Genomic DNA, 72,089 nt, shown 5'->3' on the forward strand with positions numbered 1-72,089 from the left:
TCTATGAATATAAATCCTCTATTATATTTTTAAAAAATAATTTATATCATAAGGGCAATTTTTCTGGGGTAATAGTTCAACTCCTAATCTCAGTGGTTAAGGATATACCCAGGAATAAGCAAGAACTACAGCTTTAGTTAGAGATCAGGAAAGATCTGACCTGTGCATAAGAATCAAGGTGTATCAGACAGAGGTGTAACTAGCAAAGAAGTGAAGAGGGAAAGAAAGAGCTGTACATGTGTGAGGTGGGTCAAGTTGGGACCTAAAATCCTGAAAGATGGATATGCTTAGCTGATTTGGGGGAGGTTTTGATGAAGGGAAGACTAAGTGTGTACTGTCTTTGTCTACTTTTCCACCTCCCTTTAGGGTGAGGCTGAGTAGAATTGGATTGGAGTTTCTATAGTGATTTATTTAGTAAAAGGCTGCCACACAGTTGAGGGTTTGCCTGTAGCACTATAAACTTCCTTTAGACCACTGACTGCTCAGTTGTTTTATGTAATGTTAGGAATTCAAGATGATATATACAGGGTATCTTAATTTTCTTCCCCATAACAGAGGTGAACAATGGGGGCAGGGTAGGGAGGATGTATAGGATAGACACAGCTGGGCTTAACAGAGCAGGGACCCATGAAAGACAGGTGTATGTATATATAGGTGAGGAGAGCAAAAGATGTAAGCAACATTATGACAACTCTCCATGGCCAAGAAAGGCTGTCCATAGCTCACAGATCACCTAGAAAGGGACTATACCTGTTTTGTTACTTAAATAGTCCCTTTGGGCCATTGATGGATACAGCAGGGAATGATAAAAGATGCGGTGGATACATGGAGAGAGAAGGTGGTTAGAGTGGGTATGGGAGACTGTCAGTCAGGAGCTGCAACCCCATCTACTGTAGCCCACCAGGCTCCTCTGTCCATGGAATTCTCCAGGCAAGAATACTGGAGTGGGTAGTCACTTCCTTCTCCAGGGGATCTTCCTGACCCAGGGATTGAACCCGGGCCTTCTGCATTGCAGGCGGATTCTTTACCATCTGAGCCATCGGTAACTTCAGCCAAAGTAAAATCATACCAACTTAAATAACAAAAGGGTTATAAGTACAGTCAAAAAGACATTTGAATGTTCTAAGAAAACTTTACATAAAATTTTGGTGCCACAAACTTGAAAATCTAGATGAAATGAATGTTACATAGGAAACATGAATTACTGATACTGACCTAAGAAAAAGAAAACTTGAGTAGACTGGTTTGTACCAGGGGTGAGAAGTGGGACTGAGGATAGACATCTTTACATGTTTTTTACCACTTCACTCCTATCTCTCAAGCTAGGATGATTAACCAAAAGGATTCTATCAAATATTCAGAATGAAGGTAATATGTATGATATTCACATTTTTCCAAAATCAGAAAAGAAGGAATTTTCCCAATTCATCTTACAAGGTTAGAATAACCTGGGGACCAATATCTCACCAAGAATCATTCAAAACTGTAGACCAACCTCTTAAAATACATAAATAATAAAATATAACAACTGGTTGTAATGCCATATTTGTAAACTATATTGTGCCCAAATATGCTTTATTTCAGATATGAAAAGTTATTTAAATACTAGAATATGTATTTATTAATAGAATAAAAGATTTAAAAAGCAGAAGGCCAAGAGCCAGTCATTATAGCATAAATCAGAGGCTGAAGAAGAAGCCAGTGTGGGCTCCAGTCAAGATAGGTAAAGAGGATTATTCTAAGCAAAGAAGAGGGACAGTGAGTCAACTGAAAAAAATAGGTTGAGTCTGTAAATTAGAAATTTGGTGATCTTTCCTGTTTTTTTCTTTTTTTTTTTCTGAAGGGTCCTTCAACTACAATAGGAAGGTCCATCGCGTTGTGTGCTCAGTCGCATCCAACTCTTTGAGACTCCGTGGACTGTAGCCCACCAGGCTCCTCTGTCCATGGGATTTTCCAAGCAAGAATACTGGAGTGGGTTGCCAATTCCTACTCCAGGGAGTCTTCCCCACCCAGGAATCGAACTGACTGTCTTGCGTTTCCTGCACTGACAGGCAGATTCTTTACCACTGAACTACCTGGAAAGCAGGAAGATCCTCCCTAAGCACAAATAATTCAAGCTCTTTAGTATTCCCCATGAGGCTCCCACTGGTGTGTTACCAGTAAAGCTGGAATTTAAAAACAAAATTAGTAGTATCTAATAAAATCACAGCTTTATTTGTGAAATTGGCTGGTGATGAGAAGTCATATCAGCCCAGAGATTATACCTGCGAAATGTAAAGATCTCTCAGGAGAACTCAGTTGAGCAACAGACAATTGGGTTAGATAATACATATGGGCTTTGGCTGCAGATGGCCCTGAGAAGGAAATTGGCCCTTGTCACTCATTTGGTGACCTTGGGTCATTTACTTCAACTGTCCAAGAGTCTATATTCTCATCTGTAAAGTGGGGATAATATGACATATCTCTCAGGGCTGTTATGAGCATTAAATGCGATCATGAAAATGAAGAAGTTAGAACAAAGTCTGGCATGTAGTAAGGCATAGTAGCCCTTACCTTATACAGATTATCGTTGCATTTGTTGAAACTGAGGCTGATGGCCAACCTCTCTCGTGTGCTTTCTCCTCTGACCACCAGGGAGCACATTAAAGTTGCCCTTTCCAGGTGAGAAACACCTTAGTTCTCCAGTCTGAGACCTCATAAATGCTCTGGGTAAGTCGCTCAGAAGAGCAAACCAACCTTCTGGAAAGGCATAAACAAATACCTGCTTTCCTCCTGATATGTTAGTTCAGCAAGGAGTGTGCAGGATAGAAGTTAAATAGTGGCTGAATAAAAAATTATATATAAACATCAAGGTACACTAGGTTTCTGGCATTGGGAAGCAAGGTGATTTGAGGTATTAACTTTCTTTTTCCTTTATATTTCAGAATACTTTATTACTTCTTTGAAGTACTATTCTATATGTAGTTTCATTTTCTCCCTCAAAAGAACACTGTGAGGCATACATGGCAAAGAACAAATTTTACCTATTTAACTGGTATGAAAACGGAGGCTCTGAAAAGTTTAGTGACTCACTCAAAGTCAAAGAGGTATTTGGTGTCAGAATCTGAACCACCCAGATCCTAAGATACTGTGTTCAGGGATGCTCTTTTGTTTCTTTCTTTCCCTACCTCTGTCCATCCCTGTTTCCTTCCCTCCCTTCTTTTTTTCCTTCTTTTCTCTTCCTTCCTTCCCTCCAGCTCCTCCCCTTTTCTTCTTCATTATGCAGTATTTCACACATACATATGTCTGATCTAAACAAAATGAATGCCCATTAATCCACCATCCAGCTTAAGGAATATGGTACAACCAATACTTGTGAAGCTCCACACATTCCACCCCTAACTGTAATCACGCTCCTGAATTTTGCCATAATGGTTGCCTTTTCTTTCTAGTTTGATCATCTTATCACTTATGCATCCCTACAATATCTATATTGCTTTATTCTGCCTATTGATGAACTTTCTATAAATGGAATCATACAGTCTGTATTCTTTTTGGCTAATATTATACATCTGAGATTTATTCCTGTTGATATGTACAGCTGTAGCTCATTTTCACTGCTTTAGAATTCTCCATTGTATGAATATACCACAGTTTATTCATCTGTTCTCCTACTGATGGGCGTTTGGGTTGTTTCCCATTATGTGCTAGTCTAAACAAAACTGCATACAACTCTTGTACACGTGCAAGAGTTCCTCCAGTGAAATAACTGACTCATGGAATGTCCCTACCTACGCTTTAGTGGCTAATGAAAAATTGTTTTCCAGACTGCTTGCACTGGTTCCCATAAGCCTATGAATTTCGATTAGCCCTTATTTTCATCAACTTGAAACTGTCAGAAATTTTAGCCAATTTCACACCTTGTGCTCATATGTTGGATTCTAAACTCTGCTCTCTAATAAAATGAACCAGAGTTTCTTGGAGAAATGGTTGATTCCAGGGTCAAGGCAGGTAATATAAAGATGAGCTTAGAATATCTTTTCCCAGATGGTAATAACATGCTCCAAAAGCAAAACAAAATACAGGGGCCAATCCAAAGTAGCTCCTAAGTGCCAGAGCTGGAACAATTTGAGCAGTAAAATAAATAATTATAGAGTTAGATTATAATTCATAAGTATAATAAATGAGCCAATACTGGTAAAATAATCAAATAAATAAATGGCAGAAATAGGACAACTCTTCTTTATGATAGAATTTGAATTAATATAAAAGGAAAGAAAAAAATAAAATCACCATGCAATACCACAAAAATAACTTGAAGACAAGTTGCATCAATAGATGATAAAATTGGTGGGTAAAAGTTTGAGGAGAAGTAAAGTCTGCATGATTACAAAAAATCTCCCCCAACATACTTTTTAATTGCAAAGGGAAAGACATGACTTTATGGTGGAGAAACTTGGCAGAAACCATATTAACCAACTGGGTTAACACCACCAATAAGAAGACATATCAACATCATGAACCCTGTGATATATGATGCACTGAGGATAATAGTATTTCATGGTATTCTCACATTACCAGAGAACCTCAGTCCAATCATGAAAAAACATCAGGCCAACTCAAACTCATAGACATTTGGCAAAATCACCTACACTCTTCAAGAATATCATGGTCATGAAGGACAAGGAAAGACTGAGGCGCTATTACAGACCTCAAGGAACCAAGGACAATTAACAATGAAATGCAATGTGATATCCTAGATAAAATCGTGGAATAGAAAAAGGACATTAGTGGGAGATTCGTGGCAAAATTTTAATAAGCTCTTCAGTTTAGCTAGTAGTGCTGTACCTATGCTAATTTCCTGGTTCTAATGATTATAGTATGCTTATGTCAGATGTTAACACTGGGGGAAGCTGGGTGAAGGATACATGAAACTGTACTAATCTGGCACGTTTTCTATCGGTCTAAATTTAGTTCAACATAAAAAGTTTTTAAGACGGTTCTTCACTAGTCCAAATTTGTAAAATTGGTAACTAATCACGATGGTGTGATCACTGACCTAGAGCCAGACATCCTGGAATGTGAAGTCAAGTGGGTCTTAGAAAGCATCACTACGAACAAACCTAGTGGATGTGACGGAATTCCAGTTGAGCTATTTCAAATCCTGAAAGACGATGCTGTGAAAGTGCTGCACTCAATATGCCAGCAAATTTGGAAAACTCAGCAGTGGCCACAGGACTGGAAAAGGTCAGTTTTCATTCCGATCCCAAAGAAAAGCAATGCCAAAGAATGCTCAAACTACCGCACAATTGCACTCATCTCACACGCTAGTAAAGTAATGCTCAAAATTCTCCAAGCCAGGCTTCAGCAATATGTGAACTGTGAACTTCCTGATGTTCAAGCTGGTTTTAGAAAAGGCAGAGGAACCAGAGATCAAATTGCCAACATCTGCTGGATCATGGAAAAAGCAAGAGAGTTCCAGAAAAACATCTATTTCTGCTTTATTGACTACGCCAAAGCCTTTGACTATGTGGATCACAGTAAACTGTGGAAAATTCTGAAAGAGATGGGAATACCAGCCCACCTGATCTGCCTCTTGAGAAATCTGTATGCAGGTAAGGAAGCAAGTTAGAACTGGACATGGAACAACAGACTGGTTCCAAATAGGAAAAGGAGGATGTCAAGGCTGTATCTTATCACCCTGCTTATTTAACTTACATGCAGAGTACATCATGAGAAACGCTGGACTGGAAGAAACACAAGATGGAATCAAGATTGCCAGGGGAAATATCAATAACCTCAGATGTGCAGATGACACCACCCTTATGGCAGAAAGTGAAGAGGAACTCAAAAGCCTCTTGATGAAAGTGAAAGTGGAGAGTGAAAAAGTTGGCTTAATGCTCAACATTCAGAAAATGAAGATCATGGCATCCGGTCCCATCACTTCATGGGAAATGATGGGGAAACAGTGGAAACAGTGTCACACTTTATTTTTGGGGACTCCAAAATCACTGCAGATGGTGACTGCAGCCATGAAATTAAAAGACGCTTACTCCTTGGAAGGAAAGTTATGACCAACCCAGATAGCATATTCAAAAGCAGAGACATTACTTTGCCAACAAAGGTCCATCTAGTCAAGGCTATGGTTTTTCCTGTGGTCATGAATGGATGTGAGAGTTGGACTGTGAAGAAGGCTGATCACCGGAGAATTGATGCTTTTGAACTGTGGTGTTGGAGAAGACTCTTGAGAGTCCCTTGGACTGCAAGGAGATCCAACCAGTCCATTCTGAAGGAGATCAGCCCTTGGATTTCTTTGGAAGGAATGATGCTAAAGCTGAAACTGCAGTACTTTGGCCACCTCATGCGAAGAGTTGACTCATTGGAAAAGACTCTGATGCTGGGAGGGATTGGGGGCAGGAGGAGAAGGGGATGGCAGAGGATGAGATGGCTGGATGGCATCACTGACTCAATGGACGTGAGTCTGGGTGAACTCCGGGAGTTGGTGATGGACAGGGAGGCCTGGTGTGCTGCGATTCATGGGGTTGCAAAGAGTTGGATATGACCGAGTGGCTGAACTGAACTGAACTGTGAAAAGAAATAGATGTAGGTGTATGAAACAGGTGTATGAAAATAAAGGTAGAAACAGAATATCATCTGTATGCGTGATTAAGAGCCTTGTGATGAGTGTGAGAGAGTGAAAAAGCTGGCTTAAAACTCAACTTTCAAAAAATGAAGATCATGGCATCTGGTCCTATCACTTCATGGCAAATAGAAGGGGGAAAAGTGGATTTTCTTGGACTAAAAATTCACTGTGGATGGTGACTACAGCCATGAAATTAAAAGATACTTGATCCTTGGAAGAAAAGCTACAACCAACCTAGACAGTGTATTAAAAAGCAGAGACATCACTTGTTGACAAAGGTCCATATGTTCAAAGCTATGGTTTTTCCAGTAGTCATGTATGGATGTGAGAGCTAGACCATAAAGAAGGCTGAGTGCTGAAGAATTGATGCTTTTGAACTGTGGTGTTGGAGAAGACTCTTGAGAGTCCCTTGGACTGCAAGGAGATCCAACCAGTCCATTCTGAAGGAGATCAGTTCTGAATATTCACTGGAAGGACTGATGCTGAACCTCCAATACTTTGGTCACTTCATGTGAAGAGCTGACTCATTGGAAAAGGCACTGATGCTGGGAAAGATTGAAGGCAAAAAAAGAAGGGGGTGGCAGAGGATGAGATGGTTATATAGCATCACTGACTCAATGGACACGAGTTTGAGCAAACTCTGGGAGATAGTGAAGGACAGGGAAGCCTGGCATGCTGCAGTCTATGGAGTCACAAAGAGTCGGATATGAATTAATGACTGAATAACAACAATGCTTGAAAAAGTTGTTAGATAATGTGGCTCAAGTATGAATAAGGCAACAGTAAGCTTCTTAATTGGAGAAGGAAATGGCAACCCACTCCAGTGTTCTTGCCTGGAGAATCCCAGGGACGGGGAAGCCTGGTGGGCTGTCGTCTATGGGGTTGCACAGAGTCGGACAGACTGAAGCGACTTAGCAGCAGCAAGCTTCTTAATACCATCCCCAAACCTAGACAGACTGACTATCCACCTAGATAGGCAGCACCAGAACCTAAGATCTATCCAGCAAGGGCAGCACCTTTATAAATAAGGTCACTCATGCACTTTCTGTCTGAAACAAGCCAATTAAAGGAGGTAGAGGTCAGGTGAACTCAAGCTTATTCTCCTATATTTACTAATGAGGCAGTTTTTCCCCTTTCCCCTGAAGGTAAGTAACCTTGAGAGCTAGACAGATGCCAGCTATGTTAGGCCAACACAGTTCCTTCCACATGGTAGCAAATATCAAGCACTAGGAATAAGCATTTCCTGCAATCCTCAGCTACAGAATGTTCCAGGTCAGTGATTTTGGTAGGGGAAGATTTTATACTGTAGATTCCATTCCTTTATTGATTATGGAATGATTCAGGTCTTCTGTTTCTTCTTGAGTCAATTTTAGTAACTTATGTAGTTTTTATATACTTTTTCATTTAATCTGTATTTTCAAAATGTATTGTCATAAAATACCACCACCTCTGCCCCATCTCTGGAAGCAAGTGTCGCCTTCTGGGCCTGGGGAGGCCGGGGTTGGCCAGTGGTGAGCATTTTATCTTTTGCCACCTATGATGATGGCTATTCCTATCCCCACATGGGTGGCAAGCTGTGGCTTGACCTCACAGACAAGAAGAGAGCCTCTAATAAGAGACAGGATTGGGGAAGCAGGAGATCCCAACATCTGTATGCTTGAAATATTACATAATTTAAAAATTCTAAAAAATAAAATAATGATTAAGGGTTAGTTAAGTGAAGGAGGTAATAAACACATCGCAGGTGGAAAGAGCAGCGTGTGCAAAGGCATGGAGAAATATCATTGGAAGTATGGGTAACATGCTTGGTGAAGGTGCTTAGCAAGCAATGGAAGAAGAGAAATGGGAGAATATTGGGGGAGGGGGCGAAACCATGTAACTCAGACTGGGACTTGAACCTACAGTCCTTTAATTGTGATCACACACCTGGTTCCAGGACTTAATGAAGCTCAGGTTCTTGAGGTCTTATTTATAGGAAAAATTCAGGGAGAGACAAAGTTATAGGTAAGAAGTCAAATTGTTTAGAGAGAAACACACTCCACAGAATGCAGGCCATCTCAGAAGGTGAGAGCAGCCCCAGGGTATGGGGTTGTCAGTTTTTGTAGGAGTGAGTAATTTTATAGGCTAATGTGTGGGAGGAATATTTCAGCTATTTGGAAAAGAGGGTGGAGATTTCCAGGAATTGGGCCACCACACCCTTTTTGACCCTTGTGGTCTGCTTTGACACTGTCCTTGCACCTGTGGGTATGTCATTTAGTTTGCTGATATGTAACAATGATTGTATACTGAGGTTCAAGTCTAGTGGAAGACAATTCATCTGCCATCTTGGAGCCATTTGGTTCTAGTCATCAGGCTATAAAATTCTTTTTTTTTTTTTTTTTTAACATTATTTATTTTTGGTTGCACATCCCCACGCCCGAGGCCAGGGGTGGCGGCCGGGAGGACCAACCGCACTTCCAAGGAGCGGTGGCTGCATAGGCGCAAGAGGGCCTAGAGAAGCTATCCCACATTGAAGGTCAGGAAGGGCGGCGGTGAGAAGATACCCCTGGTCCAAGGTAAGGAGCAGTGGCTGCGCTTTGCTGGAGCAGCCGTGAAGAGATACTCCACGCCTAAGGTAAGAGAAAGCCAAGTAAGATGGTAGGTGTTGCAAGAGAGCATCAGAGGACAGACACACTGAAATCATACTCGCAGAAAACTAGTCAATCTAATCACAATAGGATGACAGCCTGTCTAATTCAATGAAACTAAGCCATGCCCATGGGGCAACCCAAGATGGGCGGATCATGGTGGAGAGATCTGACAGAATGTGGTCCACTGGAGAAGGGAATGGTAAACCACTAAAGTATTCTTGCCTTGAGAACCCCATCAGATCAGATCAGTCACTCAGTCATGTCCGACTCCTTGCGACCCCATGAATCGCAGCACGCTAGGCCTCCCTGTCCATCACAAACTCCCGGAGTTCACTCAGACTCACGTCCATCGAGTCAGTGATGCCATCCAGCCATCTCATCCTCTGCCATCCCCTTCTCCTCCTGCCCCCAATCCCTCCCAGCATCAGAGTCTTTTCCAATGAGTCAACTCTTCGCATGAGGTGGCCAAAGTACTGCAGTTTCAGCTTCAGCATCATTCCCTCCAAAGAAATCCAAGGGCTGATCTCCTTCAGAATGGACTGGTTGGATCTCCTTGCAGTCCAAGGGACTCTCAAGAGTCTTCTCCAACACCACAGGTCAAAGGCATCAATTCTCCGGTGACCAGCCTTCTTCACAGTCCAACTCTCACATCCATACATGACCACAGGAAAAACCATAGCCTTGACTAGACGGACCTTTGTTGGCAAAGTAATGTCTCTGCTTTTGAATATGCTATCTGGGTTGGTCATAACTTTCCTTCCAAGGAGTAAGCGTCTTTTAATTTCATGGCTGCAGTCACCATCTGCAGTGATTTTGGAGTGCCCAAAAATAAAGTGTGACACTGTTTCCACTGTTTCCCCATCATTTCCCATGAAGTGATGGGACCGGATGCCATGATCTTCATTTTCTGAATGTTGAGCCTTAAGCCAACTTTTTCACTCTCCACTTTCACTTTCATCAAGAGGCTTTTGAGTTCCTCTTCACTTTCTGCCATAAGGGTGGTGTCATCTGCACATCTGAGGTTATTGATATTTCCCCTGGCAATCTTGATTTCAGCTTGTGTTTCTTCCAGTCCAGCGTTTCTCATGATGTACTCTGCATGTAAGTTAAATAAGCAGGGTGATAAGATACAGCCTTGACATCCTCCTTTTCCTATTTGGAACCAGTCTGTTGTTCCATGTCCAGTTCAGAATTTTCCACAGTTTATTGTGATCCACACAGTCAAAGGCTTTGGCATAGTCAATAAAGCAGAAATAGATGTTTTTCTGGAACTCTCTTGCTTTTTCCATGATCCAGCGGATGTTGGCATTTTGATCTCTGGTTCCTCTGCCTTTTCTAAAACCAGCTTGAACATCAGGAAGTTCATAGTTCATGTATTGCTGAAGCCTGGCTTGGAGAATTTTGAGCATTACTTTACTAGCATGTGAGATGAGTGCAATTGTGCTGTAGTTTGAGAATTCTTTGGCATTGCCTGAGGACCCCATGCCCGAAGGGCGGCCGCCAAGAGGAGTTACCCCACATCCGAGGTCAGGGGCAGCGGCCGAGAGTGCAGAAATGCAGTACTTGGATGCAATCTCAAAAACGACAGAATGATATCTGTTCATTTCCAAGGCAAATCATTCAATATCACAGTAATCCAAGCGTATGCCCCAACCAGTAACGCTGAAGAAGCTGAAGTTGAACGGTTCTATGAAGACCTACAAGACCTTTTAGAACTAACATCCAAAAAAGATGTCTTTTTCATTATAGGGGACTGGAATGCAAAAGTAGGAAGTCAAGAAACACCTGGAGTAACAGGCAAATTTGGCCTTGGAATATGGAATGAAGCAGGGCAAAGACTTCTAGAGTTTTGCCAAGAGAATTCACTGGTCATAGCAAACACCCTCTTCCAACAACACAAGAGAAGACTCTACACATGGACATCACCAGATGGTCAACACCGAAATCAGATTGATTATATTCTTTGCAGCCAAAGATGGAGAAGCTCTATACAGTTGACAAAAACGAGACCAGGAGTTGATTGTGGCTCAGATCATGAACCCCTTATTGCCAAATTCAGACTGAAATTGAAGAAAGTAGGGAAAACCACTAGACCATTCAGGTATGACCTAAATCAAATCCCTTATGATTATACAGTGGAAGTGAGAAATAGATTTAAGGTCCTAGATCTGATAGATAGAGTGCCTGATGAACTATGGAATGAGGTTCGTGACATTGTACAGGAGACAGGGATCAAGACCATCCCCATGGAAAAGAAATGCAAAAAAGCAAAATGGCTGGGGAAACCTTACAAATAGCTGTGAAAAGAAGAGAAGCGAAAGGCAAAGGAGAAAAGGAAAGATATAAGCATCTGAATGCAGAGTTCCAAAGAATAGCAAGGAGAGATAAGAAAGCCTTCCTCAGCGATCAATGCAAAGAAATAGAGGAAAACAACAGAATGGGAAAGACTAGAGATCTCTTTAAGAAAATTAGAGATACCAAGGGAACATTTCAAGCAAAGATGGGCTCGATAAAGGACAGAAATGGTATGGACCTAACAGAAGCAGAAGATATTAAGAAGGGGTGGCAAGAATACACAGAAGAACTGTACAAAAAAGATCTTCACGACCCAGATAATCTCGATGGTGTGATCACTCACCTACAGCCAGACATCCTGGAATGGGAAGTCAAGTGGGCCTTAGGAAGCATCACTACAAACAAAGCTAGTGGAGGTGATGGAATTCCAGTTGAGCTATTTCAAATCCTGAAAGATGATGCTGTGAAAGTGCTGCACTCAATATGCCAGCAAATTTGGAAAAGTCAGCAGTGGCCACAGGACTGGAAAAGGTCAGTTTTCATTCCAATCCCAAAGAAAGGCAATGCCAAAGGATGCTCAAACTACCGCACAATTGCACTCATCTCACATGCTAGTAAAGTAATGCTCAAAATTCTCCAAGCCAGGCTTCAGCAATATGTGAACCGTGAACTTCCTGATGTTCAAGCTGGTTTTAGAAAAGGCAGAGGAACCAGAGATCAAATTGCCAACATCTGCTGGATCATGGAAAAAGCAAGAGAGTTCCAGAAAAACATCTATTTCTGCTTTATTGACTATGCCAAAGCCTTTGACTGTGTGGATCACAATAAACTGTGGAAAATTCTGAAAGAGATGGGAATACCAGCCCACCTGATCTGCCTCTTGAGAAATCTGTATGCAGGTCAGGAAGCAACAGTTAGAACTGGACATGGAACAACAGACTGGTTCCAAATAGGAAAAGGAGGATGTCAAGGCTGTATCTTATCACCCTGCTTATTTAACTTACATGCAGAGTACATCATGAGAAACGCTGGACTGGAAGAAACACAAGCTGAAATCAAGATTGCCGGGAGAAATATCAATAACCTCAGATGTGCAGATGACACCACCCTTATGGCAGAAAGTGAAGAGGAACTCAAAAGCCTCTTGATGAAAGTGAAAGTGGAGAGTGAAAAAGTTGGCTTAAAGCTCAACATTCAGAAAATGAAGATCATGGCATCCGGTCCCATCACTTCATGGGAAATGATGGGAAAACAGTGGAAACAGTGTCACACTTTATTTTTGGGGACTCCAAAATCACTGCAGATGGTGACTGCAGCCATGAAATTAAAAGACGCTCACTCCTTGGAAGGAAAGTTATGACCAATCCAGATAGCATATTCAAAAGCAGAGACATTACTTTGCCAACAAAGGTCCATCTAGTCAAGGCTATGGTTTTTCCAGTGGTCATGTATGGATGTGAGAGTTGGACTGTGAAGAAGGCTGATCACCGGAGAATTGATGCTTTTGACCTGTGGTGTTGGAGAAGACTCTTGAGAGTCCCTTGGACTGCAAGGAGATCCAACCAGTCCATTCTGAAGGAGATCAGCCCTGTGATTTCTTTGGAAGGAATGATGCTGAAGCTGAAACTCCAGTATTTTGGCCACCTCATGCGAAGAGTTGACTCATTGGAAAAGACTCTGATGCTGGGAGGGATTGGGGGCAGGAGGAGAAGGGGATGGCAGAGGATGAGATGGCTGGATGGCATCACTGACTCGATGGACGTGAGTCTGAGTGAACTCCGGGAGTTTGTGATGGACAGGGAGGCTTGGTGTGCTGGGATTCATGGGGTTGCAAAGAGTTGGACACGACTGAGCGACTGAACTGAACTGAACTGGGGCATGTGAAATCTTAGTTCCTTGACTAAGGATTGAATCCATGCCCCCTGCATTGGCAGCACAGAGTCTTAACCACTGGACCACAAGGAAGTCCCTATGGCGTTTTTTTTTTAAAAAGGTTGTGCTCTGTCCCCTTCTCTCCTGTTTCAGGAGGGGGTTTCATATTCAAATTCTCCTGAAAGGAAGTCAAAAGAAGCTATAGCTGCTGCCAAACCATTTTAAAAATAGAGCAAAGAGAGGTGTTTAGTAGACAGCACATACGAACTTTCATTAAGCATCCCAGTGAGAGGGAATATTTCATACTGAGCATAATAATGTAGCAGGAGCTTTACATACTCCATCCCATGTAATCTTTGCAACAACCCTGAGCTAGATCATCATTCCTCCTTCACATTGAGGTTAACTAACTTGACCAAGATCACACAGCTAGTAAATTACAGAGCCAGGAATCTGTCCACAGGTATCTGTTTCTAAAGCCAATGTTCTTAAGAAAAAAAATATATATCATAAAATTCAGCCATTTTTAGCATATAATCCAAATGAGTTTCAGTGAGTTTAATACAATTGTGAAACTATCTCCACAATCCAGTTTTGGATTCTGGCTAGAAGTCTACTCAATTTTTTTTAACACTGCTCACTTTACCTCTTCCCCTGTGTATTTAAATTTCTCACATCCCATCAACTCTTCTCACCCCTAACCCCTCCCCTCACACATTTAAGAACTCCCCCTCCCCCACCCACCAAAACACCTTGAGTCATCAATAATTGCACTTGCATTTGTTGGACTGTAATTCATAGTTCATGAGTTCTGTCTTACTGGGCCATGCTCCTTGAGGACAAGGACTATGTTTCACTTTATTTCTCTTGCTCCTGGTGCAGTTTATGGTCAGTACTAAAAATACTGTTAATTCTCTTTCTTCAAAACTTCAAAATTAGGAAGTTTAAGAACTTCTTGGGTTTCCCTGGTAGCTCAGCTGGTAAAGAATCTGCCTGCAATGCAGGAAACCTGGGTTCAGTCTCTGGGTTGGGAAGATCCCCTGAAGAAGGGATAGGCTACCCACTCCAGTATTCTGGTCTGGAGAATTCCATGGACTGTATGGTCCGTGGGGTCGCAAAGAGTCGGACATGACTGAGTGACTTGCACTTCACTTCAATTCAACAATGTCTTAATACAATCTCTTAAACACTAGGTGACATTCAATGACTAATTGGTTACTTTTTAGTTTGATTTGCTGTTTAAGACCAGATCCTGTGTATTTCTGATGGTTTCACTTGTTTTCTCCTTCCTTTCCTATTTTTGTTCTTCTTTCTCACCCATTTTAGAGAAGGCAGAAAAACAAAGCATAAAGAAATTAAATGTTTTTAGGCAAAGAGGAATATATATACATACACACACACTTATGATTTTTGGATAAAAAAATGAACCATCTACCATAATATTTTGTTAAAAGTTGGCCTGTTATTAATATCCTGCCTAATATGGTTGGATCTGAGAACACAGGTTTTTTTCCCCCTCAGTTTAGTTCAGTCACTCAGTCATGTCCGACTCCTTGCGACCCCATAAATCATAGCATGCCAGGCTTCCCTGTCCATCACCAACTCCTGGAGTTTACCCAAACTCATGTCCATTGAGTCGGTGATGCCATCCAGCCATGTCATCCTCTGTTGTCCCCTTCTCCTCCTGCCCCCAATCCCTCCCAGCATCAGGGTCTTTCCCAATGAGTCAACTCTTCGCATGAGGTGGCCAAAGTATTGGAGTTTCAGATTCAGCATCATTCCTTCCAATGAACACCCAGGACAATCTCCTTTAGGATGGACTGGTTGGATCTCCTTGCAGTCCATGGGACTCTCAAGAGTCTTCTCCAACACCACAGTTCAAATGCATCAGTTCTTCGGTGCTCAGCTTTCTTCACAGTCCAACTCTCACATCCATACATGACCACTGGAAAAATCATAGCCTTGACTAGACAGACCTTTGTTGGCAAAGTAATATCTCTGCTTTTGAGACAGTAACCTTATGCTATCTAGGTTGGTCGTAACTTTCCTTCCAAGGAGTAAGCATCTTTTAATTCCATGGCTGCAATCACTATCTGCAGTGATTTTGGGGCCTCAAAAAATAAAGTCTGACACTATTTCCCCATCTATTTCCCATGAAGCAATGGGACCAGATGCCATGATCTTAGTTTTTTGCATGTTGAGCCTTAAGCCAACTTTTTTACTCTCCTCTTTCACTTTCATCAAGAGGCTTTTTAGTTCCTCTTCACTTTCTGCCATAAGGGTGGTGTCATCTGCATATCTGAGGTTATTGATATTTCTCCCGGCAATCCTGATTCCAGCTTGTGCCTCTTTCAGCCCAGAGTTTCTCATGATGTACTCTGCATAGAAGTTAAATAAGCAGGGTGACAATATACAGCCTTGACATACTCCTTTTCCTATTTGGAACCAGTCTGTTGTTCCATGTCCAGTTCTAACTGTTGCTTCCTGACCTGCATACAGATTTTGCAAGAGGCAGGTCAGGTGGTCTGGTATTCCTATCTCTTTCAGAATTTTCCACAGTTTATTGTGATCCACACAGTCAAAGGCTTTGGCAAAGTCAATAAAGCAAAAATAGATATTTTTCTGGAAGTCTCTTGCTTTTTTTCCCTACTGGTCCTAAAAATAATTTTCAAGGGAAGTTTTAGCAAGCTATAGACGCCTGGCCTTTATACACTTGCTTAACATTTCAAAGGTGAAGAAACCAGGTCATTTGGCATTATAGTTCACCTCAGCTGTCACTGAGTGACCATGGCTCACAACCACCTGAGTTTCAGCACATCATCTCTCCAAGAACCATCAAGTGGTAGAGCCTTTGCCATAACTCATAAGTCTGATAATAGTCTACGGAACACCACATACGAGGATAGCTTTTCTTGCTAATTTTTACATCCTGTGGCCTACAACAGGTGATTTACCTATTCCCTCTTCTTATCTGACCTCACAGAGAGATGGTGGCAGAGACTAGTGAGGAGATTCAATGGGCATAAGGAGGTCAAAAAGTGGCTGGAACTCACTCATGGTTACCAAACTCATAACAAATTCTGTATTCTCATTATTCTTTACTTGAAAACTCACTAGTAAGTGAAGCCAGTCAAACTATTTTCTAAATTTAATTAATAAAGACTCTGTGAGTCATTAAATGGGGGATACAAAGAGCTTTGTCTCACTCAAGTTGAAGTCTCAGATCCACAGTAAGTAGAGAGAAATAGGAGAGTAATAAACAGGAGAGTAGCTTCTCTCCTATAGATACAAAATAGTACCTAGAAGTAGCTAGAAATGATGGATCTTAAAGCTGCCAGAGAACATTCTGGTAAGAAGTTCTGGGACCTCAGATAGCCTCCAAAATGTTTATCACGTAAGTAGAAGATATTTTACATCATGGGGCTTAGTTGAGAAGCTGAAACTGATTTCATCTGTAAATATATTATCTTTTTGCCTGCTGTTGTGATTTTTTAAATTTCTTTTTTTTCCTTGTGTATTTCTTAACCCCTTTTAGGCTTCTTCATATTATCTCAGTTCACTGGTATCTGTGGCCTGGCACCTGTTTTGACTAAGTCATCACATGTCTTTCCCTACATAGTGCAGCCCCTGAAGCCTTATCTGCTAGGACCAGCCTTTGGCTGCCCTGGGAAGGCCTCCCAGTTGCTTGCTGTATCTGTTTTTCTCCAGAAGAAAACAAGAGAAAATTAGCAATGTTGATTTTACCTTCCACATAAGGAATTATATTGGGGCCTTCATTTATTGTTGAGACTTTAAAAAATTTACTGAGTTCTTTCCATGTATTAACTTATTTAAATAGTATAACTTTATGAGGTAGATACCCTTGTACGTGCGTGCTAAGTTGCTTCAGTTGTGTCTGACTCTTTGTGACCCCATGGACTGTAGCCAGCCAAGGCTCCTCTGTCCATGGGATTCTCCAGGGAATACAGGAGTGGGTTGCTATGCCCTCCTCCAAGATACCCTTATAGTGGCCCATTATATAACAGAAGAAATAAAGCAAGGGTGTTGAAAAAAAAAAATTTGCCCAATATCATGTGGTTAGTACAGGATAGAACCAGGACTGGAATCCAGGCAGACTGACCCTAAAGCCCACACTCTTACCCACTGTGCTACTGAATTTCCTTTGAACCTCCAAATCATATATTCCCCCAGCTGGATAACAACAAATCCCCAGGAACACACTTACGTTAGAGATTCAGCCTGGGAATTATGAAACTTGGATTCGTCTTCTGCGCTTTAACTACCTGTAAAGGAAGAGCATTCTAGGTTGGGAAAATGCTCGTGCAAAGGTCTAATGGCCATAGGGGAGAAGAAAGGCCAGTATTAGGAACAGTGGGAAGCTGCTGTGGTGTTTCAAGCTGGGGGAAGGAGGGGATTAGCTGTACCACAATGACAAAGCTCACCCTGTCTAGCTAAAAAGGAACAAAAGTGGATTCCGGGAGATTTGTTACTGATAAAATCCAGCCATGAGGCGATGGTAGCTTGGGTTAGGGTACTGCTATAATGTGTGTGGCGGGGTGGGGGTGGGGGATGCAAAAAGCTATCTTTTTTTTTTTTTTAAGTATTTATTCAGCTGCATGGGGACAGCTTGCAGGATCTTTAGTGCAGCATTTGAACTCTTAGTTGAGGCATGCAGGATCAAGTTCCCTGAGGGGCTGAACCTGGGCCCTCTGCATTGGGAGCACAGAGTACTACCCAGTGGACCACCAGGGAAGTCCCCCAAAAGTTGTCTTCCTGGTTAAAACTGTGATTTGATGACGTATACAGCCTTTAACAAAACATTCCAGAAATTACACTTCCAAATATGTGTTACTGCCTTCAAAGTGTCATATTGGGAGGTGATACACCCATTTTAATGATGCTGCCTGGCTCTAAACAATTTTGTAAAGCCTCTTTTAGAACTTCCTTCAGAACCAGTTTATAACCAAACCAAAGAAAAAGACTTATTACTCTCTATACAGTCATACTTCATAACTCCCCAAAGCTAAGGGAACTATGCAATATTGTTAAACTGATGCAGCTTGAAAGAACTTCCTTTTATGAGTCTGACTTCCCAACATATATAGTGAGAATGCTTCAGTAAGAAAACAAGCAAATATATGGGTGGGAAAAAGGTAAGTTGTCTGATTCTTCATCAAAGAATGAGAATACATTCTTCAGGCAAAGAAGGAGCCAACTTGGGAAACTCAGAGGCAGAAGAAATTCTTGGACAGTCAGGAGGGAATTTTTTTTTTTTAAGGCAGCAGATAACCAATAAATCTTAGGAGACTGACAACACATTTCTCACAGGAAAAAAAAAAAAAGAATGAAGTTATAGCCATCAGTTTTTAGAAGAAGTAGGAGCTTGGTGGGGAAGAGTTCAAATTTCAGAACCAAGTCCAGGAATCAAACTCAGATGCTCTAATTAGCAGGTTTGCATAGATTCTCTCTGTGCCCTACTTTCCCCATCTGTAAAATGAAAACACATATGCCAGGAGTTGTGTAAGGTTTTATTAGTGGAGCCCAAGTCAATCACTCCCCCAATTTCTCTCATCTCAACACCTTTTCTTCAGGTTAAAGAATAGGAAACTTAGGGGAGGGAGGCAGGGCTGAAGGGGCAACCCTCCAGGAACCTTCAGACTTCCCTGGCTTCAGCTTTCTTAGCTCTGCAGTGCCAGGGCACAGAGAGAAAAATGCCTGGCAACTTTATCAGCTTCTTTTCAACAGACATTCCCAGAGCACCCTGTTATTTAAGGAAAGTAGCAGCCCGTTTAAGTCCCTGAAACTTTGAAAGTAACTGAAACAACCTCAACGCACAAGAGTAGGAGACTGGTTGAACTGTGAGACGGAATACCCAAAGGTAGTCACATGATGGAATTGTAATTAGAGACTATTAAATGACATGGGGAGATGTTCATAATGAATTAATATTGCCATGAAACAGTATATATACTATAGATTCCCCACTTTAAAATAATTGGTTTATAGTGGAAAAATTAGAAGGAAATAAGAATTGTTAACAATTTAACATGTTAAATTTAAAGAATTTTAACAAATTCTAAGTGGTAGGAATATGGATGTTCAAAATTTTTTCCTTTATAAGCCTTGTACAATGAACATAATATTTTTAACATACAATATTATATGTAAATCTGATATGGAATTTGAAAAACAACTCTACAGGGAGAAATTATGACCACTTTGTTCACCCTATGATGCTCCAGTTGAGACATATAATTCAGACTTCCTAATACCACAGGCTCCTGGCCACACAATGGGTTTGTACCCTCTTCAGCATTCACATTTTGACAGTTACCTCTCTGGTTAGCAGCAAGATTAACAAAGAAAATTCCTGTCCTATAGCCTCTGCAGGAGGCCAGATCTCCACTTGAGTAGACAGTGTGAAAGGGGAAGAAAGCATATGGCCCAGACTTTCTTGAGTTTGTATAATAGGAATACAGCGTGAGTAGTTAAAATATATTTTATCACTGCTAAGGCAATGGCACCCCACTCCAGTACTCTTGCCTGGAAAATCCCATGGACGGAGGAGCCTGGTAGGCTGCAGTCCATGAGGTCGTTAAGAGTCAGACACGACTGAGTGACTTCACTTTCACTTTTCACTTTCATGCATTGGAGAAGGAAATGGCAACCCACTCCAGTATTCTTGCCTGGAGAATCCCAGGGACAGAGGAGCCTAGTGGGCTGCTGTCTATGGGGTCGCAGAGTCGGACACGACTGAAGTGACTTAGCAGCAGCAGCATAGCTGTTAAGAATAACTACCATTTACTGAACACTTCGTTTGTGCTGGATGCCTCCTGCATCATCTAATTTTCATGATGGCCCATTAGGTATTATCCCTATTTCACAGATAAAGGCACAGATAAAGAGGTCAGACAATGTGCCTAAGTTCCCAGTGCGAGGAAGTGGCAGACGTAAGGTGCTATGGAGATTGCAAAACTGTTTCAAAATGGCCTCCATCATTCTTTGCACTACTCTGTGAGATGAGCATTCTATGATTTAATGTGAGAAATGAAGGGACAGATGGCTTCAAAGGCCTTTCTGAGGTTCTTCATGACATAAGGAGATGTTCATAATGAAGTAAGTAAATATTGCCATGAAACAGTATATATACTATAGATTCCCCACTTTAAAATAATTGGTTTATAGCGGAAAAATTAGAAGGAAATAAGAATTGTGATTAATCCAAAAGGCCATTTCCAGTTTTTGGCTTCAGTAGAGGAGTTGTGTACTGACTGGGAAAATGGTGAAGCCAAACATTTTGGGTATGTTACCCCAGATGATGAGAAGCAGCTTGTAATCTGATCTTGAAGAAGGCAGGGTGTGGCAGGAGACCAGCAAACAACCAGATCATGGTGGTAAGATTGCTAAGAAGATAAACCTGTATAGAGGATATAGGACCAGATACTTTGGAGCTTCTGGAAGAAAGGAGAGAGCTAAGGCAGAAGAGCCTAGGTTCTTGAATGAATTTGATGATTGGTGCACCAGCTCAACCCTACCTGTAAAAGGTAGTGGCTCCATTCACATAGTGGTGAAATAATTTTGGCCCAGTGTGTAGGTTACTATAAAATTGTATTTTATTCAGGTCCTGAATAAGACACTCTGCTACTAATTCTTAAAGTACTATATGTGCTAATATTGACTTTTTGATATACTCACATAACAGAAAGAAAGACAACATGGCTATAATAATTTACTGCATTTTCATTTCTTATTTGAGACAACACCAAACGTTGTTTGAAGTAGTGAACTGGTACATTGAGTTATTTGCATACTATCTATCAGATCAGATCAGATCAGTCACTCAGTCGTGTCCGACTCTTTGCGACCCCATGAATCGCAGTACGCCAGGCCTCCCTGTCCATCACCAACTCCCGGAGTTCACTCAGACTCACGTCCATCGAGTCAGTGATGCCATCCAGCCATCTCATCCTCTGTCGTCCCCTTCTCCTCTTGCCCCCAATCCCTCCCAGCATAAGAGTCTTTTCCAATGAGTCAGCTCTTTGCATCAGGAGGCCAAAGTATTGGAGTTTCAGCTTCAACATCAGTCCTTCCAATGAACACCCAGGACTGATCTCCTTTAGGATGGACTGGTTGGATCTCCTTGCAGTCCAAGGGACTCTCAAGAGTCTTCTCCAACACCACAGTTCAAAAGCATCAATTCTTCGGTGCTCAGCTTTCTTCACAGTTCAACTCTCACATCCATACATGACCACTGGAAAAACCATAGCCTTGACTAGACGGACCTTTGTTGGCAAAGTAATGTCTCTGCTTTTGAATATGCTATCTAGGTTGGTCATAACTTTCCTTCCAAGGAGTAAGCATCTTTTAATTTCATGGCTGCAGTCACCATCTGCAGTCATTTTGGAGCCCAGAAAAATAAAGTTTGACACTGTTTCTACCGTTTCCCCATTTATTTCCCATGAAGTGATGGGACCGGATGCCATGATCTTCGTTTTCTGAATGTTGAGCCTTAAGCCAACTTTTTCACTCTCCACTTTTACTTTCATCAAGAGGCTTTTTAGTTCCTCTTCACTTTCTGCCATAAGGGTGGTGTCATCTGTATATCTGAGGTTATTGATATTTCTCCCGGCAATCTTGATTCCAGCTTGTGTTTCTTCCAGTCCAGCGTTTCTCATGATGTACTCTGCATAGAAGTTAAATAAGCAGGGTGATAAGATACAGCCTTGACGTCCTCCTTTTCCTATTTGGAACCAGTCTGTTGTTCCATGTCCAGTTCTAACTGTTGCTTCCTGACCTGCATACAGATTTCTCAAGAGGCAGATCAGGTGGTCTGGTATTCCCATCTCTTTCAGAATTTTCCACAGTTTATTGTGATCCACACAGTCAAAGGCTTTGGCATAGTCAATAAAGCAGAAATAGATGTTTTTCTGGAACTCTCTTGCTTTTTCCATGATCCAGTGGATGTTGGCAATTTGATCTCTGGTTCCTCTGCCTTTTCTAAAACCAGCTTGAACATCAGGAAGTTCACAGTTCACATATTGCTGAAGCCTGGCTTGGAGAATTTTGAGCATTATACTATTTATTATATCAGAAGTAAATGCTCATGACTGGTCTTAATGGAAGTAAATTTTCAAAATTTTTGTTGTTTAGTTGCTAAGCTGTGTCCGACTGTTTTGCAACCTCATGGACTGTAGCCTACCAGGCTCCTTGGTCCATGGAATTTCCCAGGAAGAATACTGAAGTAGGTTGCCATTTCCTTTTCTAGGAGATCTTCCTGACCCAGGGATCGAACTCACATTTTCTGCATTGGCAAGTGGGTTCTTTACCACTGAGTAACCAGGGAAGCCCCAAATTTTCAAATTAGTGATCTTGGCAAATTTTCAACTTAGTAATCTTGACTTTTTTTTTTAAATTGCTTTGTGTGTGTGTGTGTGTGTGTGTGTGTGTGTGTTAGGAGAAGGGGAGAGGCAACAGAAGAGGAAGCATTTTCCCAGAATCATGAATTAGCAACCTTGGATCCTTGTCACTCCAGTATTCTTGCCCAGAAAATCCCCTGGACAGAGGAGCCTGGCGGGCTATAGTCCATGGAGTTGAGAAAAGTCATGTTGGACTGAGCATGCACGTGCAGATCCTTGTCTAGGCTCTGCCCTCACCTAGCTAAGTAATTCTGAATAAATCTCTTAATCTTCAGATTACTCACCTGTACAATGAGATTCTAAAAGGCAGGTGATGTTTGGTGTTGTTAATATTCTGTGTGACAAGCTAGTATTCCACAGGTATCCATAACAACAGTAAATAGACTTTAAGTCCAGAGTAAGTATCCCTAAATGTCAAATGCTATAAGACAGACATTTGTGAATGGCTGTCTTTATTCTCCATTGGTGGGCACTCTAGAGAGCTTTGATGTCAACCTGTAGGAAAGTTTCCCCTCACTTTGTCCCCACCTGGTGTGGAGAAAAGGAAGAGGAAGTGGGTAAGAGTATAGGATTTGGAAGCTACATTCTTGGGAGTCCGGACTGGAAGTCACCTCCTCCAGTTGCTTAGATCTGACCTCTAGTTAATGACAAATACAAGCTGAATTCAACTATCCCTGGATGTTATCAACCCCTTGCTGAGATTTGTCAAGCCTTGGATTTGTGCTCTCCCAGAAGGATCTGTTCTTTGAGATCCTAGGAGAAACTGTTATGCTCTAAGGATAAATGAGATAATAGAACTAACTACAAATGCTAAGGTCTTAATTCAATATAGTGGATCACAGAGTTTAAAATGTGGAAATTACCTTTTCAAATGTATGTTTAATTATTCTGAGGATCTGGTTGCCTGTCAGATATCTACTGGACTTGTTATGAGGATGAAATAGGAAAAACTCAAAAAGAAGACACTGAACACTAGGAAGGACACCTTTCAGAAATACAGGAAGGGAAATTTCCCGTGTGGTCAGGCAAACACACCAATCCTTACTATCTTTCTTGCCCACCTAAAAGCTCTGACAGTTATGCTTCAAAGGCTTGTGTGGTGGTTCAAGCTTACTTAGAAGTTTACAGGGCCCTATGCTAAGCTTCTGGAGAAGGCAATGGCACCCCACTCCAGTACTCTTGCCTGGAAAATCCCATGGACCGAGGAGCCTGGTAGGCTGCAGTCCATGAGGTCGCTAAGAGTCGGACACGACTGAGCGACTTCACTTTGACTTTTCACTTTCATGCATTGGAGAAGGAAATGGCAACCCACTCCAGTATTCTTGCCTGGAGAATCCCAGGGACGGGGGAGCCTGGTGGGCTGCCCTCTATGGGGTCGCACAGAGTCGGACACGACTGAAGCGATTTAGCAGTAGCATGCTAAGCTTCGGGTATTTTCATAGGTTCTTCTTGTTCAGTAATTGTGGCCTCCAAATTTATAACTGTCATTTCACTCCATGCTCCCTTCATCTGTCCTCTAAGCTCTCAAGTGCCTTCCACGAAACATTTTTCTACCTCCAACCAAAACAGTGTAAGAGGACTGCCTAAGTGAAAGCGACAGTCGCTCAGTCGTGTCCCGACTCTTTGCGACCCCATGGACTGTCCATGGAATTCTCCAGGCCAGAATACTGGAATGGGTTGCCATTCCCGTCTCCAGGGTACTGTCCCAGCCCAGGGATGGAACCCAGGTCTCCTGCATTGCGGGCGGCTTCTTTACCAGCTGAGCCACAAGGGAAGTCCCTGAGTGCCTACGGGGAATCTACAAAAGTATTAGGAGAGAGTGAGGGCCAGTTACTGCCCATATGTCGGGCACTTTAAAGGCTTTTACTTTAATCACCGTTTAGGATTTAAAACACCAGGAAAGCAGGAGCTTTCCTCCGCGAGGAGTGCCCACCTTCATCCCCAAGCTGCAGTTTCACATGAGTAAAGGGAGGCATCACCTCATCACTTCAAGATTCCGTCGACACTTCACTAGGTTGGCAGATAGTTCCTTTTCGACGCGTAAGCGCTTTCAAGCACCTCAACCTAAGAGATTTCAAGCACCTCAGCCTAAGAGTTCCTGAGGTTTACCCATTGCCCAGGCGACGCGCCGGGTTTTGTTTTTCTACTTCCCCGCCGGAACAAGCCCGCCCACTAGCGTCAGAGCTAGCTCCTCACTGGTCCGGAAGTGTGCTCGTCTCCTCAAAGAGCCAATCAGAGCCTCATTTTCTACTCAGGGGATTTGAAAAACGGAAAAGACCTTGACCTGTTCCTGGGAGTAGGGCGGGGGTGTGAATGATTGACAACTCGACTCTCCAATAGTCAGAGCTCTAGGACCTGCCCCTTCTGGCTCGGGGGCTAGAAAAGAGAGTCGATGCCGGGCCGCAGTGATGAGCTCTGGGAGACGCTGGCTGTTCGGTTTTCCGAGGAGCGGCTGCTACTGGTGGCCTTTTTGCAGGTGAGTGGTTGCTGTTGTTAATAGTGCTGTTGCGAAGGTTTTCCATTTGTCAATGATGTGGTGGTTTATTTCAGCGCGCTGGAGGGCCAGTTTCTTTCCTCCCCAGGTTCAGTCTGTGGTGGGAGTCTGGCACTCGCACGCCCACCCCTCAAACTCCGACCCTCACTTATCCCGCAGGTCCCGTTCAGCTGTCCCTTTCTCAGAATAAGCCTGTCTAGTCTGCCAAAGGAAAGGAGGACCCCGCGTTGGTAGTGGTGTCTTGACGGCAAGAATAAACAGAGAGTCGAAGGGAGTGATAACTCTACTCCCCTGGACGTCTCAGGTACCGGGTGTCAGTCAGCCCCGTTCATCGTAGGACTCCCCCTGAAAGGGCGCTTCGGTGTGTTTTCAGGGCCTTGGCGCTATATTGAGGGCGATGGCAGACTTGGCCCTTGAAGGCTCTGTAGATAGAAAAAACCTGAACGTCATGAAAGGAGAAAGGTAAATATCTGCAGTGGTTTCATGGAGGGTTCAAATCTGGAACTAAATCACAGGTTCTTTGAACCACTACAAATGAAAAAGTAAGTGTATTTCTTCTTCTTGCCAAGGGATGAGCGCCATGTTACTGGAGAAAGACAGTAGGAATGCCAAATGGAAGTGAAATTCACAGTTGAGTTGTGAGGAATAATTGGTTGTTGGCTAACTTACTATAACTCTCATTACCTTACAGCCTCCCAAATTATGGAGGCTTAATGGCTTATAAGTGGTATCAGAATGTTAACTGCCCACTTTGGGGGGGAAAAAATCCGATGCAATCTTTCACCAGTAGTTTCTAGGGGTTTCTATAATGAAAGCAGAACACATGTCATTTTGTGTTTTAAAACTGTCTCCCCTGAGGCCAAGGGACTAGGTTTGTTCCATCCTTGTATTCCTATGCACCTCACATACCACAGATGCTACTCAATTGTGGTGGGGTTTAGAGAGGCATAATTCAGTCAAATGGTATTGTGGAAGGAGCTCTGAGTTGGCAGTCAAGACACCTGGGTTTAGTCTTGAAGTTGTGTGATCTTAGTGAAGTGAAAGTCACTCAGTCATGTCCAACTCTTTGCAACCCCGTGGACTAGACAGTCCATGGAATTCTTCATGCCAGAATACTGGAGTGGGTAACCTTTCCCTTCTCCAGGGCATCTTCCCAACCCAAGGATCGAACCCAGGTCTCCCACATTGCAGGCGGATTCTTTACCGGCTAAGCCACAAGGGAAGCCCAAGAATACTGGAGTGGGTAGCCTATCCCTTCTCCAGGGGATCTTCCTGACCCAGGAATCAAACCAGATTCTCTTGCATTGCAGGCAGATTCTTTACCAACTGAGCTACCAGGTGTAATCTTTCAATTCTCTGACTCTTAACTTCTGCCTCTTTAAAAAGTGGATGTTGCATTAGATTATTTCTGAGGTTTATGCCTGTGTTCAAAGTCTGTTTTAAACTAAAGATTCTTAAACATTTTCCACCACAAGTACATCTGCAAAATCTCATTACAGTAAATTCCTAACCAGTCTGTTAGCAAACAAAAGCTCCCAGCTACAAGGGTCGTACCTGGTTCTTTTGTGTCCACATTTAAACCAAACCAAGTGGGACATTGTAGAAAATTTGGTCGTTGTCCAGAATGAACATTGTACAGAAGTAAAACAGAAAATGTCATCCTTTATTCCACTACTCAGAGACAGCTGCTGTTGGTGTCTGGGTAGATCTTTCAGTCTCTCTTCCTCTTTTGCCTTCTATGGTTGGTTGAAATTAAGTGGCACATTTCATTTTAAATTTATATTAAGTAATGACATCTAAATTCAGCCACACCTTCATCTTTGTCTTGTGCCTAGAGCACAGAGGACACGCCAGTGTCTGAACTGATGATGGGTCACTTGAACATCCTTGGAATGAAATCTGGTGTGAAGGGATATTTGTATGGGAAAATAGGACTAAAAGTATCACTGAATAACAAAATCTTTAACTGAAACGTGGCCACAAATATGAAAAAAAACATAGTTTATAAAATGTAAAATAAATGTTAGCCACTTTACCAAAGCATGTGAATTATAGAATATCACTTAGTATTTGGTATGCTTCTAGGACTGTATGTTACCATCAACACCCCTGCCCTGAAACACATACAACATTTGATTGCATTCCTCCTTCCCCTATCTAATTTAACCTTTTCTCCTTACCCCCACCCTCATTTTATTTTATCCCCAGCTTTTGTTTCTGCTCAAACCATCAGCAAGGTAGGATCACTTTCAAGGGCCTGAGGTCTGTATCAGTCTTCATGTGTTAGTCAAAGTCTGCGCCATTCAACCCAGAATACCTTGCATTCTTTGGTAGGGTGCTTCACCATCATCTCATTTAGTATTCCTCATAGCCCCTTGAGAAACAGTAATTTCATTATCCTCATCTTTATGGACAAGGAACCTGAGGTGCAGCAGATAACTTAGTCAAGATGACACTGTCATTAAGTAGCAGAGCTGGGACTAAAGTCTAGGTTTCTTGACTTCACACTTTTGGGATTTGGTGGAAATGGTTTGTTTTGACACAAATGCTACTACTGTAGGGGAATAAGTAACCAGAGATCGGAAGGAGACGTCTTGAATGGGTATTCCGCACATGAGTGATGCCATGCCAGCTGGCACAGGCCACGTGCCCCACGCACACACATCTCGTTGCTGGACACTTCCCTGTGAATAAGGGTCTACCTGCTATGGTTTGTTACCTCTGTAACATGGGGTCAGTCAGGGCTGTTAGAAGGTATAGAGTTGGAGAATGACAGGGTAATAGTGTCTGGAAAACACCTATAAGTAATAGAGTTTGCTCCTGGTAAAATAGTTGTTCTTATAATGCAAATACAAATGGAAAAATTACCATCAAGCTTTTGGAAAAGTAATAAATGAGGAACAGGAGGTACTTTTGGATACAGGCATCTTTGAACTTTTCATATTGAGCTGGGCTCGGAGAATCTTAGGAACTGAGCTCCAGATTTCATTTCCCTTAAGAACTGTTCCTTTTTAATTTATTAGAAACTTGATTAACCTCTCTTTTTCCTGTCCTCAAGTCTAGCCAGTCTGTCTTCTGTAGAGCTAGCTCCCTAATGCAGTGGGGTTGAGAGTCATTCAAAGCTGCAAGTGAGGATTCAGACCTCCAAATGGTCTAGGGGAGCATTTGAATATTTATTATTGAAGAGAAGGCTTTGGATCAAAGCAACTCTGGCTCTGTATTCCTTATTTTATATTGCTTCAATATTCTATCATTGATCACGTTTCTTACTCAATTTTTGGAAACAGAAAACAAGCTGAGACTGGACTTTATCCTATAATTTTCCCCACCTGTTCATGAGTTGCCAGTTCAAGTTCACTTGAAGTGTGAAGCACTGTGACAATTTATAAAGATGTCTAATAAAAGTAAAGCATGTCAAAGTGACATATTTTTGAAGTTGGTTAACAAGATGAATAATTTTTTTCCTTATTCTGTCTTGAACCCATTATTAAGTAATTTGATGAAGCAAAATAAACTACTCAGACTGATGTAAATGTGCTCAGTATTGTCTTATGTGAAGGATTAAAAACAGTTATGAATGGGATTCCATTATTCACAGTACTTGCAGTGCTGGCCAAGAATAAAATAAGGTGATTTTAATAATGTTGGGATTATCCTATGACAGGATGCTTAAATGTTCAAAATGCTGATGTGATTAGTAGATCCAGTAATCTCAGCTAGACCAGGGTTTAGGAAGCTAAGACCTTCTGGCCTACTGTCTTTCCAGCCCACAAGCTATGAATGGCTTTTACATTTTTTTAATGGTTGAAATAAGTCAAAGAATAACAATATTTCATATGCATGGAAATTATATGAAATTCTCATTTCTTTATCCATATGTAAAAGACAAAAAGTTCCAATATGTTTATTGGAACATAACCTTATTTGTTCATATATGCATTGGTTATGACTGCTTTCAGCTACAGTGGCAGAAGTGAGTGATTTTAAGAGCAACCATATCACCCACAAAGCCTAAAAAATTTACTCTTGGACCTTTTACAGAAAAAGTTGCCCCCCCCTTTTTTTTGCCTCCAGCTAAGCTGGAGTGTCTCTCACATCATTACCTTCATCCCATTTCAACAGCAGTTATGCTGCCCCAGGTCTTCATTAAATGTTGCCAGAATAGTTGCAAAAGATTCGTAAGTATTCACATACATTTCCCTTACTTGTAAATGCTGCCTGATCCTCCTAAAATACACATTATTAAAGCTTTAATGATGTCCCAGTACTTGCAGAATAACCTGTGTTTTTTGGCACAATGTCCTTTCAGGGCCACTGTTCAGCCTTATCTTTCTAGAGTAGTGTCCTCCTACTTCCTTATTATACCCTATACTTAGTATAGGGTGATCATATAATTTTCTAGATGGGACTTTCAAGTGTGAAAGGGGCCCTATAATAATTATGTTGGGGAAACAGGTCTAAAGCAAGACTGTTCTAGGCAAACCAGTTTGAATGGTTCTCCATAAATACCCATTCCCTTACCTCTATTCACTGTTCCCTTAGAGCAGAATTCCTTTTCTTTTTCCTATAAATCTTAAACATCCTTTCAAATCCAGCTTAAATAGTGCCATGTCCACGAAGCATTATTCAAAAAAACAAAAAAAACTCCTTTTCCGTCTCCCTTATACATCAAGTGCTTTCTCACGCTGTGGATTACTTTCTGCTGTCGTGATACACACACGTCACTTTTCCCCCATTAGTCCCTTGGAGGCATCATTCAAGTTCGATTCTCTGTTCCCCCCAGGCCTAGCTTTACGCCATGTTCAAATGAGATTTGCAGCATATGTTTGAAGAATGAGTTGTTTGACCAGACTGGGCAGACTGATGAGTATCTGGGGCTGTCAATGGATACATCATCCATTTTAATGTAATTAAAGTCATGAGAAAAGTTGGGTTTCCAGGGTAGGAAGACAGAGCCTTGGGTGCCAATATGGTAGTAAAGCAGAGTGGGTCAGGGCATACGTATAGGCAGTGCGGTCCAGGCTGGCCTGATACTGAACTCCTGCTCTGCCACTTACAGTCTTTGTCCTCTTGGGCAAGTTAGCCTCTCCTGAGTTTCTGCATCTATAAAATAGGAGTAATTGTAATAACCTGTCCATAGAATGGTGGTTGAGAATTCAAATCGTCCCAAGCACACGATGAGCACTCCAAGAAAGGTAGCGGCCATGGCATCATACCGGCTTCCCTGGTGGCTCAGATGGTAAAGAATCTGCCTGCAGTGCAGGAGACCCAGGTTCAATCCCTGGGTAGGGAAGGTACGTGATGATACATGCTTCACCATCCTAGTACTGTTGCCAACAGGTGGGCAGCACCAGGACGTAACAGTAGAAGAGGTGGGAGAAATGCAGCCCTGAAGTCTTAGAAGAATTTTTCTTCCCTTGATGGAAGTGCTTAGCTTCAGAGGGGTCAAAGCAGTGGGAGTCCTGAGTGAAGATGGTCTCCACTTACTAAGAAGTGACTAATCAGCAGTCTTTTGAGAGACTGTTTCAGTAGAGTGGGCAAGGTACAAGGGAGGTGTCAGACGACTAAAAAAATAATGGCCAGAAGGAAGGGAAAAACAGCCAAGAGGAAGGGGCAGGAAGAGGAGATGCAGAGTCATGTAAAAGATATGTTTGCTTAGTATTTTTTTCCTTTGAGCCACATCATATTTTAAAAAGGAAGGCACCCTGAAGTGTGGTCACTCAGTGACCTGTGTGGCCCCTTGGGGGTATGAAGTAAATCGTTGACGAAAATCAGCGCTTAATTCAAGTGCCAATAACCCTTGTTGAGAGGATAAATGAGCACCTTTAAAAAGAATAGTTTTTAATTCTTAGCATGGCCCCTCTTTCTAAGTTGGGGGTGTCTGGTGCCTGATTTGACATTGTGCCTTGAGGTTCACACGAGCAGTTACACGCCGAGCCCTCCTTTATACTCACCTTGTTTGTGAGCATCTCATGAAATGTCTGCCTGGGTTGGAGAGACAAGCTGTGACTGGAGATGCTCCTGTGAAGTGAAGCCAAGTGAGCCTAGATGCTCACACCCAGACTCGCAAGTCTTCCATGATGAGGTAGAAAGAGCATGGGTGTCAGAGGCACAGGGCCTGGATGACAGCTCCAGTCTCATTTAGTGCCTCTGTGTGTTTGAACAAATCAATCTCTTTTCTCTGTGCATATTGTTAAGGCCATTTAGGAACATGCTAAACTGTAACAGATACAAAAATATGATGGATGATTGTTCTTGGCTCTGCCTTTGCCATAAAATACATTGGAATTCTTGAGTTAAATCTTCCTAACATCTTGGACCTGCCAACTGACTGTTGATATGTTTTTTTGGCCATACCATGTGACATGTGAGATCTCAGTTCCAACCAGGGATGGAACCCACACTGCCTGCAGTAGAAGAGTGGAGTCTTAACCACTGGATTGCCAGAGATGTTCCCCACTGACTGTACTATGCTTTGGCAGTTACTACAAAAACTACTGGACTTCCCATCTGGCATAGTGATAAAGAATCTGTCTGCCAATGCAGGAGATGTCAGAGATGTGGCTGGGAAGATCCCCTGGAGTAGGAAATGGCAACCCCCTCCAATATTCTTACCAGGAAAATTCCATGGGCCGAGGAGCCTGGCATCCAGCAGTCCATGGGGTCCCAAAGAATTGGACACAATTCTGAATACTCGTTGCACCACGCTTAGCCTTATTACACAGTCTAATCATTTTTGCTTGTCTTTTGATTCAGTCAACACACCTACTAAGTACCTAGTATGTGTCAAGAGTCATGCTGGGTTCCAGAGATAGGCAGTGAGTCATCAGCTCTAATGCAGGTTACAGGGCACACGGACGGGGAACAAGCGATCCGTCACAGTGACCCATCACAACTGTACCTAATGTCATAAAGCAGGGGGGCCTTGGGAAGGCACCTCACCACTTTCAATGGGTGAGAAAGAAGGGCATACACAGACGTCTGAAAGCATCATCCTTAAACCATCAGCATCAGCATCACCTGGAATCTTGTTATACCCACCCCAGACCTACTCATTCAGGCTGTGGAAATGGGGCCCAGTAATCTGAAACAGTTCTCTTGGTGATTCCAATGCACATTAAAGTTTGAGAAACCACCAGCCTAGAGGAAATAACATTTAAACTAAGCACTATAGTCACACCATTCAATATAGTAACCACTGGTCATGGGTGGCTATGGAGCCCTTGAAACTTGGCTAGTTCAAAGTGAGTTGTGCTTTAAGTATAAAATGCAGATCAGGTTTCAAAGACTTACTAAGAAAAAAAAATACCTCATTAATTATTTTATATAGATCATATGTTAGAATGATAATCCTTTGAAACTAAAGGGTTAAATAAAATGAATTATTAAACTTTCACCTACTTTTTTCTGCTTAATATGACTTTTAGAAAGTTTAAAATGACCAATTTTAAAAAGCCGATTATATGTGGCTTGAATTACATTTTGATTGGACACAGCTGATGACTAGTGGGTCCAAAAACCAGAGTGGGATTGAAGTGGCAGTCAGAGGGGAGGTGATGATGGATAAGGGTTCTGTGTAGAATACAGAGTATGCAGAGTTCCTGAGGCCAGAAAGAACATGATATGTTAAGGAAATAAAACCAAAGCCTTACTGGTCACATTAAGGATTTTGAGTTTTGTCCTAAGATCAACAGGAAGTAATTTGAGGGTTTTAAACAGGGTACTCAATTTTCAGGAAGTTTGTAGCTAATACATGAGGGTAAGATAACTATGGCTGAATATTGCACGACTCTCAGAATCAAAGCTCCCTGCTCCTGCCCAGAAGATGGTGGGGGTGGAGGCATTTGGTCAGGCAGGTACCATCAAGAGGGAGGGAGCAGGACCCTGACCATCAGCTGCCTCCACCCCAGGATATGAGGCACAAATAACCCTGCTAAAGGGAAAAGCAGACACCTGCGAATAGTTTTGTGCTCAGTTCATTTTCAGTTTGGTCAATGTTGAGAGCTGGAGGAAACATTCCAGAAGAGTCCAAAGTTGAGTAGGAGTTTGATTACAGAGCTGGGACTCTGCAAGGCACTGGCAAAGGTTTGGTGAAAGGAGGGTCGGGAACAAGGGAGCCTGGCATATGTGGGGATTAGCAGGTCTGTCCTTTGAAAAAGTGCACTGGACAACCACAGAGAAAGGGCCCAGATTAGAGCCTGGAGGCCTGGGCTCTGACCAGCTCCAGGAGGTGGGGGTGGGGCTTCCCATTCACCTGTGACCTGGAGGAACTTCCCCTTTAAGTCACAGGTCATACACTAGCAGACTCAAGCTACCCTCAGACAGGTCTTGTTTAGCTCATGTTTTTTAAAATGTATTCTAGTTAGTTGCTAGTATTTGTATCAGATATCACATGAAATTACATTTCCAGTTCTTTTGAAAATTGGAAAATTGAAGACCTCAGTTCCTCAGTCTCACAGAGAAATGGGCTGGAGCTAAGTAGTAGTTACTCCTTTCATTTTTCCTATGAGCTTCTAAGCTGAAATGATCATGTTACCAAAAAAAAAAAAAAATTATTTATTCTTCAAAACAGAATCCACAAGTTTTTTCTGGTCTGAGTCTTGCATTCTCTCCAGTCTTCTGTTTCCAGCAGCCCTCAGCTTCTCTGTGTTCTCCAGAAAAGTTCTAGAATGGTACCCTTAGCTCAGCAAGACTAGATTATACAGATGCTCCATCCATGTGTCAATGTGCATGAGTTGCATCCATCAGAGAAGCACATATGTTCTCTGCAGTTCAGCAATGTTCCCACTACCCCTGCAGCCCCGCACAGATCTGCAGTCCCTGCCTGAAACTTTAAATGAAACTGCAGTGTTGTATTTGTTGGTAAACACTTGGCTTACCAGCTCCTACAGAGATTGAATCATAAAGATTGCAAGCTGTAAACCTCAACAGTTCCTTTGTAAATATTCAGCCATTAATTAAATGGCAAAGGTTAGTTGATAGCAAGGAGGAGAGAGGGAAGGGACTTTATTGACCTGAAGTAGATGCTCCAGTTCAGTATCTTACCCTGTGTTTGCCCTCTGTGCACCATAATAAGGGTCTGGTGTATTTGTAGAGTCTTTGTGGCTGTAGCACTATTTCTCTGCTCCAGTGTATATATTTTGAGAGGGAAGAAACAGAAAGTGTCTTATTTCTTAAAGTAAACAAATACAGCTGATTAAAATACTGTAAAGCTTTGTGATAGGTGCCTGAGTGTTTATGATATTGCTACACTTTTTTCCCCCTCAGAATAGTTCATCATCAAAAGATGTTGAAGAGGTGCATCTGCCTACAATATTTGTGCATCACACTCATTTGAAGTGAAAAATAACTTCTTTGCTATAAGGAGCTTCTTGCTTGACAAGACACAGTAAGGGCTGAGGTAGAGAACCATTGACAGCTTCTCTTTTCTCCATCCCCCTCCAGCACCACCACCAAAAACAGGGCAGTAAATAAAATGTTGCATGGGCATGAATCCAGTTTTTGATGGGCCAGAAGCTTCTAGCACTTAGTGGATTGGGGTGGGCTGTTCAAAAAAACAATACCCAAGTGTCTTTGTTTTGCTGATTAAACACACATACATGTTCTCATCCATGTGAATTCATTAATTGGTCTCTCCCAGCACCTTAGAAGTAGCTTGTTCAAGTGAGGGGCCCTAAAGCTTGAGCTTCATTCGTTTCATGGATACTCCACTTCCAGGTACCAGTAATCACCTAGCCAAACACTGCCTAGCTGCCTTTCATCCCATTTTGAGTTTTCTGCCCCTTGATGCCCATCTGGGTTGAGGGGAGAGGCATCGTTCTCCCTCTGGAAAGTCTCGGCTCTGCAAGGTACCTTCACCTGCGTCCTGAGCCCAGGCTCTTCTGATAACCTGATGCTTCCCTTTGCAATGCACTAAATGAAGGTCAGACTTCACTGACGCCCGATGAGAAGGGAAGGTCATAAACCTAACTGCTGTCACCTTTCAACCACTTGCAGATCATCTCCATCTGCTTCTTCCCTCAGGTCCGCTCTTGACCCTCTGAAATTGAAAGCTTTGTTGTAAAGACTTTCCTCCGACTTCAGAATCTCTCGGAATTAACTAAAGAAAGGAAGAAATTAGGTCCAGATTCCAATTAACTTCATCACTGATTATTATATAACTGTGGGCGAATCACAGTTTAAGTGAGACAGAGTATCTCCAGTTCATGGAAGTTGCCAAGAATGGCAGAATACCAGGCCCTGATGTTTGTATAATCTGTGCCCCCTGGTGTGGAAAGTGCTGGGTGCACAAACCGAGTAGCATTTGTCAGTGTGGATGTGTCCGGTGAAAGCCCAGTGAGGCAGGCTGGTGCAGCCAGGCTGCAGATTTTCTCCAGGGGACTGAGTGGGTCCAGATTTCTGGGCTAGCAGCTTCAGTTAGGGGGTTCAGGAACACTCTAGGGTTGCCTGTCCCACCTTACTAGAGTCTTCCTCTGCGATGTGGCTGGCATGGATAGGACAGCTGAAGGGTTGCGAGGAGGAGCTGTGGCCTCCCTATCTGTGTGCTCCTCTCACTCCTGCAGACCTGCTTCTGGTAATCTGTTCCTACAGGCAGCATCTCTCAGCTGCTTGATTTGATAGCTTGTTTTGTATCCAGATTTATTTCTGCCAAAAACTGTCATCTTGAGTCAGGTGAGAGATTATTTAAGTGACTACCATATTGAATGCTAAGGTTGGTTGAAATCATCTTCAGTTCAGTTCAGTTGCTCAAAGTAATGTCTCTGCTTTTGAATATGCTATCTAGGTTGGAATCAAGATTGCTGGGAGAAATATCAATAACCTCAGATATGCAGATGACACCACCCTTATGACAAAAAGTGAAGAGGAACTAAAAAAACCTCTTGATGAAAGTGAAAGTGGAGAGTGAAAAAGTTGGCCTCAAGCTCAACATTCAGAAAACGAAGATCATGGCATCTGGTCCCATCACTTCATGGGAAATAGATGGGGAAACAGTGGAAACAGTGTCAGACTTTATTTTTGGGGACTCCAAAATCACTAGAGATGGTGACTGCAGCCATGAAATTAAAAGACGCTTACTCCTTGGAAGGAAATTTAGACCAACCTAGATAGCATATTCAAAAGCAGAGACATTACTTTGCCAACAAAGGTCCGTCTAGTCAAGGCTATGGTTTTTTTCCTGTGGTCATGAATGGATGTGAGAGTTGGACTGTGAAGAAGGCTGAGCGCTGGAGAATTGATGCTTTTGAACTGTGGTGTTGGAGAAAACTCTTGAGAGTCCCTTGGACTGCAAGGAGATCCAACCAGTCCATTCTAGAGGAAATCAGCCCTGGGTGTTCTTTGGAAGGAATGATGCTAAAGCTGAAACTGCAGTACTTTGGCCACCTCATGCGAAGAGTTGACTCATTGGAAAAGACTCTGATGCTGGGAGGGATTGGGGGCAAGAGGAGAAGGGGACGACAGAGGATGAGATGGCTGGATGGCATCACTGACTCGATGGACGTGGGTCTCAGTGAACTCCAGGAGTTGGTGATGGACAAGGAGGCCTGGCGTGCTGTGATTCATGGGGTCGCAAAGGGTTGGACACGACTGAGCAACTGATCTGATTTGATCTGATCTAGGTCAGTCATAACTTTCTTTCCAAGGAGTAAGGGTCTTTTAATTTCATGGCTGCAGTCACCATCTGCAGTGATTTTGGAGCCCCCAAAAATAAAGTCTGACACTGTTTCCACTGTTTCCCCGTCTATTTGCCATGAAGTGATGGGACCAGATGCCATGATCTTCGTTTTCTGAATGTTGAGCTTTAAGCCAACTTTTTCACTCTCCACTTTCACTTTCATCAAGAGGCTTTTGAGTTCCTCTTCACTTTTTGCCATAAGGGTGGTGTCATCTGCATATCTGAGGTGATTGATATTTCTCCCGGCAATCTTGATTCCAGCTTGTGTTTCTTCCAGCCCAGAGTTTCTCATGATGTACTCTGCATAGAAATTAAATAAGCAGGGTGACAATATACAGCCTTGACGAACTCCTTTTCCTATTTGGAACCAGTTTGTCGTTCCATGTCCAGTTCTAACTGTAGCTTCCTGACCTGCATACAAATTTCTCAAGAGGCAGATCAGGTGGTGTGGTATTTCCATCTCTTTCAGAATCATCTTAGTATTGTTTAAATGTTGAAACTTAGATTTTCTTGTGTGTGTGGTGTAGACTATGGCATTGAAGAGCCAGTTTTCTCCACTCGGTGATTTACATACCAGCTGAATGTGGTTTATTGAATTAGCATGTTTAATAACTTCTATAATAAGATAAGACTGTAAATATTTCTTTCTTCACCAGAGGGAAAACAGAATGAGAAGGGTGTTCCTTCCATCTTGAATCAGCTTCTCAAAGCTGGGAGTTCCCAGTTCTAAAGTCATCATTTTAGACATGTACAACTCATTCTATTAAATCGTCTCTTCTGTAAGCAGGAACTGCCTTTTTATCTGATGGAAATGTAGCATGCCATTAGAATGAAGTGTTCTGTTGTTTTATGTCATCCAATTAACGTATACTATCTAACCATCAGAAAATTTAAGTCAGCTAACTAGGTTCCATGTAATTATCTGTAGACTCTGCCCGTATGTGCCATAGTGTGTATGAGTTGCTGGATGCCTGATGTCAAAACAGTTCAAGGAATCATTCCAGTGTATTTTAGAAACTTGCTGTTGGAAAGTTGTGCTTCCACTCCCAGGTAGTCATTTGAATGAAACATATAACTTTCATACTTCTTGTTTCTTCTCCATCTAGATATATTGTTGTCACTGAACACTGGCCCTAGAGAAGCTCAGCCATCAATATGTCCAAGTACAAACTGATTATGTTAAGACATGGAGAGGGTGCCTGGAATAAAGAGAACCGCTTTTGTAGCTGGGTGGATCAGAAACTCAACAGTGATGGACTGCAGGAAGCGCGGAACTGTGGGAAGCAACTCAAAGCACTAAACTTTGAGTTTGATCTCGTGTTCACATCCATCCTGAACCGGTCTATCCACACAGCCTGGCTGATCCTGGAAGAGCTGGGGCAGGAGTGGGTTCCTGTGGAGAGCTCCTGGCGTCTCAACGAGCGTCACTACGGAGCCTTGATCAGTCTCAACAGGGAGCAGATGGCATTGAATCATGGCGAGGAGCAGGTGAGGCTGTGGAGAAGGAGCTACAACGTGACCCCTCCTCCCATCGAGGAGTCCCATCCTTACTACCATGAAATCTACAACGACCGGAAATATAAAGTGTGTGATGTGCCTTTGGATCAGCTGCCACGATCCGAGAGCTTAAAGGATGTTCTGGAGAGACTCCTTCCCTATTGGAATGAGAGGATTGCTCCTGAAGTATTGCGTGGTAAAACCGTTCTGATATCTGCTCATGGAAATAGCTGCCGGGCACTCCTGAAATATCTGGAAGGTACCATCTTCATGCTATTACTAACCAGGTCTTAGTCTAGAAAGAACATGGTTTCTAAACTAATAATGCACAGTTTACATTATAGACTTTCCTTCCCTAGCACCTTCTGTCACTTCAGCCGTTTAAGGATTGTTTTGTTCTATCAGAAATCCTGGGTATTTTACGTTTGTATTATTTGCTCTAACTTCAGGAAGCCTCAGAATCACCTGAAGGGAGGGAGCATTTGGACCACCCCTGGTTTCTGGCCCCACTCTTGGAGCCTGTAGGCCCGGGGTGTGGCTCCATAATTTGCTTTTCCAAAGAATTTTCAGGTGATGCTGATACTGCTGCTTGGGCTTCTCCAAGTGCTTGAGAAGCACTGATTTAAAAGAGTATGTGTCTTTTGTAGTAACCAGGTAAGAGGAGGCTGGGGAGGGAAGAGGTTTCTGTAGAAATGGTATGCAAGGTACATTTTTTTTGTTGTTGGTTGTTTAGTGTTTCACGATAAGTAAAATTATATAGATTTTAGTCTTGCTCATGTTCTTCCAGCTTTAAACAACCATTGCTGTATTTTCAGACGTAGGTTTCCTGGATAATTGTTTTGTTCCAGTCTTCTCTTTCCAGACCAGATTTAGTCATCGACTGGGAGAAAGTTCAGGAGAAGGAAAAGAAAATGATGGCTTATTAGAGATAATCAGTAGCTTTAATTTTAATTCCTTGATGTTGTGTTCTAGAAAGTACTGTTGTTACCTATCTCTTAAGTAACATGAACTCTTCGAAGGACTCGAGCTCACCAGTTTGGGGCACCGTGATTGCATTGTAACATCTTCAGGGGTTTTCTCTCTCCTTTCTCCCTTCACTCAACAATCCCGGTTGTTGTTCAGTCGAGTCCGACTCTTTTTGTGACCCCATGGACTGCAGCACTCCAGGCTTCCCTATCTTTCACTGTCTCCTGGAGCTTGCTTAAACTCACGTCCATCGAGTTGGTGATGCCATCCAACCATCTTGTCCTCTGTCGTCCCCTTCTCCTCCTGCCTTCAATTTTTCCCAGCATCAGGGTCTTTTCTAATGAGTTAGCTTTCACATCAGGTGACCAAAGAATTGGAGCTTCAGCATCAATCCTTCCAGGACTGATTTCCTTTAGGATTGGCTGGTTTGATCTCCTTGCAGTCCAAGGGACTCTCAAGAGTCTTCTCCAACACCACAGTTCAAAAGCATCAATTCTTTGGTGCTTAGCCTTCTGTATGGTCCAACTCTCACATCCATACATGACTACTGAACAAACCATAGCTTTGACTATATGAACCTTTGTTGGCAATGTCTCTGCTTTTTAATACACTGTCTAGGTTGGTCATAGCTTTTCTTCCAAGGAGCAAGTGTCTTTTAATTTCATGGCTGCAGTCACCATCTGCAGTGATTTTGGAGCCCAAGAAAATAAAGTCTGTCACTGTTTCCATTGTTTCCCCATGTATTTGCCATGAAGTGATGGGACCAGATACCATGATCTTCGTTGTTTGAATGTTGAGTTTTAAGCCAGCTTTTTCACTCTCCTCTTTCACCGTCATCAAGAGGCCCTTTAGTTCATCTTTGCTTTCTGCCATAAGGGTGGAGTCATCTGCATATCTGAGGTCATTAATATTTCTCCCTGCGTTCTTGATTCCAGCTTGTGCTTCATGCAGCCCAGCATTTTTTGCATGATGTGCTCTGCGTGTAAGTTAAATAAGCAGGGTGACAATATACAGCCTTGATGCGCTCGTTTCCCAAATAATCCTGATGGTTGTGCATTTTGTGTGATGGGCTCTGTCTGGTGTTCTCCTGTCTCTTGTCACTGTCAGCAGTTAGCTCACTGGCATTAGAATGTATTTCTCCAACATTCCCTTTTCATTCTGCTTTGCTTTTCTATTCAAGGCTGTGAAAAATGAAAAGGTTGACATTGCACATGAAATAAATGAAAATAGGTTATTGTTAACAAAATGAAGTGATCTTTATGAGATTTTAATGTAAACCTTTAGCATGTGTTTTTTTCCCCTCTAATTTTTATAACATGGCCAAGAGCCAAGTCATAACTCGTATACCTGACATCCATTCCTTGTGCAGAGATCTGAAACCTATAGACTTTATTAGCTGTTAAAAACTTTATTGGCCAGGCATGGTGCTTGATCTGTTTATGTGTGGGTATGTATGTGTATCTTATTTACTCAACTGTATAAAGAGTTTTATTCTTCCTTGTTCAGAATAGTCAGATATTTGATTAAATATGTATATATAACTTCATCATTACTGGGTTTATTATAGTACTTTATTGTTTGAAGAAGAGTTGAGGCTCCTTTCAGGAGAACAACAAACCAAAATTCAGAATTTCAAAGTTTCTTCCAGAAGATATATTCTCTTCTCCCCAGACTAATTCCTTTTTTCCAGAGATGGAATTTAGATCTTTCTGTGGCCAGATTCCCTTCGTTCAAGAAACTGCCATCATCTCCTTATGGATCCTCTTCTCTTCCCCATCTCAGCTTGGAAATCCTCCTTTTAAAGACAATTTCCTGCTGTCTGGTACTACTTACTCTTTGCCTGTCTTAACGTTTAGAGTGCTTAGATTATTCTACAGCCCCAACTATAGCTTACTCTAATACCCCCTTCTATTAGTGCATTGGTAATTTAACCATGTTATTATTCTTTTTTGAAAAATATGGGAAGGCTTAATAAATGGTGGTTAGGAGGATTGCCATCTTGGTGGGGTTGGAGAGAGAATTACTCGTCAAGGACAAGGTAACACACAGAAGAGCTGACTGTATTTGAGGGAGGTTTTGAAATCACTAATAATTTATTGAAAACAACCAAATGATACAGCTTTTTGAGAAAACAATCTGGCAGTTCCTTTATGGTGAAACAATGATCCAACAGTTCTACCCCTAGATACATTCCTGTATTCATTTCCTAGGGTGACTGTAACAAAGGGCCGGTAACTGGGTGGCTTAGAAAAACAGATAATAATTGTCTCTCAGTCCTGGGAGCTGGAAGTCCTAAATCAAGTATTGGCAGGGTCCTGCTCCCCCTAATGGCTGTAGGAGAGAATCTTGTCTTGCCTCTTGCATTTTCTGGTGTTTGCCAGAAATCCGTAACATTCCTGGTTTGTAGATGCATCAGTGCAACCCTCCATCTTCACTTGGGGTTCTACCTGTGTGTCTCTGCATCTTGTCCAAATTTTCCTGTTTATAAGGATACCCAAAATATTGGACTGGAGCCTAACCCAGTGACCTCATTTTAACATGATTACCTCTATAAAAACTCATTTCTAAGTGAGATCACATTCTGAGGTGCTGGAGGTTACCTTCAACATACGTTTTTTGGGGGAAATACAGTTAAGTGCATAACAATACCTATGAGAAATGAAAACATATGTCCAAACAAAAACTTGTACACAAACTTTCAAAGCAGCATTATTCATAAAAGACAAAATGTAGAAGCAACCCAAATGCCCATCAGTGGATGACTGGACAGATGAAATATGTAGTATGTCCATACAATTAAATATTATTCGGCATTAAAAAATAGCTAGTGAACATTCTATAATGTGGGTGAGCTTCGATATCATTATTACATGAAAGACCCCAATCAAAAAGGATCACATATTGTAGGATTGTACTGGTATAAAATCTCCAGGATAAGCAAATCTATATAGACAATAAAATAGATTGTTTGTCTCCTGGGACTGAGTTGGAGGGGAAGAGGGTGGAGTGAAGAGTGACTGCTTTATATATGCAGGGTTTCTTTTTGGGGTGGTGAAAATATTCTAAAACTGATTGTGGTGATGTTTGCACAACTCTGAATATGCTAAAAGCCATTGTGTACGTTCAATGGGTCAGTTGTATGGGTCAGTTGTATGTGAATTACTGAAGCTACAAAATAATCAATGAGATTTAAAAATGAGAGGATTTGATATAGCCCTGGAAAGCAGTAGTTTGGGGCAAATACATGGAAGTGACAGGTAACAAAGGAGAAGTGCATGGATGTGGAGTATAGAATAAATACAAAAATTAAAACACAGCTTTGACCATTGGGGCAGAAATGGATTTATAGGCATTACTGAGGCTTCCCTGGTGTCTCAGATGGTAAAGAATCCACCTGCAATGCAAGAGACCTGGGTTCAGTCCCTTGGTTGGGAAGATCCCCTGGAGAAGGGAATGGCAACCCATTCCAGTATTCTTACCTGCAGAATCCCCATGGACAAAGGAGCCTGGTGGGTGACAGTCCATGGGGTCACAAAGAGTCCAGACACGACTGAGTGAGAAATTAGTGGGCATTTGTTCTTAGGCTTCAATTAACTTTTCTTGTGAAGGTCTTTCTTCCTTTAATATGGATTGTATGGAACTAACTTACCTTTCAGTGGAAACAGTGTCAGACTTTATTTTTTGGGGCTCCAAAATCACTGCAGATGGTGACTGCAGCCATGAAATTAAAAGACGCTTACTCCTTGGAAGAAAAGTTATGACCAGCGTAGATAGCATATTGAAAAGTGGAGACATTACTTTGCCAACAAAGGTCAGTCTAGTGAAGGCTATGGTTTTTCCAGTGGTCATGTATGGATGTGAGAGTTGGACTATGAAGAAAGCTGAGCACCAAAGAATTGATGCTTTTGAACTGTGTTGGAGAAGACTCTTGAGGGTCCCTTGGACTGCAAGGAGATCCAACCAGTCCATTCTAGAGGAGATCAGCCCTGGCTGTTCTTTGAAAGGAATGATGCTAAAGCTGAAACTGCAGTACTTTGGCCCCCTCATGTGAAGAGTTGACTCATTGGAAAAGACTCTTATGCTGGGAGGGATTGGGGGCAGGTGGAGAAGGGGATGACAGAGGATGAGAGGGCTGGATGGCATCACCAACTCGATGGATGTGAGTTTGAGTGAACTCTGGGAGATGGTGATGGACAGGGAGGCCTGGCGTGCTTCGATTCATGGGGTCGCAAAGAGTTGGACACGACTGAGCTACTGAATTGAACTGAACTTACCTTTCAGAGATTAATGAAGTAGGAGCAACTTTAAATTATAACTCCTATCCCTATCACTGTAAACAAGCTGTATAAAAAATGTTTTCATTTGGGGAATAACTGATTTAAAACAGGAGTGTTCATGCTCGAAGAGGTCAGTTATACAAAGAATAGAAGGTACGTGTAGAGAAAGGTATAAGGCTGGCTGTTGTCTGCAGGAGAAGACAAGGGAGGTATATGGAAGGGAGATAGGGAAGGTAGAAATGGTAGGATTGGTAACCAGGAAGTATGGCAGACATTCAGGGGGAAAAAATTGGCAGAAAAACCAGAATATATCATTAGGCACAAGCCAATAGCTGGGGAAGCAAATGAGTGAAGATTGCAGTTTGTCCATAGGAAGTCTTTTTTTTTTTTTAATTTAATTTAATTATTTATTTTAATTGGAATCTAATTACTTTACATTGTTATGGTGGTTTTTGCCATACATTGACATGAATCAGAGGAAGTCTTAAGAGTGGTTTGTGATCTTGGCTCCCTGATCCTTGGGAGGAGAACAGCTTTGTTCCCTTTTGGTCTGTAGTACCCCCTGGTGGTACTGTTGTTAAGATTCATCAGGGTTCTTTGCTGTTGCTAAGCTTCCCTGTAGTAACGTCCATGCCTAACGTGGAAGAAAAGGACTTCACATGCTGGAAGTAGACTGGACTAGGCTTTAGGGTCACATCATAAATACTTGTTATCTCTTGTTTTAGGAATCCTCTAAATGCTAATTCCCTCTACCAAAATTTCTCTTACAGTGTATGTTGAAAAAGAAGATCCAAGTATTCTATGCCACAGCTCCAAGAATTAAGCATAAGTCACTTTTTAAAGATCAGAAGAAAGTGTTTATTTCTTCCATGTCATTTCTGATAATTTAGTGAGATCATAGCCCTTTAAAAAATTTATTGTAGATGATATGCTCACAAATAGGAATACCAACATTAGTTATTTTATATGTCATTAACCTTCATGAGTTCATGTATGAAGGCTACATGTGTCATGTTAGTCGCTTCAGTCATGTCCAACTCTTTGTGGCCCCATGGACTGTAGTTTTCCAGGCTCTTCTGTCCATGGAATTCTCCAGGCAAGAATACTGGAGTGGGTAGACATTGTTTTCTCCAAGGGTTCTTCCCAACCCAGAGATCTAACCAGGGTCTCCTGCTTTGCTGGTGGATCTTCTTGGAAGGTTAGGAAACCTAATTTTCATGTGGTACTTGATAAATTCTCAATCTAAAAAAAAAAAAACAACATTCTATTGAATTTGGAAAATATCTTGATTTGGGAAAGATAGAAGGCAGGAGAAGGGGATGACAGAGGACGAGGTGGTTCGATGGCATCACCAACTCAGTGGACATGAGTTTGTGCAAGCTCCCGGAGGTGGTGCAGGACGGGGAAGCCTGGCGTGCTGCAGCCTGTGGGGTCACAGAGGCGGACACAACTGAGCCCCTGAGCAACAACAAATTGAATTCAGATACTGACTTTCCAAGATTCCAAAAATTAAGTGAATCTCGCTTATTTAAAGGGCTTCCCAAGGGGCGCAATGGTAAAGAATTCGCCTGCCAATGCAGGAGATATAGGAGACGAGGGTTCAATCTGTGAGTCAGGAAGATCCCCTAGAGTAGAAAGTGGCAAACCTGCTCCAGTATTCTTGCCTGGAAAACTCCATAGGCAGAGAAGTCTGGTGGTCTACAGTGCATGGGATTGCAGAGAGTCAGGCATGACTGAGCAAGAGGCACACACCCCCTTACTTTAAGGGGAAAATACAAGATTTTTCTAATAGAAAAAGATGACTGGCCAATTTATTTGTGTTTATATGTGTTTATTGTGTTAAAAAAATGTAAAGGACTTCCCTGGTGGTCCAGTGGTTAAGAATCTGCCTGCCAGTGCAGGGGACATGGGTTCAATCCCTGGCCCAGGAAGATTCCGCATGTGGTGGGGGCAACTAAGCCCATGCGCCACAACTGCTGAGCCCATGTGCCTAGAGCCTGTGCTCTGCAACAAGAGAAGCCACCACAATGAGAAGTGTGTGCACCAGAACTACAGAGTAGGTCCCACTTCCTGCAACTAGAGAAAGCCCTCACGCAACAGTGAAGATATTTTTTTGAAAAACCATAAAATTTACCATCTTAATTGCTAATTTATTTTTTCTGTGAATTTATATTTCTATACATCCCCCTGTTTTTGACTAATGTCTATTACCCTAGTACAGTTATTCACAGCATCTCCTTTCACTTTCTGAAGTGCCCCAGCTTGAATGATAAATTATATGGTCATCTTATTATAAAGGTTATTCACCTGTATTAAGAATGAATCTTTGAAATGGGTGTGACCCGATTGCCTATTCCCTGTAAGTACAAAAGTTGCTAAATTCTTTGCATTGGTCACAAAGGTAACAATGATTGTTGTTGTAGACTGATCTGATTCCTAGTCCTGTTTTCTAGATATGTTTCTGTAAAATTCTCCCCTTCAAACAGGATCTTTCAAGGAAGTGGGCAGTTTTCCCCCATACTGTTCTTAAATTGTTCGACACACTTAAAGCATCTTGCCTTCTGTTGGGCAGAGTACGATAACTGAGAGAATCAATGACAGCATACTGTCTTATACAAATACCTTATTGTAACTTTGGATTGGAAAGAATGATAAGCCAGTCACGGAACTAATTGGGAAATTGGTCTGCCCTGAAGTCTCCAAGGGCCTTAAGATCTTTTGGCTAAGAGTGTGCACGTGTTACTCATCTACTCTAGATTGTACGTACCCTGATAATGGAGAAAGTTCCTAAGATGTTATTTTGTTTCTCAAATATTTGGTGCTAAGTCGCTTCAGTCGTGTCCAACTCTGTGTGACCCCATAGACAGAAGCCCACCAGGCTCCCCCATTCCTGGGATTCTCCAGACAAGAACACTGGAGTGGGTTGCCATTTCCTTCTCCAATGCATGAAAGTGAAAAGTGAAAGTGAAGTCGCTCAGTCGTGTCCGACTCTGTGCGACCCCATGGACAGCAGCCCTCTAGGCTCCTCTGTCCACGGGATTCTCTAGGCAAGAATACTGGAATGGGTTGCCAATTTCTTCTCCTGATTCTGTCCTAAAGTCAGTCAAATCCTGCCTGTGGGAAAGAAGGCAGATGCTGTTGAATTAAAGTAAAACCCAGACAGACCTCAGGGCTTAGCCATGACCATGATAAGTGAACAAAGCCCAAACCCAGTTCAGTGAGTCTCCTCTTACTACCTGCTGCTGCTGCTAAGTCACCTCAGTCGTGTCCGACTCTGTACAACCTCGTAGACGGCAGCCCACCAGGCTCCTCTGTCCACAGGATACTTACCACCTGAGCTGTTTTAATTTTTTTCCTGAAAAGTAGCCCTTCCCTTCATCTTTCTGTTTGGAATACTGTTATGAGAAGTTGACTTGAGTATCTTTGGCAAGTAAAGTATAAAAAGGTAATTTCATGCAACTAATTGAGTCTTATATTATTATGGTTTTACATTGTGGTTTGTGAATGACACTCCCTGGTACAGCTATATGAGATGGCCCTTTTTTGAGCGCATGCTGTGCGCTAAACACAGTTCTGGGCATTTTGCATACATGTTTCTGGTAGGAATTAGAACAAGTGTTTGAACTTACTGGAAAACTGTGGTTCGGTATTTTGTTTTGCTTTGTTTCTATGTCTTACTCTGCTATTTAGTATAGCCAAATCATGTTTTTTTAATTTTTAAAATGTATTTTTGGCTGTGCAGGGTCTTGGCTGCTACATGGGCTTTTCTTTAGTTGTGCGAGAGGGGGCTGCTCCCCTTGCAGTGTGTGGGTTTCTCATTGCACTGCGTCTCCTGTTGTGGAACACAGGCCCAAGGGTGCGTGGGCTTCAGGAGTTGCAGCACGTGGGCTCAGTTGTGATGCATGGGGTTAGTTTTTCCACTGCATGTGGGATCTTCCCAGACCAGGGATTGAACCCATGTCTCCTGCATTGGCAGGTGGACTCTTTACCACTGAGCCACCAGGGAAGCCTGTAAGTCATGTTTTTAAATTTTCATTTGAACAATCATTGATTGTTTTCATTTGTTTTGTTTGGTTGGTTTTTTAGGTTTCACATGTGAGATCACATGGTATTTGTCTTTCTCTGCCTGATTTCACTTAGTGTAATACCCTGTAGATCCATCCATATTGTCACAAATGGCAAGCTATCTTTTTTATTACTAAGTAATGTGTCATTGTGTATATGCACCACATCTTGTTTATCCATTAATTTATCAATGAATAGTTAGGTTCCTTCCGTTTCTTGACTATTATAAATAATGTTCCAGTGAACATTGGTTTGTGTGTATTTTTTTTTTTTTGAATTAGTGTTTTTGTTTTCTTTGGATAAATACCCAGAAGTGAAATTATTAGAGCAACCCACTCCAGTGTTCTTGCCTGGAGAATCCCAGGGACAGGGGAGCCGGGTGGGCTGCCGTCTATGGGGTCGCACAGAGTCGGATATGACTGAAGTGAAGCAGCAGCAGCAGCAGCAGCAGCATAGTGGCTCTATTTTTAATGTTTTGAAAAACCTGCATATTGCTTTCTATAATGGCTGCACCAATTTACAGTCCTGCCAACAGTGCACAGGGTCCCCTTTTCTCCACCTTTGCCAGAAGTGGTTATTTGTTGTCTTTCTGATGATAGCCACTCTGAGAGGAATGAAATGGTATCTCACTGTGGTTCTAATTTGCATTTCCCTGATGTTTAGTACAGCTGAGCGTCTTTTTATGTGTCTGTCGGCCATCTGCATTTCTCCTTTGGGAAACATCTATTCAGGTCCTCTGCCCAGGTTGCTTTTTTTTTTTTTTAATGCTGAATTGTTTGAATTCCTTGTCTACTTTGGATATGAACCCCTTATCGGATGTATCACTTTGCAGGTATCTTTCCCCATTCAGAATGCTGGCCTTTGGTTTGTTGATAGTTTCCTTCTCTGTGCAAAGGCTTTCTGTTTGGTATAGTGACATGGACTGCTTTACTTTGAACTTTATAGTAGTTCTTAATTCCTTCAGAAGAAAGACTTAAATATATGAAATACTATCTAGTAAGAAAGCCTCTACATGATGGGCTGCTTTATTGATTTTTAACAGCATAAACAACTGCCCATGCTGTACTAAGAAGTCGAGATTACAGCAGGGCCCACCTCTCACCAGCTACGACCACGATGACTCCTAGCCCAGGCTTAGGATCTAATAGCTCCCTGTTCCTTTGCATTCCAGACGGGTGTGTGTTTCTTTCTCTGTGGTTGGCAGAGCCACTTCCTGTTTGTTTCCTGAAGGCCCACATTGGAGGAGAAGCGAGGTACTGAACTGAAGCATTGGATGTAGTCTGCCTGTTGCCAGCGGAAGTGGATTGTTTAGTCTGGGTTCAAGAAAGGACTAGGCAGTTTCAAGTTTGGAGTAAAAGTGGCATGCAAGATGGGCTTGCCCCACTGAAGAACTGTGTGCAGCTGCACACGTAACAAGGCAAAGAATGATGAAGTGAAATTAGAGACTTAAGGAGGAAAGGTCAGCTGGGACTTGCTGTGGGGACAGGGACTGACTGACCAGTCACCTTTGGCATTTTGTGGGATATTTTCAGAAGTAGCAAAGTCAGGCCTCTCTTCTGTGAAGCAAATGCTTATCTAGCAGTATGGTTACACTTTCTCTTATTGATTTATAGAAACCTTCCTTTTTTAAAATTGTAAAGCATTTAACTATAAAATTAGATGTAGGATGGATTCTACTCTCTGCCTTATTCTAAAGCAGAGGCTGTTATGTTATCATCATGTTACACTACTCAAATAACCAATTTCTAATTCTCCCCTGGCCAGTCTTTTAAGTTGTACATGGATAGCATTCAAACCTAAAAGAAATAAAATTAAAAGTAGGTGGAACATATATGAAATTCAGAATCTTGTGTCAGCTCTTATTTTGGCAACAGAAGAATACAGAACTCTCATCACAAGTCCCCGTCAGTGGGGTTTTAATTGTGACTGATGTGATTGGGAAAAGGAAGGGGGGCGCGGCTGGCAGCTCCCATTTGTATAATTTGATCGGAGTTTTGCCCTCTTTCTCTAATTCCCCAAAATATGCATCATGTAATTGGGGTTTCCCAGGACTTCCCAGGTTGCGCTTATGGTAAAGAACCCACTTGCCAATACAGGAGACACAAGAGACATGGGTTCTATCTCTGGGTCAGGAAGATCTCCTAGAGGGGGACATGGCAACTCACTTCAGTATTCTTGCCTGGAAAATCTCATGGACAGAGGAGCCTGGCAGGCTACAGTCCACAAGGTCACAAAGAGTCGGACACGACTGAAGCAGCTGAGCACGCACACACACGTTGTCCTGTATAGATCTGTCTCCCCAAACATCTTTTCTCTTGTTTCCTGATATTCAAAGATTTTGGGCAAACACTTTGGAGAAAACCAAAGAAAATATATAGAAGACAAATTTAATTTCAGTTATTTGCTGTTTGTGCACTAAATACAAATGACTTTTTCTTCAGCCTTTTTGACCGTCTCTCTTTTTTTTCCTTAAAAAGGTAATAAAGGAATCACAATCTTTAGTGAGAGCTTCAACAGTAAGGGACTAGATTTAATTTGAAAGCTTAGAGAGTTCAGGTTCATTCATTTCGGCCATGTGCCAAGGGTCCATTAAGTCAGGTGCCGTATATTCTTGGTGCAAGGATGCAGCACCTGGACCTGGACATGCAAAGTCTGTACTTCTGAGGCACACTGTGAGTCTCCGTTTCGATCTCCTGAAATTTGGCCGGTACTGTACCTCCGACATAGTCCTCTGAGGACTATATGTACAGACTATATGTCTTAGAGTTTTTGTTAACATTCTATTCCTAACAGCCTTTACTTAATTCATATAGTTGTAATATCGGATCATTAAGCTAAAAAAATTTCTGGATTCCAGCAGCCAACACATGATAAAATTCCTTACAGTTGAACAAACATTACTAAATTCTTGCATAAGGCCCCGTTCAAAAGCATGAGCATCACAAGAGTGGGTAAAACATTGCCTTACAATCCTGGTGGGAGAAGTGAGTATTTGCTCAGCCACCGCTGATAGAATGCAGAGGGGTAGTGCTGTATATCTGTGTGGGGATCTTCATGACTGTCCATGGTTCCTGTTCCTGCTCAGTGGTCAGGGGAATCATTGTAGATACAGTCTTGATTTTTTGAAGTCGGTCCTGTGTGCAGAGAATTAAGCTGTTAAGATTTCTTCCCATATTGGCTTTGAGTTACTCCTTTGACTTACCATCAAACTTTCATTATTTCTTAGTTGAAATATCCCAGTCATTAAAATGGATTGCAGTTAACTTTCAGATGCTCCTACGTGGAAGATTCAAGAATGAAAGACAACAGTTGGGAGTTGGAGAAGGGGTTGATTCGGGATTAGATATTTCCCTTCAGAACATTCTTAGATGTCGTTTAAAACAATCTAAACCCATTATCAGATGGAGGATGTGATATCTGGCCACTCATTATAACTTTCATATGATGTTCCCGTTAATGCATTTGTAATATGATATTGCATAATATAGTATTGATTTGGTTTGATTTAATCCAATGCAGATGCATTTTTTAGCCTTAGGAGTTCTGCTTGCTTAACTCTCTTAGGACAAAGAATGTGACTTATGCCAAAATTGAGGAATGAGTAATGGCTTCATTGTGGTTTTTCCTAATTTGCTTTTTTAAAATGTCAGTCACTAAGTCTGTTGACTGATTATTAAGTGGTCTAAGTATTTTAAATATTTGTAAGTAATTAGTCTGCTCTGTGAATGGCTTGAGTAGTCATTAAAGTGGAATGTCAACTTTATTTATTGGAAATATTTCTATTTTTGTTGAACTCTCCTTTCTTTATAGGTGAAATATTATAGTTCTCGTGGCCTTTGTTTAGTTTGCTCTTTCATTTGGTCCCACACAAAGCCGGGTTGTTATCTAAGCCATAAGCATGAGCTTGAGTAACGCTCTTAAAAATAACACTTGTTACACCTGGTTAGATCTGAGGCCATGGTCAGATGAGTTCCACGTGTGTCCCTTGACCCTTGCCGAAGACCTAGCACTTTTCTCTGAGGTCACATCATAACCCCTAACCCTGGCCCATGATAATCCCCGTGTGTTAGCTATTTCAAGGGGATCGGACAAGTCAGTTCATCCCTGTTGTTGTTGTTTAGTCACCAAGTTATGTCCTACTCTTTTGCGACCCCATGGACTGTAGCGTGCCAGGCTCCTCTGTCCATGGGATTTCCCAGGCAAGAATACTAGAGTGATTACCATTTCCTTCTCCAGGGGATCTTCCCAACCCAGGGATCGAGCCCTGGTCTACTGCACTGCAGGTGGATGCTTTACTGCTGAGCCGCAGGCGAAGCCCATTCATCCCTGTACTAGTCTTGAAAACATGAGACCTCTAGGTTCTGGAGTTCAGTTAGCACCCAGCCCTTCACAAGGGCAGAACACGGACATAAACATTCTCCTCTCTCCTAGTACTGAGGTGGAAATAGCCATCGACGAGTCAGATGACCAGAGCTGAAGTCCTGGAAGTTGGAATTTTTTTTTAAAGTCCAATTTTACTACCTTAACTGTCTTGTGATTTGAACCATAAACTTCTCTGGATCTGTTCAGTAGTTTTTCAAACATCTTTCTAGAGATATAATTCACATGCCATACAGTTCATCCATTTAAAGTATATAATTCAGTGGCTTTTCACAGAGTTGTTTATTCACAGAGTTGTCCATCTATTAGCACAGTCAATTTCAGAACATTTTCATTACCCTCAAAAAAAAAAAAAAACAACACCACCCCATACCTGGCTGTCACTGCGCAGTCCTCCCATCCCCTCTGGCCCTAAGCAACCACACACCTATTTACGTCACTGTTAGATTTGCCAGTTCTGGCCCTCATGCGTGCTTAGTTGTTCAGCCGTGTCCAACTCTCTGTGATCATTTGGATTGTAGCCTACCTGGCTGCTCTGCCTATGGGATTCTCCAGGCAAGGATACTGGAGTGGGTTGCCATGGCCTCTTCCAGAGGATCTTTTTGACCCAGGGATCAAACCCACGTCTCCTGTGTCTCCTGCGTTGGAAGGCGGATTCTTTGCCTGCTGAACCATCTTGGGAAGGCACCATTTGGTATAAATGGAACCATGCAGTATATACTCCTTTGTGACGGGCTTCTTTCACTTAGCCTACTGTTTCCAGGGGTCATCAATGTTTAGCATGTATCAGCACTTCATTCCGGAGAAGACAATGGCACCCCACTCCAGTACTCTTGCCTGGAAAATCCCATGGACGGAGGAGCCTGGCAGGCTGCAGTCCATGGGGTCTCTACGAGTTGGACATGACTGAGCGACTTCACTTTCACTTTTCACTTTCACGCACTGGAGAAGGAAATGGCAACCCACTCCAGTGTTCTTGCCTGGAGAATCCCAGGGACAGGGGAGCCTGGTGGGCTGCCGTCTGTGGGGTCGCATAGAGTCGGACATGACTGGAGTGACTTAGCAGCAGCAGCTGCACTTCATTCCTTTTTATTGCCAAATAATAATCCATTGTCTGGATCTACCACATTTAATTCATCCATTCATCAGTTGGTGGACTTTTAGGCTGTTTCCATCTTTTATCTGTTATGAATGATGCTGCTCTGAGGGTTTGGGTATGGGTTTTTGTGTGGACATATGTTTGCATTTCTCTTGGGTGTGTACCTAGGAGTAAAATTGCTGGGTCCCCTGGTAATTCTGTGTTTACCTGTTTGAAGAATTGCCAGACTGTTTCCCAAAGATTCCACAGGATCTTATACTCTTAATTTACAATGTATTAGGATTTCAGTTTCTCTATATCCTTAGCGGTGAGCTGGCTCTAAACCACGTGCTGTTGCATTCTGCTCTGACTGTCTCCAGGGGTTACATGCGGCAGCTGCTGTGCGTCCAGCTGACAGATCTGACCTGACAGAGCCCGAGGGCTCTTAAAATCCAAGGCAGTCATCTCCCAGCTAAACAGCTGGCTGTCTGGTCTGAATTTATTTGTTCTTGCCAGCTTTAGTTAGGAGTGGTAATCATAGGTAGGGTTGCAGTGTGAGGGTGGGAGCTTCGCAGGACAAAGTAATGTGTTAGTAGCCTACTCTTTAAATCTTCAACCTAGAAGAGAATTCCTAGTGGAGAAAGAAGAAATACTTTTCATGCTGTCCTTTGTCATGTTTCTCTTTTTAAGTCCGTTCCTTCTACCTCACACCCTGTGTAATGGTGGTAGAGAAGAGTGTGTGTTTCTTTTTTTAATTAGACAGAGGCAGTGGAGGCCCAGAGAGGGCCTCCGAGTTATGACCATTAGTTAATAAAAACAACAGAGTGCATTGATAACTAACTGCCACTAACTTATTCTACCATTCTCACCTTCCAAGTAAAGGAGGACCCTTGAACTTGCCTCAGAACTTGCTCTCCCTAGGTCCTTTCTGTTAATATAGCACAGAAGCATATGGTTAGAGTTTAGAAGTCTATATAATAAATGTCTGTTTTTAAAGCAGATAATTTGAACACTTTCGGTTACCTTTTAATTAGCTTAACTCCATTTCTTCAGGTCTCCTCTCTTCTCTTTGTCCATTTTGAATCAGAAAAACTTGAAAAACATTGTATACTAATTACAGACACTTAGGTTTCAGTTCACCCACTCCAGTGTTCTTGCCTGGAAAATCCCAGGGACGGGGAGCCTGATGGGCTGCCGTCTACGGGGTCGCACAGAGTCAGACATGACTGAAGCAACTTAGCAGCAGCAGCAGTAGCAGGTTTCAGTTCAGTTTAGTCGCTCAGTTGTGTCTGATTCTTTGCGACCCCATGAACCGCAGCACACCAGGCCTCCCTGTCCATCACCAGCTCCCGGAGTTCACCCACACCCATGTCCATTGAGTCAGTGATGCCATCCAACCATCTCATCCTCTGTTGTCCCTTTCTCCTCCTGCCCTCAATCCCTCCCAGCATCAGGGTCTTTTCAAATGAGTCTGCTCTTCGCATCAGGTGGCCAAAGTATTGGAGTTTCAGCTTCAACATCAGTCCTTCCAATGAACACCCAGGACCGATCTCCTTTAGGATGGACTGGTTGGATCTCCTCCCAGGCCAAGGGACTCTCAAGAGTCTTCTCCAACACCACAGTTCAAAAGCATCAATTCTTCGGTGCTCAGCTTTCTTCAGAGTCCAACTCTCATATCCATACATGACCACTGGAAAAACCATAGCCTTGACTAGACGGACCTTTGTTGACAAAATAATGTCTCTGCTTTTCAATATGCTGTCTAGGTTGGTTGTAACTTTCCTTTCAAGGAGTAAGTGTCTTTTAATTTCATGGCTGCAATCACCATCTGCAGTGATTTTGGAGCCCAGAAAAATAAAGTCAGCCACTGTTTCCACTGTTTCCCCATCTATTTGCCATGAAGTGATGGGACCGGACACCATGAGCTAAGTTTTCTGAATGTTGACCTTTAAGCCAACTTTTTCGCTCTCCTCAGCTAGGTTTAAATCCAGGCTTTGTTTACAGCCTGTGTGATCTTGAATTGTTTGCTTAAGCTCTCTGTGTCAAAATTGTTACATGGAAAAATAATAGTGCATATCTGATTAAACAAGTTAACACACATAAAGTACTTCGAAAAGTATGTGGCATGTGAAATGTACATTAGCTATTTATCGTTTAAAGCACTCATTAAAAAAACCCCAAAAAACCTATAACCACCACGGCTGCTACTACCCTTGCTACAACTCCAGCTCTTCTGGTCAAAGTTGAACAACCTATGATTCAGGTTACTTAAAAAAGATCTGATGGAATTCCCTGGTGGTCCAGTGGCTAAGGACTCCATGCTTTCATTGCCAAGGCTGTGGGTTTAATCCCTGGTCTGGAAACTCAGATCCCACACACACCTTGCTCTCCCAGCAGTTGGAATGTTAAAGGGCAAGAGGACGAGACCTGTCAATCATTTAGTTAGGAAACAACCAGCAACAGGTTGCCCCAAAACATGTTTTCCTAAGATTTGATGTAATGTAAATTTCTGTCTCATCTTTCTTTCTTTTTTTTTTTTTTTTTAAATCTTCTGGAATGTCCTTGGCTTCCAGTGACCATAGCTGGAATCCTTGAGTATCTGGCATGGTTCCAAACACACAGTTAATGTGGGACTAAGTAAGTGTGCACGTAAATACGTAACCAGAGCTTCCTCCTGGGTTGTCTTTAACACCTTGTTTCTTCCCCTCTTGATCTCCAGGTATCTCGGATGAAGAAATTATCAACATTACTCTTCCTACTGGGGTCCCCATTCTCCTGGAACTGGACGAGAACCTGCGTACTGTTGGGCCTCACCAGTTCCTGGGCGACCAAGAGGCTATCCAAGCAGCCATTAAGAAAGTTGACGATCAAGGAAAAGTGAAACGAGCTGACAAATAAAGTTTTTCCCACGTGCTGGCTAGGAATAGCTGCAGAAGGAATGGCATGCGGTGTGTTATGAGTGCTCATCTCCCACACCCCCCCCTTTTTTTTTTTCTGTCTTCCCACCTGATTTTTCCAGATCTAGGCTGTGGGGTAGAGTTTGTAGAGGTAATTAGGTCTTAACGTTGGCCCAGTTAAAGGCTTTAGGATGCCCATAGCCTTATGTGCTAACCCCTGCCAGCCTCCTTTTAATTAGTCACTAAGTTAATCACCAGTGGGGCTTAATCAATGTCCTAAGTTTCTGAGATGGAAAAGCAACAAGTGAAGCTTAAGTTCAAGGTCGTCCTCATTCAGTAAATCAGTATTGAGTCACTATTGACAGACCTTCACTTCAATAAGACGTTTGTATTTATAGAAAATTTCTGGGATGATAATAAAGGATATTAGATAATATGCTCTACTTAAGTATTTATTACTAGTCTTTTGTACTCTGATAGGTAAGACCAGAGGCCCATTAAATGGGAGAGTCACAGATGGATTCTTCCAAAGCAGCCAGCTACAAACAGCAAGGCCTTTTGCTCGTCTCAAGTCCAGAGACATCCTGTTTGACATCTGGTGGAATTCCTCTCTAGTGCTGGAATTAGCAGCATATAGACAGCCATAGCTGTTCATGTTCTCTTTTGTTTTTAAACATTAATCTTGGGCTCCTTAAAATTGATTTAAAAATAAGTTCTGTGTCTGAAAATGGTACCTCCAAAGTATTTCCATATGATTCCTAAGTATTAAGTACAGGCTACTGAATTAGTCTCTGCTTTCATCTTCCTGTAACACAAAGAGTTGTACTTGTTTCAACACACAGACATGCTTAATTCTCTATAAATTGAAGTTTAGGTCAGGGTGAAGTTAGAATATAGTGGGTGTAATTTCATTCACTTGAACAGGGGAAATGGTATACTGGCACTTGTCAGTGGACATTTGTTCTTTATCTGCTGAGAGCAAAACATGGTACATAGTCTACAGTACTCAGGGTAGACCACAGACTGATTGATTGATTGCTCATCAATCTTAATGATACAGGATGTCTTTAGATGCTGTAGACAGGTATGTCATCATTTCTTTAAGCTACTGCTGCTGCTAAGCCACTTCAGTCGTGTCTGACTCTGTGCGACCCCATAGACAGCAGCCTACCAGGCTCCTCTGTCCCTGGGATTTTCCAGGCAAGAACACTGGAGTGGGTTGCCATTTCCTTCTCCAATGCATGCAAGTGAAATGTGAAAGTGAAGTCACTCAGTCATGTCCGACTCAGCGACCCCATGGACTGAAGCCTACCAGGCTCCTCCATCCATGGGATTTTCCAGGCAAGAGTACTGGAGTGGGTTGCCATTGCCTTCTCCGTTAAGCTACTGCCTTATATCAAAGCAAGTGACATACGTTTCAATGACAGAGTCATCTTAACAGTTTACAACTATAATAGCTATTACAGGTATCATGAGTTTTTCATGGTTTTCCATTGGTGGGTTAGTTTATTTGTATCCATTTTGTGGTAAAATTGGCATTAGAAGGAAACTAACTATAAAACCCTTGCCACTGCTTGGTCTCCACTGATCCTTAAATCAAGATTTAGAGGGACTTTCCTGGCAGTCCAGTGGTTATGACTCTGAACTTCCAATGTAGGGGACACGGGTTCCATCCCTGGTCAGGGAACTAAGACCCCACGTGCTGTGTAGCGCAGCCAAAAGATAAAAAATAAAGAAGACTTAGAGCATCAGCTGATAAAGATGGCTGAAAAGAACGTGGTTTGCTCACAGCTGGCCACATCTGCAATGCGTAAGGACGTGGAGTGTGGCTGCTTGACATTCCTGACCGACTACTGTCTTTTCTGCTGCCGTCCTTCTTTTCAGTCCTGTTGCCCAACCAAATAGCACTCTTTATGATAATTCAGAGATCAGGATCACAGACACAACTACCGTCTTCCTAGAATTCCAAACTTATGGCTAAACTTCAACTCAGACCATTTTTGAACAGCTTTATCTCTGGAACTGGCATCTGAATTTTCCAGCCCAAGTGGTGACCATGTCTTAAAGCAGCTCAAGATCCCAGATTTGGATTCTTCCCTCACCCCACCTCTAGACGTCCACCTCCAGAGGACCCCCAGCAGCATGATTGCTCCCTTGCACAAAGCTGTGCTCACACTTAGTCACTTTGGAATCTCACAGACTTCCTCAGAGAGGGATAATTGTTGCTGACACATTCTGGTACAATTTTGGTTTTATTGTTTTTGAGATCTTGGCTGAAATAAAAGAGATATTTATGAAAACTTGATGTACAATTATCTTTAACAACTTTAGCACGTCAACCTCGAGACCACCTAATGAACCTGTTTTCTTTGCACGGTTTACAAAGTATTCAGGATTTTTGATGTAGGTACCTCGAAGTATGCCTAACCTGGATCCTTGGTATCCTCTGTACTATGTCAAGCTGGGACCATAAAAAGGGGGAGTTTTTTAAATCTAAAAAATGATAGCTTATCTAGAAACTTGGCCCTTGGCAGGCCAGGTTTGGCTTGCCTTGGAACCACCTAGACAAGTTTTTTCTACCCAGGCTGTAATGCTTGTTATATGCAGGTCCAGTGTGGTAAGATAATAGCCATAGCAAGATGCTATGAATTTTCATTTTTAAATATCTCAAATGAATCCTGTATCCCAGTACATTGAGACTCAAAAACAAAAACAAAAATTCTGCCTCAGGAAAAAAGGTTCTTAAAATCATCCAGTACAAATTTGAGCACTGAATTAACAAAGCATCCTCAGTTAGGATACGTTACATCATGTATATTTCCTTGATAAAGATGTGCAAGGAAAATTTCTTAACATGATCTGGCTATTTCCATGCTTAACCAGATTCTTTTGCCCCAAATTTGCAGACTATTTCTCATCTTGGGTCATGACCACTTTTATTAAAATGCAGCCCTTTGTGTGCACATTAATGGCAGTGGTTATTTGTCTTCTAGCCTGGGAAGCCTCCCCAGAGGCTCTGTAGCTTTGTTGCCAAAATGCTTTTTTTGGTTAAAGCCAATCCCTGTTGGGCTGCAATTGGCCAACTTGGTGGCCAGAAGCAGAAATCCTCCCAGGAAAGAAAAGTCAGAGATCACATATGTTTACCCCCTTCCTACCATGTAGTTATAATTTTTTATTTTCCAGCCCCTCTCTGTTTGTGACAGAATGAAGTAGGGGAACCGGCTTTACTGGACAGAAAGTTCATCATCCCCAGCATCATTTTTAATTCATTTTTATGCTCTTACAAGTGGCAAGTCTCTCTTCAAAGTCCAGGTTCCCTCTCACCTGGAAAGTCTTTCATATATTTCTCTTCCCTCAGAAACACAAAATTGCCTCAACATTTCAGACTCTGATCACTTTTCCTGCTTTTGTCTTCTGCCTGGTTGGATTTTGCAAGTTTGGGGCTCACTTCTATAGCACTACTCATAAATCATGCCTTGCCTCTCAGCAGATCTGACTGTGGCAGATGCTATGTTATGCTGTATCCTGAGGGTTTCCACATTGGACTGTGAGGGAAATTTTGTCCCAAGGGAAATATGAAATGACCATACTATAAGAATATTTTAATCATGTAATCTCCCTCTAGTGCCAAAGCTATTTAGCAAAATGATAGGCAGAATTAAAGTCACTCTTGCCCACAATAGGCGAAATTGTATTCATTGGAGGATAATCTCCCTATACAGACTAGCTTTTAAGATGTGGAAATTAAGTCCAAAAAATGTAAGTTCCTTAGACAAAATCGTAAACATGAGCCAGATTGTCATCATCACGTTTGACTTTCACATAATAGAGCCACATTTTATTTGCCTTTTATTTAGTTGGGGCTAGCCATTTAAACTTATGCTTACTCTGATTTAACAGGAATATATTTTTAATATCTTTTTATTATAAAACATTTTAAACGTCCACAAAAGCTGAGACTAAATAGCACAAGCAATACTCATTTACTGATCACCCACTACCACTTCATTAACTTTGTTGTTTAGTTACTAAGTCATGTCTGACTTTTTGCAATTCCATAGCCCACCAGGCTCCTCTTCTTCCCAGGCAAGAATGCTGGAGTGTGTTGCCCTTTCCTTCTCCAGGGGATCTTCCCAACCCAGAAATCGAACCGGTGTCTCCTGCTTGGCAGGCAGATGCTATACCACTGAGCTACCTGGGAAACCTTCATTGACTTGTGACCACCATTATGTGGGTCTTCTCACTCTGCCCACTGGATTGCTTTGAAACAAATGCTGAATATCAAATAGGATAGATTTTGAGAAGGAAAACTCCTTTAATAGTCTTCAACCAGTTAAAATGGAAGCCCCAGTAATTTCTTCTGATATTTGTCCATTTTGGTACTCTTAAATAGCCATTGCTAAGTTGTCCAATTCAGGTCCTAAATACAGTTGCATTATCTGTCCTTGCTCTTTAGAGAGCTGTTAGTCTGTTCTGTGTGACTTCTGCAGGATAATTTGGGATGATTTGGTAACACTGATGTTAAATTCAAGTATTTAAAGATGAAAGTGTTCCTGAGACTGTTTTAAAGAATTACTTAAGTAATTCTGAATTTCATAGGTTTAAAAATCGAGCATATTTGTTGATGTTATTGTAAATTAGGTTACTCACAAAGGGAGAAGAGAGAGAAGGTGGAAGAAGATAAAGACCACCATGTTACTAGTTTTGAACTGCAGATATTTGTATGAATGTGTATATAATTTCTTCTCCCTTTCCCCCACCCCAAGCTCTGGCTGTGTGCTCTGAAAGGGCCTGGAAGCCATAACCTAGTAATAATGAACACACCTAGTTACCTTGATCTTGTTTTCTAAATACTGTTTCACAGATGTTTGGGAAAACACCAACTTCCAGGTTGGAAGCAGATAAAGTGAGCTTAGAACACCTTGAGTCAGAAAAGAAGAAAATGCCCAAAGACTGGTAGGACATAAACATTGGCTTCAGGTGCCAAATTTGGGGCAGTTTGAGATTAAAGAATAACAGTGATGGATTATAAAACCTTTGTCTTAGTCTGTTCAGGCTGTTGTAACAAAGCACCACAGATGACTTAAATAAACACCTCTCACGGTTCAGAAGGCTGGGAAGTCCAAGATCAAGGCACTGGCAGATTCAGTGTCTGATGAGAACTGTCTTCCTGGTTTTCAGACAGACGTCTTCTGGCTGTGTCCTCACACGGTGGAGAGAGAGGGGGCTCTGGTCTCTTCCTTTTAGAACACTATTCTTATCATGGGGGATCCACCCTCATAACCTCATCTAAACCTGCTCACCTCCCAAAGGCCCCACCTCCAAACACCATCACCCTGGGGAGTAGGGTTTTACCAATCAGATTTAAACCTTAATTGGATATTTTGATTAAACGTTACAAAAGACATTTTAGGGGCTGAAAAATTTAAGGGTGAGGTGTCACGATGCCTGCAATTCTCCTTCAAATGGTTCAGCCAACACAGTGTTCATACATATTTAAAGAGACACAAAGCAAATTAGTAAATTATAATTGATAAATGGGGGAAAATTTATAACGCTGTACTATTCTTCCAGCTTTCCTGTAGGTTTGATATTTTTCAAAACAGAACCAAAGAAAAATAGGAAACATTGATAAGCAACCAAAACAGCCTCGTATTGAAAACATGTTTTTGCTATATGCAATGACTGGATAAATGTGCCTGGTTTCTGTACTTTTTATTTCTTCTCGAAATTTCAGTCTTTGTTAGTAAAGGAAAACCTTCTTAAGTCTATATTGTCAAGAAACAAATAGTTGTATGCTTATTTTACTTCTGCTAGATCTAGTGCTACAGTTACATATCGGACCAACAATTATTAATACTTTCTCTGCTAATACAAGTCAGAAACAGGATTATGATTGCCATCACCTTGTAGCTGAAAAAACAATTTCTTTCTCCTGATGCAAAACCTTGGGCTCTAATCTTTTCCTGCCTGAGGCTGACATCCCTTCTTAATGACACCTGTTTGACTCCTAAAGTCCACTTAATCTCTGGGCCTCCATTTCCTTGGAATTTAGCTCCCCGAAGCAATCATCTCCCATGTCCCTTGTTTCACTCAGCTCAGTGTCATACCTCAGCTTGAATACGTGTGACCTCGAAGCAGCTCTGGTCTCTACTGCTGCTCCATGCTTCCTTCTACTAAGACTGCTGGGGGTCAGTAGCCTGTAATGAATGCTTCTCATTGGCACTAAAAACCAGCCTTTTATTTATATTGTGGTTGGCCACTTAAGCCTTAAGTCTATTCTTACTTTAAAAACAAGGTTCATGAAAACAATCCCTGTTTTCATGAAGGAAGCTCTACCTTTTCAAGACGGCTTCATTTAATTCTCTGCAATGCCACGTTCTTAAAAACTTCAGCATAGACCAGAATGCAACATAAGCTTGTGTCCAAAGAGCCAGTGCATCACTTCCAGTCTGCAGAAAACAGATGCCATCTGATAGCAACTGCAGCAACCACAGACCAAGATGTTAGGTGGTGCCTTTCTTTCCCTGAAGCACTTGCACCTGGAGGAGCTATTTTGCTTCAGAGTTTTTACTCAAGAATTTCTCATGAATTCACTCTAGCCACACAGATACTTAAAAGGGCACATTAGCCAACCACATTGCCCTGCATCCACTTGAGAGGAAATTTCATTTGATGTAATATTGACCTAGTGTTAGTCGCTCAGTTGTGTCTGACTCTTTGTGACCCTATGGGCTGTAGTTCACCAGGCTCCCCTCCAGTCAAGAATACTGGAGTGGGTTGCCATTCCCTTCTCCAGGGGATCTTCCCAACCCAGTGCTGGAACCCAGATCTCCTGCATTGCAGGCAGATTCTTCACCATCTGAGCCACAAGGAAAGGTCAACGTTGACCTAGGTGGAGAATAAAACACAGCTGGAGTTTGTATCAGTCAAATTAATTGTGTAAAAATCTCCTCTTTTACAGAGAAGACTTTGGAGTATTTAAACCTGGACCTTGGAGCAGAGAGGGTCAAGACCATTATATCGTTGTACACTCATGTTTGAGGTCATTTAATCCATTCTGACACTTTTTCTATAGAACATTCACTGGAGTTCTCCAGGCAGCTACTAGCCGTTGGTATAGTAAAATACTAGTCAGTATTTTTATTTCTGAAGCACCCCAGGATTCTGAATTGGATTGTAGGAAACATTATTTGTAGCTGGAATTCTAGGTACTCTCCCAAGAGTCTTGGTATTTTATAATCTTTATTTAATCTTTATTTCTGCACCTAGACACTGGGGGTCAGTATTTATTCATAAATGCCTCTCCATTTGACTGTAAGCCTAGCTCTGGCTACTTACAAAAGGTGATGTCTAGAGAGTCCTGGAGTTGATTGTGGGATTTCTTTCTCTGATTATGTAACTACAGAGCCCAGCCTAGGTAAACATAAAATGTAAATATAAACATTGTGGATCCCTGTAGAACTGTAACCAGAGAAGGAGGCAGACAGTTTTCAATCTGAAATACAAACTAACACCAGATCCTTTTCATTTCTGGAGACTTGTCTGGCAACATTGGTCCTATGGGTGCACTCAAATGCTCAGGCAGAATTTGGCCATCACCCTTAACTTTCCTTCTGATTACTTATTTTTTGTTGATTCTCTCTCTTCCTAGCTGTCAAATTCATCTCTATCCCCACCACTCACACCTTGAGTCACATCTCTACTTTTTCTCTCGTTATGAGACTCACATGCTGCCTTCTGCACTAAGAAGGCATTTTTCTCTCTCTAGACATTTAAGCAGTCTTCTAGATGATCTGCTTTTGTTCTACTTCAGTCCTCTCCCGGGTGATCTTTCAAAAGGTCTACCACACAGTACTTCACACAAACTTTTAGGGACACCAACATTTTTTAAGCCTCTGCCTTTGTACTCATTTCTCCTCCATCACCACTCCATCTTTTTATCTCCTGCCTAATATCTGCTTATCTCTCAGGGCTCTTAGGCTCTCAAGGATCCCTGTGATTTACCTGTGCTGGATCCCATCTGTTCCTTTGTCTTTTCCCTGGCAGGAAAGTGGAATGAATTTCAGTTCAGTTCAATTCAGTCGTTCAGTCATGTCTGACTCTTTGTGACCCCATGAATCACAGCACACCAGGCCTCCCTGTCCATCACCAACACCCAGAGTTCACTCAAACTCATGTCTATCGAGTCGGTGATGCCATCCAGCCATTTCATCCTCTGTCATCCCCTTCTCCTTCCCCCAATCCCTCCCAGCATCAGGGTCTTTTCTAATGAGTCAACTCTTCACATGAGGTGGCTAAAGTACTGGAGTTTCAGCTTCATCATTAGTCCTTCCAATGAATACCCAGGACTGATCTCCTTTAGGATGGACTGGTTGGATCTCCTCCCAGGCCAAGGGACTCTCAAGAGTCTTCTCCAACACCACAGTTCAAAAGCATCAATTCTTCGGAACTCAGCTTTCTTCACAGTCCAACTCTCACATCCATACATGACCACTGGAAAAACCATAGCCTTGACTAGACAGACCTTTGTTGGCAAATGTCTCTGCTTTTCAATATACTATCTAGGTTGGTCATAACTTTCCTTCCAAGGAGTAAATGTCTTTTAATTTCATGGCTGCAATCACCATCTGCAGTGATTTTGGAGCCCCAAATAATAAAGTCTGACACTGTTTCCACTGTTTCCCCATCTATTTCCCATGAAGTGACGGGACCAGATGCCATGATCTTAGTTTTCTGAATGTTGAGTTTTAAGCCAACTTTTTCACTCTCCTCTTTCACTTTCATCAAGAGTCTTTTGAGTTCCTCTTCACTTTCTGCCATAAGGGTGGTGTTATCTGCATATCTGAGGTTATTGATATTTCTCCTGGTAATCTTGATTCCAGCTTGTGCTTCTTCCAGCCCAGAGTTTCTCAGGATGTACTCTGCATATAAGTTAAATAAGCAGGGTGACAATATACAGCCTTGACGTACTCCTTTTCCTATTTGGAACCAGTCTGTTGTTCCATGTCCAGTTCTTACTGTTGCTTCCTGACCTGCATATAGGTTTCTCAAGAGGCAGGTCAGGTGGTCTGGTATTCCCATCTCTTTCAGAATTTTCCACAGTTTATTGTGATCCATACAGCCAAAGGCTTTGGCATAATCAATAAAGCAGAAATAGATGTTTTTCTGGAACTCTCTTGCTTTTTCCATGATCCAGCAGATGTTGGCAATTTGATCTCTGGTTCCTCTGCCTTTTCTAAAACCAGCTTGAACATCTGGAAGTTCACGGTTCACGTATTGCTGAAGCCTGACTTGGAGAATTTTGAGCATTATTTTACTAGCGTGTGAGATGAGTGCAATTGTGTGGTAGTTTGAGCATTCTTTGGCATTGCCTTTCTTTGGGATTGGAATGAAAACTGACCTTTTCCAGTCCTGTGGTCACTGCTGAGTTTTCCAAATTTGTTGGCATATTGAGTGCAGCACTTTCACAGCATCATCTTTCAGGATTTGAAATAGCTCAACTGGAATTCCATCACCTCCACTAGCTTTGTTCATAGTGATGCTTCCTAAGGCCCACTTGACTTCACATTCCAGGATGTCTGGCTCTAGGTGAGTGATCACACCATCGTGATTATCTAGGTCAGGAAGATCTTTTTTGTACAGTTCTTCTGTGTATTCTTGCCACCTCTTCTTAATATCTTCTGCTTCTGTTAGGTCCATACCATTTCTGTCCTTTATCGAGCCAAATGTTCCCTTGGTATCTCTAATTTTCTTCAAGAGATCTCTAGTCTTTCCCATTCTGTTGTTTTCCTCTATTTCTTTGCATTGATCGCTGAGGAAGGCTTTCTTATCTCTCCTTGCTATTCTTTGGAACTCTGCATTCAGATGCTTATATCTTTCCTTTTCTCCTTTGCTTTTCGGTTCTCTTCTTTTCACAGCTATTTGTAAGGCCTCCTCAGACAGCCATTTTGCTTTTTTGCATTTGTTTTCCATGGGGATGGTCTTGATCCCTGTCTCCTGTACAATGTCACGAAGCTCCATCAGTAGTTCATCAGGCACTCTGTCTATCAGATCTGGTCCCTTAAATCTATTTATCACTTCCACTGTATAATCATAAGGGGTTTGATTTAGGTCATACCTGAATGGTCTAGTGGTTTTCCCCACTTTCTTCAATTTAAGTCTTAATTTGGCAATAAGGAGTTCATGATCTGAGCCACAGTCAGCTCCCAGTCTTGTTTTTGCTGACTGTATAGAGCTTCTCCATCTTTGGCTGCAAAGAATATAATCAATCTGATTTCGTTGTTTACCATCTGATGATGTCCATGTGTAGAGTGTTCTCTTGGGTTGTTGGAAGGGAGTGTTTGTTATGACCAGCGTGTTCTCTTGGCAAAACTCTATTAGCCTTTGCCCTGCTTCATTCCGTACTCCATGGCCAAATTTGCCTGTTACTCCAGGTGTTTCTTGACTTCCTACTTTTGCATTCCAGTCCCCTATAATGAAAAGGACATATTTTTTGGGTGTTAGTTCTAAAAGGTCTTGTAGGTCTTCACAGAATTGTTCAGCTTCTTCAGAGTTACTGGTTGGGGCATAGGCTTGGATTACTGTGATATTGAATGGTCTGCCTTGGAAATGAACAGAGATCATTCTGTTGTTTTTGAGATTGCATCCAAGTACTACATTTTGGACTCTTTTGTTGACCATGGTGGCTACTCCATTTCTTCCAAGGGATTCCTGCTCACAGTAGTAGATATAAGGGTCATCTGAGTTAAATTCACCCATTCCAGTCCATTTTAGTTCGCTGATTCCTAGAATGTCGATGTTCACTCTTGCCATCTCCTGTTTGACCACTTCCAATTTGACTTGATTCATGGGCCTGACATTCCAGACTCCTATGCAATATTGCTCTTTATAGCATTGGACCTTGTTTCTATCACCAGTCCCATCCACAACTGTTCTCTGCCTCACAAAGCTGGGTGCCAGGCAAGGTCATGCAAACTTACTCTCCAGAATCCACCAAATTTATCACCCATGAGCATTAAACTGTCCAGTTTTTGTAGATATATTCTTTAAAATAGTTCTTGTCTAGAGATATTTGATCTGAAGCTGTACTATGCTTTGTGGCTGTCTTCCCACTGTGTGAATTCATGGAAGCAGAAATGGAAACCCTGCTGCTGGTGGAGTGGAAGGCAAGTGAGGCTGAGTAGCCCTTCAACTCAGAGCATTTCTCCATAGGCAGCCGCTATAATGGTGAGAAAACAGGTTAAGGAGCTATGTTCTTGCTTTTTATTCAAATTATAGAGTTAAATATATCAGTCTAAATATGTTAAAAATAAGTAAACTCCTTAATCCTGCAATCTAGAGAGCTATTTTTTTTCCTTGTATGAATTTTCACATAGATATATTCTTAATTTGTATTCAATTTTGTATTCTTTTCTTCATCATAAGCATTTCTCTATGCTTCATAGTCTTCAAACAATTGTATTATATAGATAAATGCCATTACATTATTTGGATAAAATTTAAATGTCCCCAAAGTAGGCAATTAGATGCTTTCAACATTCTGCTATAATAACCAATTCTGTCCCTATAACTTCTCTCCCAGACTCTTTTTGAATGTTTATGAGCTCCGATGAAAGAGCACAGTGGAGGCCCACATGCTTTTGTCCAAATATTTTAAAATATCAATCAAGCTAACAGACATTTTATGTACCTTGACAAATATACTTTCATAACAAAAATATTTCTAAATATGTAAAGGTATTTTTTTTATATAACTGAAAGCCACCACACATCAGGAATGGTTATGGAAGTCTTCTCTGAAAAGAAGAGTGGTCCAGTGGCTGAAGACCTTGTTGCCACTGAAGAGCTTCAGCTACATAACACACAGTCTCCCCAAAGCAACATTTACATTCTACTCAAGAAATACAATCCCTGTAAGAATCATAAATCCTTATTATTTTAAGAGAGATTAAGGCTCCCAAATATATGAATCATTGAAGAACCAAAGGGAGAAATGAACAGCAACACCATAATAGTGGGAGACTTTAATTCCTCCTTTCAGCTATGGATAGAACAACTAGAAAGAAGATCAATAAGGAAACAGAGGACTTTAACAGCACAATTAGACCAATTAGACTTAATGGACATATACAGAACATTTCCCTCCAAGCAGCAGAATACAGTTTTCTCAAGTACACATAAAATATTCTTCCCACAGACCACATGTAATCTACAAGACAAGTTTTCACACATTTGAGAAGCTGAAATCATATAAAATATCTTCTTCAACCATATAGAATGGAACTAGAAACCAACGGCATAGAGAAAACAGGAAAATCCACCAAAATGTGAAAATAATCAACTCTTCTACAACCAACAAGTCAAAAAAGAAATCACAAGGGAATTTAGAAGATATCTGAAGATAAAATGAAAATACAACACACCAAAACATATGACATACAGTGAAAGCAGTAATAAGAAGAACATTTATGGTGGCAAATGCTTACATTAAGAAGAAGAAAGCTCTCAGATCAACAACCTAATTTTACATCTCAAGGAATTAGGAAAAGACCAAACTAAAGGAAAAGTTCGGGAGAAGAAGGAAATAACAAAGATTAGAGCAGAGATAGAGAATAGAAATAGACAAAATTAAAATCAAGAGCTGATTTTTCTAAAATTTTTATTGGAGGATAGTTGGTTTAAATATGCTAATGTATTCTGTACAGCAAAGTAAATCAGTTATATATATATATATATATATATATATATATATATATATACACACACACACACACCACTGTTTTTAGATTCTCTATTTTCCTATGACAGTGTATTGAGAAGAGTACTCTGTGTTATACAGTAAGTCCTTATTATCTGTTTTATATATAGTAGTGTGGATATGTCAATCCCAATCTCCCAATTTATCCCTCCCCCACTTCCCCCTGGCAATTAGAAGTTTGTTTTCTCTATCTATGACTTTATTTCTGTTTTTGAAATAAGTTTATTTGTACCATTTTTTAAGATTTCATGTATTAGCAATATCATATATTTGTCTTTCTCTATCTGACTTACTTCACTCAGTGTGACAAACTCTAGGTCAATCTATGTTGCTGCAAATGACATTATTTTATTATTTTCTATGGCTGAGTAGTATTCCATTGTATAGATGTACTATGTCTTCTTTATCTATTCCTCTGTCAATGAATATTTCAGCTGTTCCATCCCCTGGCTATTATAAATAGTTCAGCAATGACTATTGTGGTGCACATGTCTTTTTGAATTATGGTCTTCTCTGGATATATAAGCTAAAGGCAAAGGACAAAAGGAAAGATATACCCATCTGAATGCAGAGTTCCAAAGAAAAGCAAGGAGAGATAAGAAAGCCTTCCTCAGTGATCAATGCAAAGAAATAGAGGAAAACAATAGAATGAGAAAGACTAGAGATCTCTTCAAGGAAATTAGAGATACCAAAGATAGGCTCGATAAAGGACAGAAATGGTATGGACCTAACAGAAGCAGAACATATTAAGAAGAGGTGGCAACAAAACAGAAAAATTATTCAAAAAAATCTTAATGACCCAGATAACCATGATGGTGTGACCTAGAGCCAGACATCCTGGAATGTGAAGTCAAGTGGGACTTAAGAAGGAAGCATCACTACGAACAAAGCTAGTGGAGGTGATGGAATTCCAGTTAAGCTATTTCAAATCCTAAAAGATGATGCTGTGAAAATGCTGCACTCAATATGCCAGCAAATTTGGAAAACTTAGCAGTGGCCACAGGACTGGAAAAGGTCAGTTTTCATTCCAATCCCAAAGAAAGGCAATGCCAAAGAATGCTCAAACTACCGCACAATTGTACTCATCTCACACACTAGCAAAGTAATGCTCAAAATTCTCCTACCAAGGCTTGAACAGTACGTGAACTAAGAACTTTCATATGTTCAAGCTGGATTTAGAAAAGGCAGAGGAACAAGAGATCAAATTGCCAACATCCACTGGATCATCGAAAAAGCAAGAGAGTTCCAGAAAAACATCTCCTTCTGCTTCATTGACTACGCTAAAGACTGTGTGGATCACAGCAAACTGTGGAAAATTTTTCATGAGATGGGAATACCAGACCACCTGACCTGCCTCCTAAGAAATCTGTATGCAGATCAGGAAGCAACAGTTAGAACCAGACATGGAACAACATTTTCCCAAATTGGGAAAGGAGTACATTAAGGCTGTATATTGTCACCCTGCTTATTTAACTTATATGCAGAGTACATCATGTGAAATGCTAGGCTGGATGAAGAACAAGCAGGAATCAAGATTGCTGGGAAAAATATCAATAACCTCAATTATGCAAATGACACCACCCTTATGGTAGAAAGTGAAGAAGAACTAAAAAGCCTCTTGATCAAAGTGAAAGAGGATAGTGAAAAAGCTGGCTTAAAACTCAACATTCAAACAACTAAGATCATGGCATCTGGTCCCATCACTTTATGGGAAATAGATGGGGAAACAATGGAAACAGTGACAGACTTTATTTTGTGGGGCTCCAAAATCATAGCAGATGGTGTCTGCAGCCATGAAATTTAAAAAATGCTTGCTCCTTGGAAGAAAAGCTATGACCAAATTAGATAGCATATTAAAAAGCAGAGATATTACCAACAAAGGTTCATCTAGTCAAAGCTATGGTTTCTCCAGTAGTCATGTATGGATTTGAGAGTTGGACCATAAAGAAAGCTGAATGCCAAAGAATTGATGCTTTTGAACTGGTTGGAGAAGACTCTTGAGTGTCCCTTGGACTTCAAGGAGATCAAGCCAGTCAATCATAAAGGAAATCAGTTCTGAATATTCATTGGAAGAACTGATGCTGAAGCTGAATCTCCAATACTTTGGCCACCTTCTGGAAAGAGCTGACTGATTGGAAAAGACACTGATGCTGGGAAAGAGGCAGGAGGAGAGGGGACGACTGAGGATGAGTTAGTTGGATGGCATCACTGGCTCAATGGACATGAGTTTGAGCAAGCTCTGGGAATTGATGATGGACAGGGAAGCCGGGCATGCTGCGGTCCATGGGTCACAAAGAGTTGGACATGACTGAGTGACTGAACTATATAAGAGCTGTTTTGTTTTTTTTAAAGACCAACAAAATTGGAAAACCCTTACATAGAATAACTAAGAAAAAATGAGACTCAGTTAACTTAACCTGGAAATAAAATAGGGGACATTGCAACTGATGTCTCAGAAATAAAAAGGGTTATAACAGACTACTGTGAACAATTATATACCAACAAATTGAATAACCTGGAAGAAAATTATATATTCCTACCAACTAACCAACATAAGAATCATAAGAAATTAAACAATCTGAAGAGACCTAAAACTAGTAAGGAGATTAAAGCAATAATCAAAAGCCTCCCAATAAAGAAGAGTCCAGGGCCAGATGACTTCACAGCAGAATTCTACCAATCATTTAAAGAAGAATGAATACTAATCCTTCTTAAACTCTTCTAAAGAATTTAAAATAAGGGAATGCTCCAAACTCATTCTATGAGGTCAGCATCACCCTGATATCAAAAGAAGATATAAAAGGCACCCAAATTGACAAGGAAGAAGTAAAATTATCTCTGTTTACAGATAACGTAATCTTTAAGAAAACCCTAAAGATTTCACACACAAAAAATGGTTAAAAGTAAGAAATTATTTTAACAAAGTTGCAGGGTAAAAAATCAACATGTAAAAATCAATTGTGTTTCTATACAATAATAATGACCAAACTGAAAAGGAATTTAACGAAATAATCTCCATTTACTATAACATCAGAAAGAATAAGATACTTGGGAATAAACGTACCCAGGGAGATGAAAGACTTATATACTGAACACTACAAAATATTACTAAAAGAAATTGAAGAAGATACAATTAAATGGAAAGGCATCTGGTACTCATGGATTG

At 41.6% G+C, this 72,089-nt stretch overlaps 1 protein-coding gene across 1 annotated transcript; it reads left to right on the forward strand.

Annotated features, from left to right (window-relative positions):
• Positions 1-24,767: 24,767 nt before the first annotated feature.
• Positions 24,768-56,606, forward strand: BPGM (bisphosphoglycerate mutase). Its single transcript, XM_061414756.1, has 3 exons — positions 24,768-25,311; positions 38,110-38,759; positions 55,986-56,606. The coding sequence occupies exons 2-3, from the start codon at positions 38,159-38,161 to the stop codon at positions 56,162-56,164; spliced, it is 780 nt and encodes a 259-aa protein (XP_061270740.1). The 5' UTR covers positions 24,768-25,311; positions 38,110-38,158; the 3' UTR covers positions 56,165-56,606.
• The last annotated feature ends 15,483 nt before the right edge of the window (positions 56,607-72,089 follow it).

Source organism: Bos javanicus, chromosome 4 (assembly GCF_032452875.1).
Source record: "Bos javanicus breed banteng chromosome 4, ARS-OSU_banteng_1.0, whole genome shotgun sequence".
Lineage (NCBI taxonomy): Eukaryota > Metazoa > Chordata > Mammalia > Artiodactyla > Bovidae > Bos > Bos javanicus.

Excerpts from the sequence above, each read along its gene's own strand:
- BPGM (XM_061414756.1), top strand. The coding sequence starts at position 38,159 with ATGTCCAAGTACAAACTGATTATGTTAAGACATGGAGAGGGTGCCTGG. Across the intron at positions 38,760-55,985 it reads ACTCCTGAAATATCTGGAAG|GTATCTCGGATGAAGAAATT; the intron begins GTACCATCTTCA and ends CTTGATCTCCAG.